Source organism: Loxodonta africana, chromosome 6, assembly GCF_030014295.1.
Source record: "Loxodonta africana isolate mLoxAfr1 chromosome 6, mLoxAfr1.hap2, whole genome shotgun sequence".
Taxonomy (NCBI): domain Eukaryota; kingdom Metazoa; phylum Chordata; class Mammalia; order Proboscidea; family Elephantidae; genus Loxodonta; species Loxodonta africana.
In genome coordinates, this window is record NC_087347.1 from 3949042 (window position 1) to 4020663 (window position 71622).

The 71622-nt window shown below is 49.8% G+C and overlaps 1 protein-coding gene across 1 annotated transcript; it reads right to left on the bottom strand.

The window, feature by feature from the left end:
- Positions 1-1572: 1572 nt before the first annotated feature.
- TWIST2 (twist family bHLH transcription factor 2) lies at positions 1573-58900 on the bottom strand. Its single transcript, XM_003417897.4, has 2 exons — positions 58340-58900; positions 1573-2452 (listed from the first exon to the last, which is right to left on the bottom strand). Exon 1 carries the CDS (start codon positions 58849-58851, stop codon positions 58369-58371), a length of 483 nt encoding a protein of 160 aa, XP_003417945.1. The 5' UTR covers positions 58852-58900; the 3' UTR covers positions 1573-2452; positions 58340-58368.
- Between the last annotated feature and the right edge of the window lie 12722 nt (positions 58901-71622).

Sequence of the window (71622 nt, forward strand, 5' to 3'; positions counted from 1 at the left end):
CAGAGCTTCCCACTGCCGAGGACCACAGCTGCCCGGTCCTGCCGTCCCAAAGTATCTGCAAGGGGTGTGTGTACAGTGTGTGTGGGTATGTGCCCCAGGCTAGAGCTCCTCCTGCAGGGACCGGCCCCCACGGCAGGAGCACAGAGCCCCCAAGTGACTCTGGTGCTAGATAAGCCAATTGATGGTTGATGAGGTCAGGCTGGTGTTTCCAGAAATCCTGCCCCTTTGGTGGGCCTGGAAGCAGGGTGGGGGTGGAGGAAGAGGGCTCAGAGACCAGCCCAGTCCTGCCAGACACTCCCAGTCCCAGGCTCCTATCTGGGACCCGGGTGGGTCTGTGTGGACTCTTGTTCATGGGCAGCTCCACCTACCAGGGCCTGGAACCACGTGTCCCCTAGAAGGCCTCCCTCCAGTGGCTCTGCGTGGTGACCTTGGGACCTGCAGTCTACGAAGCTGGAAGCCCCCACTCCCGGGGGCCTGAGGACAGCGGGCAGGGCTCTAGCGACGTGGCCACACTGTTCCCTGCCGTCTGGACCAGACCCCGCCAGAGCTTCCTTCTCAGTGCAGCCTGTGGCCTTTGGGGATTTCTGGGCCAGGGCTCTGTCCTCACCTGCACAAATAGGTTCTCATCATACTCAGCCTCACCCCTGCTACCAAGTACGAGGCTCTGAGGGGTAGAAGTGTGGGATTCAAGTCTAGGACGGGGGCCAGATGGATTCTAAACACCCACGGCCCTTGGTCTGGGAGCACACAGACCTCCATCTGTGAGTCGGGGGAGGCTTTGTAGAGCTGGACGGGCCAGCAGGGAACAGGACATGGGAGGGGTGAAGTTTGATAGGAAGCCCAGGAAATGGACTTGAGGGTGGTGAGCTCCAGCAGCTGAGCTCTGGGAGGCAGTACCCAAGGAGACCCATCCAAGGGACTGGGGCAGACTTCACCACTGTCTGGGCCTGGGTTGGCCAACACTTACTTGCAACCACGTAGAGTCACCAGTACCAGTTCCTGTTGCGTCGGCTCCAACTCGTGGTGACCCCATGTGTGTCAGAGTAGAAGTGTGCTCTGTAGGGCTTTTGGAAAAGGTCCTGGGTGGCACAGATAGTTTGCACTCAACCCTTAACCAAAAGGTTGGTGGTTCAGACCTACCCAGAGAGCCTCAGGAGAAAGGCCTGGTGATCCACTTTCAAAAGATCAAATCCCAAACCAAACCCATTGCTGTTGAGTCATTTCCGATTCATGGCGACCTCAAGTGCTACCGAGTAAAGCTGTGCTCCACAGGGTTTTCTGGTCTGTAATTTTGACTGAAGCAAATTGCCAGGCCTTCCTTCCGGAGCTCCACTGGGTTGGTTGAAAGCACCTTTTTAGGTTAGGAGTTGAGCACAAACCGTTTGCGCCACCCAGGGACTCCACACATTAGACTAAGCAGTTTCTAGAAATTTCTGCAACACTGTACAACACAAAATGCCTTGAATCCTTTCTCGTCCTCTCTGAAGTGACGGTCACCTTTTCCACGTGCTCTGTCTTCCTGTTTTGTGGGCTGTGGAGTAAAGAGGGGAGCAGAGAGGACGAGACAGGGGCTGAGCTGACGTCTTTATTGTTCCCAGGAGGGGAGGCGGTACACACAGTCAGAAGGCAGTCACGTAGCTTGTTAAAAATATCTCAATAAATAAAACACATAAGCAACATATACACTGAAACAGAAAATATAAAAAATGGTTAGCTGAGCAAATCACAGAGAAAGAGAAATGGCAGAGGGGCGGGGAGAAGGATTCCAGGTTTACTTGAAACAATCAGGCAGAGGCTGAGCGGTGGGGAAGGGGCTCTGAGAGCCTGGGTCCAGTTTCAACAGAATGGTACAGGAATGCATTTCTGTTTTATTAAAAAAATATACATTAAAAGAGGCACTTAGAGGGAAATACAATTCCACCATCCAAATTCTTGTGTGTTCCTGAATCTAGAGATGTTTAGAAAGAATGATGTTGTTGGGTGCCGTGGAGTTGATTCCAACTCACAGTGACCCTATAGGTCAGAGTAGAACTGCCCCAGAGGGTTTCTGAGGCTCTAATCTTTATAGGAGCAGATTACCAGGTCTTTCTCTCCCAGAGCTGCTGGGTGGGTTCGAACCGCCAACCTTTCAGTTAGTAGCCAAGTGCTTAACTGTTGCACCACCAGGGCTCCTAACCTCCGATCCCCAAAACAAAACCTGGAGGAAAAGTCTGAACAGCGACGAGGATAATAATGGAAATGCCATTGGCAAGAAAGACTGTAAGAGCCACTTCCATCTGCGGGTGGTCCCTGGAGAGATGAGATTGCCAAGTCTGGGGTCTTAAAGTCGAGGCTGCTGCTGTTCCTCTGGGCTGACAGCAGGGTGGGGGTCTCCTTGAGGTCGTTCGGGTTTCAGAAGTTACAGCCTTGGATACATCCCAGTCCCACTTCAGCCGCAGACACACGGGACAGTCTGGAAGACAAGGAAGGAGGGAGGTGAGACTCTTTCACCCGGAAGCGACCTCAACCAATTCAGACCATTTCATCTACAAACCTTGTTGGGCACCCTTGAGTCAATTTCAACACACAGTGACCCCATGTGATGGAGCAGCACTAGCCCTAGGGTTTCCCAGGCTGTAGTCTTTATGAGAAAAGATTGCCAGGTCTCTTTCCCTAGGCACAGCTGGGTGAGTTTGAACCTTTGAGCTAGCAGCTTAACTGCTGCACCACCAGGGCTCCTTAAACCTGCCATAACTGGTATTTTCCAAACTGTCATTCTCTAGAGACTTCATCATCGTAAAGCCAAGAACCCTCACACCTATTACAAACCAAGGAAAGGGTGCGTGGCCCAACCACGGAAAAGACCAAGGACACGTGGCCCAATCACAGAAAGGACCAAGGACACGTGGCCCAATCACAGAAAGGACCAAGGACACGTGGCCCAACCACAGAAAGGACCAAGGACACGTGGCCCAACCACAGAAAGGACCAAGGACACGTGGCCCAATCACAGAAAGGACCAAGGACACGTGGCCCAACCACAGAAAGGACCAAGGACACGTGGCCCAATCACAGAAAGGACCAAGGGCACGTGGCCCAATCACAGAAAGGACCAAGGACACGTGGCCCAATCACAGAAAGGACCAAGGACACGTGGTCCAACCACAGAAAGGACCAAGGACACGTGGCCCAATCACAGAAAGGACCAAGGACACGTGGCCCAATCACAGAAAGGACCAAGGATCAAGGACATGTGGCCCAATCACAGAAAGGACCAAAGACACGTGGCCCAATCACAGAAAGGACCAAGGACACGTGGCCCAACCACAGAAAGGACCAAGGACACGTGGCCCAATCACAGAAAGGACCAAGGACACGTGGCCCAATCACAGAAAGGACCAAGGACACGTGGCCCAATCACAGAAAGGACCAAGGACACGTGGCCCAATCACAGAAAGGACCAAGGACACGTGGCCCAACCACAGAAAGGACCAAGGACACGTGGCCCGACCACAGAAAGGACCTGCCTCTGCCTTCCAGACCTGTCCCTTCTTCCCAGCTCACTTCCTCAAAGCTTCTATAAAAGGTGACCACCATCTGTCTCAGCTCGAAGTCCTTGTGTCTTCTCCTGAGTGCTCGGCTTCCTTGCTACAACAATTCCATTTACTCCCAATAAAATCTTTGTTAAGATTGTTATAACTTGACTTCGGAATGTGGCATCTAACACTCCACTGCTGGCTTCAGCATCATCCTGTGGGGACACAGGTCCTCCTCTGCCTGCTCCCGGGGTCCTTCTCCTACAGCGCCAGGCTGTACCCTGGCCAACCTGCACCAGTCCTGATGTTTATGGCATATCTGTCCCTGGAGATCCTTAGCTTTATTGGGGATCCCAAAAGCCCAGCCTGTGAGCCCTGGGTTCCCACCCGCTGTGGGCTCTTTCATGCCTATGGCAGGGTCTGGGCACACTAGCGCCCAGCTCCACATCTGGCGACCAAGTCCGTCAATCGGGAATGCATCGGGAACCCGATACGGCCTCGGGCGATGCACTCTGCACCTGGGGGGGCTCTCTGGGTGAGGGCTCTGCTAGCACATGAGCCCTAGGTGGGCTGCACAGAGGCCTACAGGGGCTGCAGGGGAGGAGATGGGAGTCAGGAAGGGCTCCCCCAAGGAGGGAACACGGAGCTCCGCAGAAACATGAGTGACTTGTCCCCTGGGGAAGAGGGCAAAGAGGGGCACTTGAGGTCGTGGCCCGAAAACTTGGAGAGTTCTTAATACAGCAGTGGGGACGTCCTCAGTGGTGTGTGTGTGTGTGTGTGTGCGCGCGTGTGTGTGTCTCTGTGTGTATGAGTGTGTGTGCATATGTGTCAGTATGTGTATGTCTCTGTGTGTGTGTCAGTGTGCATATACGTGTTAGCGTATGCATGTCAGTGTGCGTCTGTGTGAGTGCATGTCTGAGTGGGTGCCTGTGTGTAAGCGTGTGTGTGTCTCTGTATGTGTGAGGGTGTGCATGTCTCAGTGTGTGTGAGCGTGTGTATGAGTGTATGTCCGTGTGTGCATATGTGTCAGTGTGTGTATGTCTGTATGACTGTGCCTGTGTCAATATGTGTATGAGTGTATGTATCTGTGTGTGTCCGTGTGCATTTGTCTGTGTGAGTGTGAGTGTGTGCATATGTTTCAGTGTGTGTACGTCTCTGTGTATGAGCGTGTATGTGTGTGTATAGGTCAGTTTGTATATGTCTGTGTGAGTGTATGTGTCCTGTGTGCCTGTGTGTGAGCATGTGTGTAAGTGTGAGGGTATGTGACTCTGAACCACTCACAGTGGCAGGGGGCGTCAGCTTCCTCGCACACAGAGCTCCACGCTCCACACTTGGACCCACAGGCTGAGCTCCTCAGGGAACTCACAGACCTGTGTTGAATCAAGACAAAGATCTGAAGGGCTAAGACCCATTTTCCCTGGAACTCATGTGCATGGAAACACACACACACTCCTTTTTTCCAAGCTCAGAGCACTTTTTAAGTGGTCCTGGGCAGACAGTCAAAGCCGGCTCTCTTGGAGAATGTGGTTGTAATTAGATAATTAATAAGGGGGTTAGCTAGGGAGAACTAAGTGGAAGTCTTCCTCAGTGGGAGGAAATAATTACAACAGTTTTTGATATATGAGCCGAATCAACCCTCCAAGGGGAAACAGAGTATCATCCGTGAAAAGCCAGAAATGACAGGGGCCGTCCCCAGCCAGTGGTGGGTTTCAGGGTCTGCTTCTCAAGCCTGCAGGCCCAGGACTCAGGCAGAAATGCAGCCACAGGTTCATTAGTCTTCTTGACCGAGAGCCTTGGGCCCGGCCCCCTGATGTCACCCTGACCCCAGCCATGTCTGCAATAAATGTAAAACAGCTGGGACTCAGTACAGCCTCCTGCACATAAAAGGCACCTGAAACCGGTGCACGTGTCCCATGTCCACTCACCACCTTTGCCTCTGCCTGCCTGGGGGAGAAGTGGATGGTGGGTGGAGCTGCAGAAGGGCAGCATTTGAAGGTTGGACCGAGAGAGTCCCTGTCCTTGTCTCTCTCCCACACCAGCCTGCCTGACAGACAAAGGGTCTTATAGAACACTATATCCCCAGTGCCTAACACAGGGAGAGAAACAGCAATGAAAATTCTTCAGAGAGAGGCAGTGGTGGGCTGAAGGGGGAGGGATTTTATTATAAGGCCATCCATCCATCTGCTCACCTACCCACCCACCCATCCACCCATTCACCCATCCATCCATTCATTCACCCATCCATCCACCTGCCCTTCCATCCACCCGTCCATCTTTCCCACACATAGTGAGCATTCATTGTGTGCCAGGAATGCTACTAGTTGTTGAGGAAGCCCCAGGACGAATCAGAGAACCACAGCAGGGGAGAAGAAGAAGTTTGTTAATAAATTAGAACACAGGGTAGACAGTGTTAACAAAAAAAAGATGAAGACAAAACTCTGCAACCAGAAAGAGACGGAGGTGAAATACCCACAGATAATGTAGAACTTCTAAAGAAGGTGAAAAATAAGTTGGGGGGAGATGAGCACAGGTGTGAAGTCTCTAGTCAGAACAGGACACACACCTGTCCCAAGATTCTGCAGTGGAGACTAGAGGGTGGAAGGTGAGGATCAGAAGGCCAGGAACCGACCACAGAACACCAGGGATGTGGCCGTCGTCCACGGCATGAAGCAGGTGTTCCTGGTGTTGCCTATGCTTTACCTGGCTCCCCCAGCGTGGAAAGTGGCATGACCTTGGCCTCCACGGGACCTCCACGGTTTCTGAGCTCACCCCCAAGGGGCTACCACCTGCCTATTTGCCCCTGTGCCCTGCTGTTGCTGTCTCTCCTCCCACTCACTACACCTAGAACGAAGATCGCCTCCAGCCCTTGGGCTTCCAGTTATGTCAGGCTGGGGAGAATGTACCAGGCTCAGATGAACAGCGATGTGCCCAGCTGTGGAGAAAGCTCACACCTGCCATCTGTCCTGATGGATCTTGACCAGGAATGGCAAATGCATCTCGAATGGGCCAGCCCTCCCCGCTCTGGAGCATCTGGCGAGCAGTGTCCTTCTCTTGTGACTCTCCTCCCCTGTCACCACGCCTGGCCGCAGCCCCCTTACTATTTCCAACACAGCTCCCCAGACACCCCATCAATCACCCAGAGTTGGCTTGAGGGACGGAACCAACTTGACGTTATAAATCACGTTTCCCTGTAAATATGAGTAGACACCAAACAAATGAGATACATTAGGCAAATGAGGGCTCAGAGGGCGAAGTCTCCAAGCCAAGCATCTAGAGCCAATGGCCCTGAGTGACCGATAGCAAACTTTCAAAACACCAGAATTTACACTCTGGGGAGAAGCCAGAGGACTCTGCACAGATAGAATAAGAATAGTCGGCTTTGAAAGAAAAGGAGCCATCGGCAAACAAAACAGGCTTGTTTGAAATAATAAAAAGTATCAAAAACCTGCCGCTGTTGAGTCAATTCAGACTTATAGCGAACCCATAGGATAGAGTAGAACTGCCCCATAGGGTTTCCAAGGCTGTAAATCTTTATGGAGCAGATCGCCAGACCTTTTCTCCTATGGAGCTGCTGGGTGGGTTTGAACTGCCAACTTTTGGTTAGGAGCTGAGCACTTAACCACTGTGCCACCAGAGATTTTAAAAAAATGGAAGAAAGAGCAAAATAGATAATGAAAAAAAAATTTATAAATCAAGGACAGGTTCCTGGAAGTCTCCCAGCACGCTGAGCAAAAAGGCAAAGACAACGGAACGGATGGAGGAGAAAGGGTCATGAAAGAGATAACAAGAACTGGAAATGGTCCCACGTCCAGGAAAGACCCATGTCTTCAGATTCTAAGGGAACACTGAGTTCTGGGACAGAAAACAGGAAAGACAGACAGCCGAGCCACATTGCGAGACATTCCTGGATTCTAAGAGTAGAGAAAAGTTCCCGCAGGCTTCCAGAAATAAAAAGAAACAAAAGAGAAGCAGACTAGAGTTGGCTGCTCTGTGCTAGTGCTACCGGATAAAGGACCGTCAAGGCCAGGATTTTCAGAGTTTTGATGGAAGAAGAATGGCGGCTCTCAAAGGCTCTGCCACGCAGATGTGTGGATTGCTTGGGAGAGACAGCAAAAGAAACACATTTAGGCACAGAAGGTCTCAGAAAACACACCACATAGCTGCCATTTCTGGGGAAATGCTACTTGAAAAACGTTTCCATCCAAGTGAAAAAGAATTAGGACTCTGTCTTTGCAAGTTTGGTAACGGTTCAACGATCCTTCTGCTGCAAAAATAAATAAATCAATAAGAATGCTAAAGGGAAACTAAAGCTTGTGTGGAAGATCCTCAGAGATTGCAAAGTCAAGTGAAGGCGGATACCCCAGGGGTGCAGGGGCACACCTGTAGGTGCCGGTATCCCCAAGCTGCCATCTGCCCAAAGCCACACGGGGAGCAAGATGGCGGTAGGGTGTGAAACCAGGCGGTCCGTCTCGTGAGCTTGTGCTCTCAGGCACTACGCTAAATCCAGTTTACCACACTCACTCAGGAAAAAGCAGGGCACCTTAATGCATTAATAGCTAGAGAATAAATAGACCAGGTTATCAAAGATTTGAATCTACCCCACGAAGAGTAACAAACCAGATAGTTTAACAAGGAGAAATAAACCGAACCTTTAACAAACAGGCAATTTCCATGTTACCTAGGCGATTCCAGAATTTAAAGATGAGGGGGACACTTCCCATTTTATTTCTTCTGACACTTGTTCACAAAGACAGAAATGACAAAAGGTAGATCGTGGCTGCCTGAAACTCTAAATGCAACAATTCCCAAGGGAGACTAGAAACTCAAGCCAAGTCCGTTTAAAGAACTGATGGGCAGGACCAACAGGGTTTATTCCAGGAATGCAAGGACAGTCAACACAAGGAGATCTGCTAGAGTAAAGCACTGCTCCACCAGTAAAGGAAGGAATGGGAAGCTACGCCTCAGTCACTCCTGAGTGCATTTAGTGCGATTCTGTGTAAGGAATTGGAGGGGACGGGCCCTGGGCTAAGTCCCAGCGCTGCCACTTAGGGGCGATGGCTATGGGGAAGAAAGGGGCTTAACTTCTCTATGCCTCAGTTTCCTCGTCTGAGGAACTCAGGCAACAGGGGTGATGATGGGACCGACAGCATGGGCACTGGGAGGGTTAAACGAGCACAGTCTGCGGAATGCTGGGCCTTGTCTGCCCGGCGGACATTTAAGGATGTTTTTTATCCCCCCAGGAGCTCTGGAGGGCAGGTGCTGTTTCTTCCCAGCTGGGTCCTCCGGGTCTAGGACAGTACCTGGCACACAGTAGATGATCCTCAAGTACACGTTGAATGAGGGACTACGATAAAGGGGCTGGACAGAAACCAGCAGCTGCTGTCACTGTGGCACGCAGAGCCAGCACCTCCGTGACCATTGAGAACAAGCCGCCATTGCCCATGGGTGCCCCTGCTTGGCAGGTGGTGGCCCAGGCTATGGGGAGATCAGGGATGAGGTTGCCAGACCAGGTGCCCAGCTGGGGCACTAGCTGCAGCCCTGCCCTGGGGCGGGCAGTAACAGACACCAGCAGTCACCTGTTACTGAGGGGCCAGGTGGAGGTGGAGGTACTGGAACCATGCGACCATGTGCCTCAAAAGGACACACATGTGGCTGGCCAAGCCCAAGCAGGAGAAGGTCACCAGCCACAAGGGCGTGTGCAGAACTGGGGCCTGGAGCCCCAGCTCACTCCCCTGGTGACTTCCTTGTGCCTCCCCTTGAGGCTTTTCTTGAGGGTTCCCTACCCCCCTCTCAGGCACATCTGTGGGTTGCTTTCTCATGTGCTAACCGAAACGTGAGTGGTTCTAACCCACCCATTGGCTCTGTGGGAGAAAGACCTCTTCCGTAAAGATTATAGCCAAGAAAACCCTCCATCAGGCCTGGAGAAACCCTGAGAGTATGGCCCCTGGACACTCTTTTAGCTCAGTAATGAAGTCACCCCTGCAGTTCACCCTTCAACCAAAGACTAGGCAGGTTCATAAAACAAAACAAGCCTAAAGGGGCACACCAGCCCAGGGGCAAGGACGAGAAGGCAGGAGCGGACAGGAAAGCTGGTAACGAGGAACCCAAAGGGGAGAAAGTTGTCATGTTGTGTGGTTGGCAACCAATGTCACAAAACAATATGCATATTCATTGTTTAATGAGAAACTAATTTGCTCTGTAAACCTTCATCTAAAGTACAATAAAAAAATTAAAAGACAAAAAAGAAAACTGTCCATCATATGGGTTTGCTATGAGCCAAAACTCAACTTGATGGCACTCAGTGACAAGGATGCCTGGTAAATGACAGTCCATTCCAGAGTGCCCAGAGTTTTACTGGAAAACAAATGGCGTCCTTAGACTTCTACACACAGGGAACCCGTGGGCCATGGAGGAGGAACTGGGGGCTTGAGGCATCAGGCGGGAGCAAGGCTGGATGACTCTGGCGACCCTCCCCCCACTGTCAGGGACACCCCACCCCAGGGCGAAAGGAGGGGGCAGAGCTGGGCTGGAAGGCGACCACTGGGGTGCCCTGTTGTTAGTTGTCTCCAGGAATGAGTGGCATAGCCATGCTGCACCTGGTGGGGTGTGCATGGGTGTGTCCATCAGAACGGGGCTGAGGTCACCTCCAAAACAGACTCTCTGACTCCAGCACACTGTGTTTTTACCACTCAAAGGGTGGTCCTGGCCAGCAGCTTCGGGCATCAGGAGCTGGTGAGGACCACTGAGCCTGGCCCTGCCTGGCAAGCTGAGTTGGCCTCTGACGAGGACAAACCCCAGCCCTTCTGAGAGCTTCCTGGGCAGGAAGAGCTGAGTGAGCACGTCCAGCCTGTATCAGGTACATCTGTGATAGCCAGCAGGTTACAGGGAGGGAAACTGAGGCTGGAGTGCTATGACTTGCCGGTGCTTACACAGCAGTTAGAGACCGGCAGGAGCGAGGTTCAGGGAGTTGGGCGGGGGTACCCCATGGCTGTCACCCAGGGCTAAGGCTGTGCCCCAGACGCGCAGGCCCCAGGCTCTCCTGGGGTGGCCATGGGCAAGTAGGCAGGGTCAGGACACACATGTGGACACTGACGTTGGAGCTGGCGGTCGTCTGGCTGACTGAGCCACGGGGACTATGGTTGCCAGCAAGAAGACTCCCTTCCCTCCCTCTTGGCTCAGGGGTCTTGCTTACTCCCGGCTTCAGGAGACTGTTGAAGAGACTGCTGGGACCCTGAGTGCAGGCTGGCCCAGGCAGCTGCCCCCTCCCCTGTCAGCCTGGGCAGTGCTGCCCCAGACCGTCTTATCCAGAGATGGGAGGGGTTAAGTATCTGGCTTTCAAAGTAGGGCACGAGAAGCCTCTTTCCAGACCATGTTCTGTGGTGGAGGCGTGGGGCTCTAACCAGGGCAGACTGACCAAGGAGAGAAGCAGGCTGCAAACAGGGCCACCCCCATGGGATGGAGCCAGGCCTGCCATCTGGGATGTCCAGACCTTGGAGAAACAGGGTGGTGGGTGGTCCAGCTGCCCCCGCTGGACACTGGGTGGGGTGAGGGTGGCTAGTGGGGGGTTTCTTCCCTCTCCAGCTGTGAGTGGGCCTCAAACGCCCAGAGGGGCTGAAAACTGACAGTGCCACATGACTACAAAACCTATCCCTGCCCTCCCCTCCAGTAATCCTTTGAGAATCAACTTGTAAAAGTGAGGACAAAGGTGGGACAGATGGTCAGAGTGGCCCTCTGTCACCCAGATCCTACTATGGATAACTTTATCTTCAAAGGAGGAGTTTAAGGATATTATGACTACTGCCACGGGATGACGAGAGGGAAGAAGCAGAGACAAAACCCTGTCTCTCTCTCTCTCCTTCCCTGCTTCTCTCACTGTCTCTATCTTTCTTCAGAGGCCAGTGAGGTCATCTCTCCCCTTGCTGTGTCCCTCCCTTCCCCAGATGCCTCAGCCTTTAAGGAGTGTCTGTCCTGGTCTCCGAATGGCGACAGGGAGGCATACCATAGGCTCTGGGCTCTTTTTCAAAGAGTCGACAGAAGGCACAGCCATGTAATTCTCATTAGGCCAGTGACCACCTAGGCAGTCACTAGCACCCACATGCTCTGCAGGATGAGCCCAAGCTAACTGGCCCCTCTGGGCAGTCAGAGGGGGTGCTCCGAGTGCCCCATCCCACAAAGCTCTGGATGCCCAGTGGACAATGGCTCTTGTTAGGAGAACACCAGAAGGTGGAAGCTCGGCAAATGGGTCAGCAGTCTGCTCTCCGGCTCCTGAAATGACCTCGCTGGGGGCACAGCCAGTGGCTTGGGACATGGCAGACCCCAGCGTGACTTTCATGAGCTGGCTGCTTGGAGCTGAGCTCGGAGCTGGGGTGTTTGGGGGGGCAGTTCAGCCATGGCTGGGTGCTGCCGGCCCCGCTTCCTCTCTGTCTCCTCTGCTCAAGGACCCAGCCCAGGCCACAGGGGCAGTGGACGGCTGAGCGCCCGGCCTCCATGCGCCCCTCCCGGCCCGTGACTCACGGCCTGACCCCTGGCTTGCCTTCCATGCGTGAGAACAAGCGGTTACAAGGCCGGAGCTCTCGTTACACGGCTCCCTGGTGGTTTCGGCACCACTGGCCTGCCTTCAAGGGGAGGGAGCGTTCCAGCCAGCTTGGCCGCTCAGCCTTGGGACTCACTGCACTGTGTGTGGAGCAGCCTGCCTCTGCGGATGCCAGCTGGGTCCCCTCTATGGGAGCCTCCAAGCATCCCCGGCCTCGCTTGGGGAGACCCTGAGAACCACTGCCCCTGGGCAGCCCTAGGGTGTGCTCTGTTTGGGCCCCAGCAGGGAAGCCCCACAGGACCCAGGTCCCGTGAGCTGAGCTCCCAGCCTAGGTCCATTTCTTCCCAATAAGTCAGGGGGGAGCATCCAAGGGGACTCCCCCGGCTTAAGAATGAGGCCCCGGAAGTCCAGTGATCAGATAACCAGAGCGCCTGACCCCTTCCCCATCCAGGAAGTCCTTCACCAGAGAGCTGGGACAGCTCCTGATGCTACCAAACTCAGCTGCCAAATGCAGCCTGCGAGTGGGTGAAGGGGCATATGGCCTGTCACCTCACAGGGCTACTGAGCCATCGGCTCAGGCACTGTCATTGCAGAGATGAAGGGAGGGGCCACAGGGGGGCTCACTCCAAGTCACACGGTGGGTGCAGGATGGGACCAGGTCTCCTGACCCCGACACCCTTCCTCTCATAAGACTGTATCCACAGCCCCAGACCCGGATCTGAGCCCAGGGACATTAAATAGGTAAATGTCTTTTGACGGAACAAACGAATATAAGAAGAGACACACACCCCTCCCGTGACAGCAGCATCATCAGCTAAAGAAAATGCCCATTGAGGCCCTCTCCATGCCAGGTGCTCAGCTCAACGCTGGCTGGTGAATACGCCTGAGGTGACCCTGTCCCCAGACAGCTCACAGCTTACTGGGGAAGGCACACGGCAAAGATGAGTTAATATAACAAAATGTAAGTGCTATAATAAAGGTATAATAGAAGTACTTAAAGGTCCATAAGGAGCCCTGGTGGCACAATGGTTAAGCCCTCAGCTGCTAACAGCAAGGTCAGTGGTTCAAACCCACCAGCTGCACCACGGGAGAAAGACGTGGCAGGCTGCTTCCATAAAGATTACTGCCTTGGAAACCCTACAGAGCAGTTGTACTCTGTCCTATAGGGTCATTATGAGTTGGGGTTTTAGAGGTCTACTATTATTTTGATATAAAATATAAATGTATCATAAATATAAATAATTATAGCAAAATGGGAAACCCTGGTGGTGTAGCAGTTAAGAGCTACGGCTGCTAACCAAAAGGTCAGCAGTTTGAATCCACCAGCTGCTTCTTGGAAACCCTATGGTGCAGTTCTACTCTGTCCTATAGTGTCGCTATGAGTTGGAATTGACTCAGTGGCAGTGGGTTTGTGTTTTGGGTTTACAGCAAAATGCAATAAGTGTTATAACAAGGTATAAAAATGGCACCTGACAACAATAATACATAGTAATTAGTACAGGGAAGGCAAAAATTAAGTTTCCGAGGGACTTGGCTGGGAGCTCCTCCAAGAATTAGGGTGTCAGAACTCAGTCTCCAAGGATGTCTGGAGCCCCAGGTGGGATGGTAAAGAGGCGTCGTAGGCTGAAATGTGAAAGGACGTGAGACAAAGTGGCTTGGAGGAGTGTGGTATTTTGGGGTGATGGCAAGCAGTGACTGTGGAAAGCAGACAGACATGAAGGGCCTCACCGGGCAGCCTAGAGACCAGCATGGCTGCGTATGGCAGCAGGCAGTGAACACTCTAAGACATGACCAGGTCTGCATTTCAGAGAGATAGCCTTGGGATGGGTTTGAAGGATGGCTGGGAGAGGAAAGACCCAATGGCAGGGTCTTTGTTTGGGGGCTCCTGCAGAGGTCCAGGAGAGGTGGTGAGGATCAGGGCGGGCAACGGCAGTGGCTGGAGAGTCAGCAACAGGCTAAACTGATAAGAAACAGTGACCAACTAGATGGAGGAGGGAAAGGATGAGGCGAAGGGTGGCCGAGGACTCCAGTCTGGGAAGCTGGATGGGTTGTGACCCCATGAGCCAAACAGAAAACATGAGACAAGGAGCTATTTGGGGGAAATAGTGAGATCAGTGTTGGGTATATTGAGTGAGGGGCCTTCAGGGCACCCTTAAGTTCAGGTTCACTCAGCAGAAAACATTCAGGACTGAAACCCAGATACTGATTTGAGAATTATCAGTTAATTAGCAACCAGGCGTTGTCCTCTCCTTTAAGAATGAAGAATCAGGCTCAGGGAGGTTGCGTAGCTTCCACAAGATCCCGTTGCTTTGCTAGGATTGAACCCAGGTCTCTGGATTCCTCCTTTCTATGACAGAATCAAGGAGCCCTGGTGGCACAGTGGCTAAACACTCAGCTGCTAACCGAAAGGTCAGAGGTTCGAACCCATCAGCCACTCCTTGGGAAAAAGATGTGGCAGTCTGCTTCTGTAAAGATTACAGCCTTGGAAACTCTATGGGGCAGCTCTACTCTGTCATATAGGGTCGTTATAAATTGGAATCGACTGGACGGCAACGGGCTTGGTTTTTGTTTTTTTTTTATGACAGAAGTGGGGTACAGACATTTAAGGGCAACCAGAAGGAGGTGACATAAGGGAGGCTAAAAATAAACATTTTGATAGGAGGAAGTGCGTGGAAACCAAGAGTGGGTGGATTTCAAGAATGGCCGACTGGGTGCAGCCCCCCTGCTGGAGGGTGAACCATATGCCAAAGGGGGGGAACCCAAACCTGTTGGGGTGGAGTTGATTCTGACTCATAGCGACCCTACAGGACAGAGTAGAACTGCTCCATTGGGTTTTCAAGGAGTTGCTGGTAGATTTGAACTACTGACCTTTTGGTTAGCAGCTGTAGCACTTAACCATTATGCCACCAGCGTTTCCAACCATATGTCAGAAAGGAGAAATAGGATGCTGAACTTGACAGTTAGAGAGTCAGAGCCCTGGTGGTACAGTGGCTAAGAGCTTGGCTGCTAACCAAAAAAGTCAGCAGTTCAAATCCACCAGGCACTCCTTGGAAACGCTACGAGCTTCTACTCTGCCCTATAGGGTCGCTGAGTCAGAATCAACTCGACAGCAATGGGTAAATGATTAGGGAAGGAGTCCCTGAGTAGCACAATCAGGTAAGTGCTTGACTACTAACTGAAAGGTTGACAGGTCAAACCCACCCAGAGGCATCTCGGAAGAACGGCCTAGTGATCTGCTTCTGAAGGGTCACGACCTTGAAAACCCTATGAAGCGCAGTTCTATTCTACACACATGGGGTCACCATGAGTTGGAATCAACTTGATGGCAACCGGTTTTTGGTTTAAGTGACCAGGGAAGATCCATTTCAGTAGAGGCCGACTGGGGATGGACAGTGAGGGAGTAGGGAGGACCCGTTAGGTACAGTCTCCCACATCTGGAATGACTGGGAGTGTGTCGGAAGTGCTAAAGGAGGGCTGTGGGGTGGGTGATGGCAGCCAACACTCGGGCTTCCTGAGAGCCAGACCCCCTGCTTTACATGTGGGATTCTGCTGAAGGTGCCAACATCTCATGAGGTAGGTGCTCCGATGGTCCGCGTTGGAAATATGAATAAGTGGAGACTTTGAGAGCTGGTGCCCAGTGCTGGCGGCCCACCACACAGGGACAGAAGAGCCGGGAATCAAACTCAGGGCGTTCTGATGCCAGGGCCTGCTCTCTGAGCACCCACACCTCATCGGTTCTAATTGGGGAGCAGAGAGTTTGGGAAAATGTAAGAACAAAACAAAACAAAAAAAATATTTCTGGGATTACTTCCCATGAATGCTTAAAAAATAGAGGCCATAACACTCTTGTGAGTAATGAAACAACTCTGGCGATGAGTTATCCATGACTACGCCAGCTTTTAGTTCCCAAGATTCATCTCTAAAATGTATTCAGTTTTAAAATGTGAAACTGTTTACAGAAATGACTATGCTGAAATTGATTTTCTACCACCCGTCTGTCAGTCTGTCCTACTGTGGTGGCTCGTGTGTTGCTGTGATGCTGGGAGCTATACCACCGGTATTTCAAATACCAGTAGCGTCACCCATGGGGAACAGGTTTCAGCAGAGTTTCTAGACTAAGACAGAGTAGGAAGAAAGATCTGTAAGCTACTTCTGAAAGTTAGCCACCAATGAAAACCAGATGGATCACAACCACATATTGTCCAGTATAGTGCAGGAAGATGAGGTCGGATGGAACTCAGAATACAAGTGGCTACGACAGTGGACTCGAGCATGCCAACGATCGTGACGATGGTGCAAGACTGGGCAACATTTTGCTCTGTTGTACGTGGGGTTGCCGTGAGTTGCCGCCAACTGAACAGCAACTAACCACAACAACAAACGATTTTATGGGGCAATCTGTTTTCCAGACGATCCAGGTAAATACACTATTTTTGATATTTTAAGCATGCATTCACGGATATTCCGAAGGATGGAAAACCTTCGCTCACTGATGGGATGATTCACACTAACCCAAAGCCCAATCAATCCTACAAGTCTCTGGGGCCCAGGTTCCGGCCGACACTTGAAGAATGTGGCTGACTTGGAGAGCCAGGAGCTCACAGGAGGGCCTGGCTGGTGAAGGTCTTTTAGGCCCCACCGAATCTCGGCATTGTTAGCTTTGGGGAGGGCATTTGAGGTCTTGGTAAACCCAACCCTTCTGCAACTGGGGCAAGGCCTTCACTCCCCAAGCTCTGGATTCGTTTATTTTTAGCCTGCCTCTGGTTCTGAAACGCCTGCACCACGTGAATAAGGCTGACCTCTGATTGGCAAGCACGTCGAATTAAGAAATCCACTAGCACACACTCAAAGGTTGAAGACGTTGCCCCAGTTCAGGTAAAATCGGCTCACAGAAGCCTGTGACGGTGATAAAAATAACATACGACAGGAGAATTAAATTGCCAATGGGAGCAATTCAGAGACCGAGTCATGAGATGTGTGTGGTCCTTGGCTGAGGCCTGGAGAGAGAGGGGCTGGAGCAAGACCAGTGAGCAGAGGACACGGCCCTCAGTGTGACTCTGTGGAGGCAGGGCAGGGCAAGTGAGCCACTAGGCTGGACTGGCCTGTGGGGCTGGGGGCGGGAGGTTCAGAGGCTGGGGAAGGACCCCCGTGGTTGCCTAGCAACAGCCCACTTGGAGCCACAGTTCCAGGGTCCAAGAGCAGGTGTGTGTGGCCCCTGCAGCATGAGCTCCACTCAAATCAGCCAACACAGTTCCATATAACCCATTAAACAGAGCATGTTCACGTTTGATAAGAGCTGGAGATAACCAGGCAAATGGTGAACTACTACTCCATTAACCAAATCCAACGTTCAGCTCCAGAGGTCTTGCCTCCAGCAAAGGTCCCTGGGTGGCACAGTTTGCACGTGACTGCTAGCCTAAAGGTTGGCGGTTCGAACCCTGCCAGCAGTGCCACGGAAGAAAGTCCTGGCAACCTGCTTTCATAAAGATCACAGCCAAGAAACCCCCCTGGAGCAGTTCTACCCTGTAACACACGGGCTTGCCAGGAGTCAGAATTGAGTTGACGACTCGGGGTCTGGTTTCGTAATGGGCCATCCTTAAACATTTGCACCGAATATGGACTTTCCCATGTAGCCTGGTTTTCCTGCATCCGTTGGTTGATAACTCAGCGAGCCCTGCAGGACAGTACTGGGGTCTCTCTCAGTGCACAGGTACAGAGTGGGAGAGGTGGCAGAGACCCCAAGATCAGCTGAGTGTGTTAGATGTGCTCTCCACCTTGAAACCGTGGCAGCACCTGTCTTGGGCACCTCCCAGTGCACACGCGGAGTGATGGTGTTGTCAGGCAGCAGAGAGAACCCAGCCGGGTCTTCGCACCGCCACCTCTGGGCCTCCACATGCCTTTCCTGACCTTGGCCTGCTCCTCGAGGGTAAAATAGCTCCCTCACTCTCCTGTCTCATAGATCTGCCAAGGAAGGCATTTGGCAGACTGCTCCTCTCACCCCCAGGCTTGCCCCTCCACTGAACACATACCTGTGAGCCTGCAAGCCTCAGGTACGGCTAATATAGAAACGTACATCAAGATCAGAACCCAGAGGAGTATGATGAAAAGGTTACCAGCCTTGCGGGAATGCTATCCGAGCCCCTCATTAAACTGAGGCTACCCAGAAGAGCCTCGGAAGAAAGGCTTGGCAATCAACATCCAAAAAATCAGCCACTGAAAACCCTATGGGGCACTGTTTTACTCTGACACACGTGGGATTGTCGCAAGTTGGAGTCGACTGGATACAACGGTTGTTTTTTTTTTTTTCTATAAAGATCACTTATAAAGATAGGAAAGTTACAGTGATAGAAGGCCCCACTAGTTTCCAGCCAGGACCAGTGCCATCCACACAGGTGTGGCAAGGAGACCAGGTCTGGGCGGGTGTTAATGAGTGCCGTGCTGCTATCGGGAAGATTTACTAGGAGCAGGAACCTTCGGGAAAATGCCAGGATTAGTAGCTAACCTAAAAGCACCTGGTGCTGATGTTTCCTCTGGAAAATGTGTTAGGTACCTTCTCCCAGAAAGATATCAGCCAGCCTCTCTCACACAAAGAACTGCAGTTCCCAACATTTTGGTTTTGAGATTCAAGCTTGTAATTTCCTGGTTGTTGTTGTGCGGTGTCGAGTCAATTCCAGCTCATAGTGACCCCGTGTGATGGAGTAGAACTGCCCCATAGGGCTTCCTAGGCTGTAATCTTTGCAGGAGCAGATTGCCAGGTCTTTTGTCCACTGGAGCACCTAGTGTGTTTGAACTGTTGACCTTTTGGTTAATAGTCGAGCACTTAACCACTGCACCACCAGGGCTCCTGAACTTCCTGATAACCAAAACCAAACTCATTGCCACTGGCTGAGTCAATTCTGACTCTTAGCAACCTTATAGGACAGAGTAGAAATACCCCATAGAGTAGATTCAAACTACCAACATTTTGGTTAGTAGCTTTAGCTCTTAACACTGCACCACCGGGGCTACGTAATTTCCCAATACACAAGTCTAATAGTGTCTCTTGTCTGGAGGGCAGCATGTCTGCAGGACTAAGGGGGTCGGGCACCTCTGGATCTAGAAGGATCGGGCTCCCACTGTCACGTATGAGTGGGTATGCATGTATTCCTAGTCCACCTAGAGCCGGCAGCGTCACCTGTGGTGTCTGAGGGTTGTAAAGAATTGAAGGTCCTGGTGCTGTTTTTGATGGTGGGGCCGGGCAATTCCAGCCCGTGAAGGGCAGGCCTGTGAGATGGAGAACCACCGGAGCCCTGGCGAGCTTTGTCCCTGACATGAGTGTTTAGGGAGGGCAACCCTTACTGCCCAGGCCACTCCAGGCCTCAGGGGGCAAGCAAAGAGATCCTGACATATCTTTGTTGTTGTTCAATTAAAAAAAAAAAAATCCTAGATTGAAACTGTCATGGATGAAACTGTGTCCCCCAAAACTATGTGCCCACTTGGCTAGACCGCGTTTCCCAGTATTGTGGGATTGTCCGCCATTTTGTCATCTGATGTGATTTTCCCGTGTGCTGTAAATCCTACCTCTGTGATGTTAATGAAGCAGGATGACAGGCAGTTATGTTAATGAGGCAGGATTCAATCTACAAGATTAGGTTGTATCTTAAGACAATCTCTTTTGAGATATAAAAGGCAGAAGTGAGCAGAGAGACAGGGGGACCTCATATCACCAAGAAACAAGAGCCAGAAGGATAGCTCATCTTTTGGTCCCTGGGCTGAGAACCTCCTAGACCAGGAGAAGATTGATGACAAGGACCTTCTTCCAGGGCCGACACAGAGAGAAAGCCTTACCCTGGAGCTGACACCCTGAATTCAGACTTCTAGCCTTCTAGACTGTGAGAGAATAAATTTCTCTCTGTTAAGATGTTGTATTTTTGTTACAGCACCACTAGGTAACTAAGACAGAAACCCACTCTTCTACATTTTCACATACCGAAATAAGTCTTATGGCCCTTATTGTTTTCAAAATGTCTTTGAATAGCTAAACAAACAAAAAAAACCCAAATTATTCTGCATTTTCCCAAACAGTTGAGTTTTTCCAGGACTACAAAACGGAGGAAAGAAGAAGCCATTGCTCACGGACACACAGAGTCGCATCTCGGAAAATAAAACCTAAGTGGAAAACCGTCCCACAGACTGTGTGGCTGATGGATCGTGTCAGCTCTTCTGTACGTGTTTCTTGAAATTGCTAGCCTGTAATAACTCTCTTCGTCTCCTGGGGCTGCAAGGACAAAATACCACTCAGGGGGTGACTTTAAAGAAGAGAAGGTTATTCTCTCACAGCTCTGGAGGCTGGGAGTTCAGGGCGTTGGCAGGGCTATGCTCTCTCTACCATCTCTAGCGTAAGGCCCTTCCTTGTCCCTTCCGGCTTCTGGCAGCTCTGGGCATCTCGGCGTTTCTTGGCGCGTAGATGCATCTTCATGGGGCATCTTTTCCCTGTGTCCTCCCTACGTCATAAGGGCACCACTCGGAAAGAAAGAAAACCCCAAACCCATTGCCGTAGAGTGGACTCTGACTCACAGCGACCCTGTAGGACAGAATAGAACTGCCCCGTAGAGTTTCTAAGGCGGGGCTAGTGGATTTGAACTACCGACCTTTTGGTTAAAAGCCAAATGCTTAACCACTGTGCCGCCAGGGCTCCGTGGTACCTAGAGCTCCACATTTAATAAATAAATGAAGCCATGGTTACACCATGGAAAATTTTAATGACTTACATAAAAAAAAAAACTTGAGTGAAAAGTGTCTTCAGAAATTGAGCTCCCCTAAAATTAACTTAAATGACTCCCTTTATATAATTTCGCCAGGAATATAGCCATTTCACAAAGCAAAGCACAAGGCTTTCAACACAACATGAAAGAGATATTAAGAGTTATTAAATTGCTTTCCTTCTTAATTCAGTGCTATCTCAGTCAGGATAAGTTAAGCCCTATTGCTGTAACAACCAAAAAAAACCACAGTTGCTGTTGAATTAACTCTGACTCACGGCGACACCACGTGTGTCAGAGTAGAACCTGTACTCCATATGGTTTTCAATGGTGGATTTTTGGAAATGGGTTGCCAGGCCTTTCTTCTGGGGTACCTTAAACAACTCCTGAATCTCAGTGGTTTGACAGAGCAGTAGTTCACTTCTTGCTCTTGTTTCTGGTGCAGTGCAGGCACAGGGGCTCTGCTCCACACAGTCACTCAGGGTTGCAGGCTGGTACAGGCTCCACCATTGTGGAGCTGTGCCATTGGGACACACGGCCTTTTCCACCACATGGGCAGTGGAAGAGACTGGAGTGTTGAGCACTGGTCCTTCCACACTTAGCCTGGAAGTGCTGATGTCACTTCCTCCCAAAGCTCATTGGCTGGAACTAGTCGCATGGCTCTACCTACCTTAGGGGTTTGGAGGAATGGAAGGAAGTGGGCTCAACATTTGGGTGTACCACTGAGTTGGCCTCAAGTGCCAAATAATTTTTTTTTTTAAAACAAAGGATTGTCTAAAACAGAAAAAGTAAATTTATAGATGTTCACTCCAGAAACTCACTTTGATAACTTCATTACACTAATATCTGCCACATGTTAGGAGTAGATTCCTGAAAATTCACAGGGTAGCAGAACAGTGGTTGGGGAACCTTGGTATTACAGGAAAAAAGATGTGGGGAACAAGATACTGAACAAACCAGTGAAAGAACTTAACTTGGTTGTTTCAAATTTCATTAAAATCAACAATAAGGACAAAACACTAAAGATCAGTATAATGACATCTCTGCATCTTAAATTGGTAACAACAGGTCAAATCATTAATTGGCATCCCTTTTATTGAGATGACGATGCCGTATCAAGGAAGAGAAGGCGTGTTATTACTGAGCTGGGCAGTGCCACTCTTGGTGTCCCCTCCCCCTCCAGGTGATGGACCACCTTGTTCTTATGAAGCCAGGATGGTGTCATTTCTGTTAAGGTTTCCTTGGGCTTCATTGTCCTTGGGAGGCTCATCCTGGTGCAGTGTGCTTCTGTGTCACAGCTTGAGATGGTTCAAGGCTTTCGTGGAAGTTTCTTTTCTGGATTGGAACGAAGCTCCGAGATGTACAGGTAGATTGGTCTTTCCTTGAAGTTCTCTTTGCATCTCTGCTTTGTCGTTGTTGTTGGGTGCTGTCAAGTTGGTTCTGCCTCGTAGCAATCCCATACATAACAGAGTGAGATGCTGCCCGGTCCTGCGTCTTCCTCACCACAGTTAGGTACGTTTGAATCCACTGTTGCAGCCACCGTGTCAATTCATCTCGTTGAGGGTCTTCCTCTTTTTCATTAATCCTCTACTTTACCAAGCATGATGTCCTTCTCCAGGGACTGTTCCCTCCTGATAACATGTCCAAAGTACCTGAGACAAGGTCTCACCATCCTTGCTTCTAAGGAGCATTCTAGCCGTACTTCGTCCAAGACAGAATTGTTCGTTCTTTTGGCAGTCCATGGCGTATTCAGTGGAAACCCTGGTGGCGTAGTGGTTAAATGCTATGGCTGCTAACTAAAGGGTCAGCAGTTCAAATCTGCCGGGCGCTCCTTGGAAACTCTATGGGGCAGTTCTACTCTGTCCTGTAGGGTCGCTATGAGTCGGAATCAACTCGATGGCACTGGGTCTGGTTTTTTTTTTTTTTTTTTTTTTGGTATATCCAATATTCTTTGTCAACAACCATAATTCAAAGGCGTCAGTTCTTCTTCTGTCTTCCTTATTCATTGTCCAGCGCTCGCATGCATATGTGGTGATTGAAAACACCATGGCTTGGGTCAGGAGCACCTGAGTCCTTAAAGTGATGTCTTTGCTTTTTAAGATTTTAAAGTAAATTATTCAAGCATGTTCTTAGACATTGCAAATGTCTGACCTCCAAATCAAGTCTTCGGGGGCTGCCTCGACAAAATGCTTCTCTGTCTTCTCTGTGGTGGCTGCCGTGATAGGAAGATGTGGCAGTGGGAGGGTCTTTTGAAGTCTCCTTCAATGGAAAATTCTCTTGCTGCTGAAAAGCTGTGCTGAAAGCCGAGTCACCACGGACCAGACAAATGACCCTTCCAATGTCACACCACTCCCTGCCCCCTCCTGCTCACCCTCCTCTGCCCCTGCTCAGTTCACAGGCACTACAAAGAATCTAGTGGGCTGAATAAGCATGATGCCAAGATGGTGGCCTGGAATGCTACACGCGTCCAACATTCCCATGGCTCCAAAAAAGGGTCTGGAAGTACATACCTTCCAATTGTGGGAGAGGTGAAGAAGGTTGGGTAAGGAGGTACCATGCATGTATGTTCTCATCTTTAAAGCACCAGAAATCATACGACATCTTCTGAAAAGAAATTTGAATCCTCCCCCATACCTTGTTGTCATTAGCTGCCTTTGAGTCTGTCCCCAACTCGTGGCTACCCCACACACAACAGAATGAAATGCTGCCCAGTGCTGGCAGGTTAGTGCCACGTTTTACACAAAGACAAGCATTTATAGAGCACCCAGGGTGCAACTGGTCCATCTAGGGTGTGGGTGCTGTGCTGTGACTAAGTGTGCAGGCCCTGTGGGCAGAGAGGCCTGGATTTAAACGCCCCAACTGCCATTACTGACTGTGTGTCTCTAGGCTGGGTGCTTAACCTCTCTGTGCTTCTATTTCCTGTCTCTAAAATAGGGATAAGAGATGTTGTTAGCTGCCATTGAGTCTACCATGACTCATAGTGGCCCCACGCACACGAGACAAAAAGCTGCCCAATCCTGACCACCCCCATGATCGGTTGCAGATCACACCACTGGAATCTATAAAGTTTTCACTAGATGATTTTTGGAAGCAACTTGATCCCCAGGCCTTTCTTCCTAGTCTGTCTTAGTCTGGAAGCTCCACTGAAACCCGTTCAGCATCACAACACCACGCAAGCCTCCACTGACAGATGGGGGCTCTGTGGGAGGTGCACTGGCTAGGAATCAAACCCAGGTCTCCTGCATGGAAGGTGAGGACCACCGCCGCCTCAGACCCATAGACTAATAGACTAGAGAACCATAAATTATTTTTTTAATGAGCTAAAATCATGTGGAAACAAATTATTTTTTCCCCACACTGTGCAGCCTGAGTTACAGGTGTTTTAATTGTTGAAGACAGCATTAGCATTGAGTAGAACTGTGCCCTTGGGTATTCGGAGGTTGATGTCATCTCCCTAGAAGCTGGGGACACGGACTCCAGAAGAGGTGTGTGGCAGGAGATAAAACATGGGCACTGCCTTCTTCATTTTAAAGAATAAAGTTCACTATCTATTTTATGTCTTCATGAGCAATTCGTTAATAATGAGATTCTAAGTTAAAATTATAAATTTAGTTTAATGAAGTAAAAAACACTTTGGTTTCCTTCAGGACATGATCCAATAACAGCCCTTTTACCTCTCAGTGTTATCCAAAGCATTTATAACATGGTTTGCTGGATTCCTGACGGTCTCCATGGAGGGTTCTTATCATCATTCTCAGTATTATCACCTGGAATCTCACCTGCTCGGCTACTGGGCAGCAGACACCCACGGGACCGGGATCAGATGGAGTATCCAGACCTACTCATCTTCTGCTGTGTTAGGGTAGGCGTGATAGATGTCGAGGGCACTGTTGTTGACGTTGTGTGCCATCGGGTCGATTTTCAACTCCTAGTGACCTCACATGACAGAGTAGAACTGCCCCATAGAGTTTTCTAGGCTGTAATCTTTACAGGAGCAAATCGCCAGGTCGTTCTTCCGTTAAGCCCCTGGGTAGGTTCAAATCACCAGCTTAGCACTTAACCGTTGGCAGCAATAAACAGCAGAGTCATAAATACACATCTCCGTGCTACATTTTACTGTGTTCACTGCATTTTACCCTTGGTCAAATGTGCAGAACTAACCTACCAAAAGCCAGTTTTTCATTTTCAGCCGTTTCTCCTGCACTAAATAAAAGTGGCACCCAGTTGGCTTTTCTCAGAGTGTTTGGCGACTCTTTGTGCTGGGCACTGGGAAGTCTGAGGGAGGGAAGACTGGACCACAGCAGGCAGGAACCAGTCCCTCCCCCAGGGCACGGCCACCCCCTCTGACAGCTCCGTTCCCACCTTAAAGGCCAGGCACTGAGGACCCCAAGAGGGAGGCGACACACCACACTTTCACCTTTGCCACCGATGATCTGCGTGACTTCGGGCCCATCTCGTCTCCAAGCTGGACCTGACTTCTCTCAGCTGGAAATGCGGAGACCTGGCTGGGGGCCTCCATGGTCCCAAGAACTATCAAATCGCAAGGGAAAACCTGAGCGTTCACTCACACACCTGGTAGCACAGCTGGTATCGGACGAGGCTGTCCTAAATAGCTGGTGTATCAGGGTGAAATACTGCATTTTCCCCCAAAACGTTTAGTGCATGAGCACTCCCAGTGCCTTCTCGGGTACTGGGCCTGGGTTTAATGGAAGGTTTTCTGAAGGGAGGAAGGTATCTGGAAGGAATTCAGATCCACACAGAGGAGGGCAGTTGAGTGAACCCTGTGGCTAGGGACGAACTGAAACCAGACGCGCTGCACATGGCTTTCTGGCTTCCCTGAACAACTCTTATCACTGTCCACGACTGAAGCCTGCGGACAAAGGAGAGAAAAGCCACAGGTATGTGTGTCTCACAGCTGGTAAACCAGGAGAAACACTCCCCTTTCAGCTTTTCATTCCTGAAAACCACCTCCCTTTCTGCGAGGCATAGTCAACGCGTCCCCACGCGGGGTCTTCCAAACACCCCTGAAACTGGGAATCATCTTTAGCCCCGTGTCCTCAGTGCACTCCCCCAGCTAGGCTTCTAGAAAACTCTGTTGCTCAAATGCTAAATATCTCCCCTGACCTGTCCTAAAAATCCCAATCCTTTTATTTCCACCGGAATTAAAGGATAGTGGATGATAATGCACGTGGGCCATCCCGGGTTTGCTTGGCTTCTCTGTGTCTCCCAGCCCTTCTTCACTTTCTGTTTTTCCTCGCCTTATTTTTCCTGTTTAACATCAAGTAAGCCAGCTCGGCTCCTCGGAGACCAGCAGCTGCAGAAGAGCGCAAGTGGATTTCAGATCAGCAGAGAATTTAAAAAATGAGTTATGTGGTGAAAAGAATGTACCTCAAATATGGCGAAGCTCTGGACTGCCTCCCCTAGGGCTTGAGGCTCCCCCACTTCTCCACGAGGAGCCACAACTCACAGGAGGCTTCAGTCGAAGGAAGAGACATTTCACCAGCCCAAGCCACATAATAAAACAAGATTCACTTAAAGACCCTCCTCCAAATTCTCTCCTGCAGGGGATTTCGAGAGCCACGTAAGCCAATAACAAAGCACAGAGTGGACATAAAAGAAACACAAAAACCCAAAAGCCGCGCTCAGGTTGCTAAAGGAATTATCAGGAAAGTAGAACCTGGAGGAAAAGATTTGTCAAAGGAACTTCCGAGTCCATCTCACCCAAAACTGCTCCTGCCCCAGGCCCCGACTGGCACTGCTGGCCACAGGTTTCCCAGCCCTTGACTGAGCACCCCCAGGGTTCAAGGTCGCATAGCAGGGCAGCCCACTCCATTCGGGGGCAGCTACAACTGATGGACACCCTCTCTCACACTGTCTCCAGTCCTGTTCCTTGTGGCCACACTGGATAGCCTCTCCCCTTTGACATTGACCAGTCAAGCCAAGTGACAATGCCAAGATGTCAAGACCCACTGTAAACCCCAGCGAAGGGTGGGAAATTTGGCAACAATTATAGATGAGGGAAGGAGGCCTGGTGGCACAACGGTTAAGAGCTTGGCTGCTAACTGAAAGGTTGGCGGTTCAAACCCACTGTATTGCACACCTGAAAAACACTGAACTGGCAAATGTCATGTTATATGTATTTGTACAACAATACAAAGAAAAGAAAGAATCTACCCTAAACACCAGCCCAGTGGTGTTCAAGCATTGAAGCCCCTGGGCCCTGACGCACCCTGGGAGGTGCACACCTGGACGGGTCTACCTGGTCCTTGGCACCTGTCTGTCATCACTGACTTGGCTGTGAGCACCGTTTTATTTTGTGAAAGGAAACTTTGTTCCTGGAAGCCTTTTCGAATTGAGTTATCACTCCACAGCACTCCAGACACCTTCCCTCAGAGTCCCCTAATCTCGGAACCAACGCCTTTGTAAGGTAGTACACAAAGGAGACTGCTTCTTTCAATAGGGAGTTCTGCTCCTGGATATGTGAGGGTCTACAGATCATTAGCCACTGGGTGCAGAGGCCAGAGGCCAGAGGGCAGTGAAGCTCCAGTGTCAGCAGCTCCTGCTCCCGAAAAGCCACCCGAGTCACAGCAAAGGCGCCACGAGCCAATGCTAACTGAAATTGAAGGTGCGCGTGCTTCCAGCGAGCTGTGTGTCCTGTGAGGCAGGGCGTGCTGGTGTGGTGAGATCGCAGGACTTTCATTTCAGCTGGGGCCGAGCACAGGAGCAGAACAAACGCCCTGGTCTGTTTTCCGGCCACCCCCTCATTAATGGTCTCAGGCTCAGGAAAGGCCAGGTAGCGAAGGTGGCTGGCAGTGAGGCTACAAGAAGAGGGGCTCCCACACTCTCTGGAAAACGCAGAGTTGGTGAGTTTATCCAAGACATGGGCTGGGGGTCGTGGGTGCTGCCAGCAGAGGCAAGAAAGGCAGCCCTCAGGAGGGGAGCGGGGTTAGAGGGAGGGACGGGGCTTGGGGCCAGAGAGGCCGGGGCTGAAGTCCTCAATCGCACTGCACCCCAAAGCAAGACAGTGTGAGAGGGTGTGTGTGTGTGTGTGTGTGTGTGTGAGAGAGAGACAGACAGACAGACACAGATAGACAAATGAGGAGGTTGAAAGGGGAGAAAGAAACAGACAGGGGAGAGATAGGGAATGAAAGGGAGAGAAACACAGAGAGACAGAAATAGAGAAACAGAGAGGAGAGAGGGAGAGAAAAACAGAGAGACAGAGAGAGGAGAGGGACAGAGACACAGAGGGAAAAAGAGAGAAAGGAAGAACGACTGAGAGAGAGACTGAGAGAGAGGAGACAGAGACACAGAGGGAGAGGGAGAGAAAGACAGAGACCGAGAGAGAGAGGAGAGGGACAGAGACACAGAGGGGAAAAAGAGAGAAAGGAAGAACGACTGAGAAAGACTGGGAGAGAGGAGACAGAGACACAGAGGGAGAGGGAGAGAAAGACAGAGACCGAGAGAGAGAGGAGAGGGACAGAGACACAGAGGGGAAAAAGAGAGAAAGGAAGAACGACTGAGAGAGACTGAGAGAGAGGAGACAGAGACACAGAGGGAGAGAGAGAGAAAGGCTGAGAGACAGAGAGAGAAAGGAGAGACAGACAGACAGGCTGATATCCTGCTCACGGAGGAGTTGTGGGGTTCAGTGGGACGCCTGGACAGCACGCCCCAGCACACCTTCCCCTCCCTGCAGCTCTCATGAGACATGGGCAGCCCCTTCAGGAAACACCTAATCACATAAATGTCTCAAGACAGAGAAGTCCCCGGAACCTGCACAGGACGGGAACATTGGTGACACTGGAGAACTGGCTGCTGGAGGGAAGGGAGCTGAGAAGGAATGAGAGAGCCCACACCTGGAAAACAGTGGGCAGAGGCCACACCTTCCAGAACGCACTTCTCTTACCCGGTCCTGTGACCCAGCTCAGGTTCCAGCCCCTAGGAGTTCCCCCGGCCGCTGAGGAGGGGCTTCTGTGCCTGAGCAGTGAGGGGCATCAAGAGGAGGAGACCCCAACTGCTCGTTAAATAATAACACTGTAATAACACAAGCAGTAATTGTCTATATATAATGTATAACATATAATGCTATTATAACAACAATAATATAATTAATAATTTTATATAAAAACCAAACCCACTGCCATCGAGTCAATTCCCACTCATAGTGACCCTACAGAACAGTACAGCTGCCCCACAGGGTTTCCAAGGAGCAGCTGGTGGACCTGAGCTGCCGACGTTTTGGTTACCAGGTGAGCTCGTAAGCACTGCATCACCTATATAGAGAGTGAAACCTGTGAGAGCCGGAACTCGGCGGGACTGCCTTGTTTTTCCAGGTCCCACAAGTTTTCCACCTTTGACAGGGTGCAGTCTTACCACTTTTCTATCACTGGTTTTAGCGGAAAATATTTGCGTTTTCCTTCTCCGACAGGTTCCAGCTTTCACAGGTCTTACTCTAATACGATGATGATGAGGCCCCCATACTCTCCACACCCCAACGTGTTGGTGGCCCCTGGCTCTGTCCGTGGTCCCTACCACACTCTCCAGGGGACCCCTCCATGTTTGTCACTCTACACCCCCACTTTTTGTCTCTGACCTGGACCTCTTGCTACCAGTAAGTGAGACTGTTCTCTCCACCTCCATCCAAAAGAGCCCCGGCACCGATCTCACGGGGAGGGGCTCACTCCAAGACACACGGTCAAGGAGAGGCCAAGTCAGACCCCAGAACCCGGGCAAGATGCCACCCACAAGCCAATCCGCCCAGGACGGCGGTGAGCTGCCACTCTGGCCCTTCTGTGCAGGCTGAGTTCTGCCATGCCCTGAATTCCACACACATTGGAGTTTGATATTATACAGTTAGAATTAAAAAAAAAAAATCTCCTGTCTCGTTACCTGAGTGTTTCAGCTTTTCTATGCGATGACATGCCCTTGCTTGGTATGTTTCATAGATCCTGAGTGCAGCCTCCAAAACGGACATTTAATGAAAGATTTAAAGAAAGGCCAGCTCCTGAGGGGCTGGCTATGAGAGGGGACGTGGCCAGTTTCCGGGGCTGCCGCAAAGAACACCACGCCAGCCCCTGTTCTTCCCTCTGCACCAGGTTGGGCCCGTGTTTAAGAATCAAACCTGTGCACCTGCTATTGCCTTGGAGAAATGTTTTCATTCTGCATTATCTCCTGGAAAAATAGACTCCAAGTTAGACAGAGGAGCAATGCTTCACCTGGAAAAAAGATCAAGCCTGCACGGCTCCCTGCCCTGTGTCAGTCCCAAAGGAGCTGTAACAAGAGGCCGGTCTCTGACCGTCACCAGTGCCAGGACACCAAGCAGGTCTACGGATTCCCAGGGCCTTCATCAGCTCAGGGGGCCCCCATGGAGTTGGGGTGAGGAGTGTCCTTTCTTCTCTCCCTCCTCTTTCTTTTCTCTCTCTCCCTCCCTCCATCCCTTCTTCCTTCCTTTCTCCCTTCTTTCCTTCCCTGTCTCTCTCTCTTTCTCTTCCTCCTCCTCCTCCTTCTATAATGTTCTGGAGTTTATTCTTCAGCTGCCATCTGTCTCTAGATTAGAAAACTGTAGGAGAAAGTAAAGTGTAACAAGAACTATGGGAGGCAAGGACTTTGCAGGGCTGAGTGTCCACTGATGGCCGAAAGGTCCAGGTGTTAGCTATTTCATTGTTGGATGGGGACAAGGAAGGGGTGCAGCCTGGGAGGAGAGGTACCACGAGAACAATTTTCCAACTAATAGAGAATTTCTTCAGTCATTTAACAACCCCACAGCTGCTAGTGCACGGACCTGCTGAGCACCAGCCTTGTGGAATTACACCCTGAACGATCCACCCATCCATCCCTACTGATGAGAACTGGCTCCTTCACCTTGTACCTGAGTTTGACACCAGTTAGGGCTCTTCCTGGGCTCTCTACAGCTCTACTTCATTCAGCTTTTGTCTCATCCTCAATGTACCCCACAATTTTAATGCCAGAGCTTTAAAATACAGTATCTTGTAGCTAGCACAAGTTCTCCCTCCTTGCTTTCCTTTTCCAGAAATCTCTTCTGCAATTTCTACACCTGCTGCCTTAGTCTTCCATATCTACCTTAGAATAATTCTGTCAAGTTATAAATCACATTAAATATATGAATTAATGTGGGAAGAACTTACACATTCAATAATGTGTATGTCCACACAGCTTCATCACAAGTGGAAACCCTGGTGGGGTAGTGGTTAAATGCTACAGCTGCTGACCAAGAGGTTGGCAATTCAAATCTACCAGGCACTCCTTGAAAACCCATGGGGCAGTTCTACTCTGTCCTGTGGAGTCACTGTGAGTTGGAACTGACTGGACGGCAGTGGGTTTGGGTTTTTTTTTTTTTTTTTTTGTCATTGTAAGTAGATCTTTTCATGCGTAAAGATCTTCTGTTGGGTTCCCCAGCTAAGAGATAGTTCTTCATAAATGTCTTCCATGTTTCTCATCAAGTCTATAAAACAAACAAAAAACCCAGTTGCCATCGAGTTGATTCCGACTCATAATGAACCTGTGTGTGTCAGAGTAGACCTACACCATAGGATTTTCGAGGCCGTGACCTTTCAGAAGCAGATTACCAGGACCGTCTTTGGAGGGGACTCTCAGTAGGTTCGAACCACTAAATTTTCAGTTACCAGTCGAGCACTGAACTGTTTGTGACACCCAGAGCCTCTCATTAAGATATATATATATATGTGTGTGTTTATGTACATATACATATGTATGTATATATAAATATCTATATAAAAACCAAAAAACCCATTGCCATTGAGTCAATTCCAACTCAGAGCAGACCTATAGGACACAGTGGAACTGCCCCTAGGGTTTCGAGAAGCAGCTGGTGGATTCAAACTGCCGACCTTTTGGTTAGCAGCCGAACTCTTAACCACCGCGCCACCAGGGCTCTCTCTCTCTGTATGTATATATTTGTTTTGTTTTGGTGAACGGCATCTTTTTGTTTCATTATATGATCCAATTGGTTATTGCTAGTGTTTATGAGAGTGTTTTTTAAAGAAATTTTCTTCCATACTAAATTATTCCATTAGCTCTAATAATTTTGAATTGATTTCTTCTTGTTTTTTTGTGATGAGGTTGGGGGCACGGTTGCTGGCGGATAATTGTATCATCTACAAATAGTACCTTTTTTATCTTCTGCTTGCCAGTGGGCCTATATGTATTTCTTTTCCTCATTTTACAGAAACATTTGAAAAATCCAAAGCAATGTTAAAGAGCAGCGCTGGCGAGAGCCCTTCGGGCTTTTATACACGTGGGTGGATGGGCACGCTGGCTTTGAGAAGATACTCTCGCTGAAGGTAAGGAAGAATCTTTTTATTACAACTCAGTGGAGATTTTAAATATCAGAAATGATGTTAAGTTTTCTCAAACACATTCTCAGCTTCTATTGAGTCAGAATGGACTCGACGGCAGTGGGCTTGGTTTTGGTTTTGAGATTTAGTCTCTAACGGGTCACAGCCATTAAGTGGAGTGGGGACCTGGACCGCAGCCCAGGGCGTCCTCTGGGCCCCCGCCCCCCACATCCGAGCGCCCCCTCAGCCCCGCCGACAGTGGAGCCCCTCCTCTAGGCCCCCGCCTTCCACATCCAAGAGCCCCCTCAGCCCCGCCGACAGTGGAGCCCCTCCTCTGGGCCCCCGCCTCCCACATCCAAGCGCCCCCTCAGCCCAGCCGACAGTGGAGCCCCTCCACAAACCCATTCCCTCGCCTTTTATTTATTTTTTCTCTCTTGCATCAGGATCTTCTGAAATAAACTTTCGCTTGGGACAGAGAGAGCTGGACTATTCCAGGTTCTCTGCCAAGGATCTGCGAGGTAACCTTTCCATCTGTTTATTTATTCTCTTGGTACTTGGGGGCTAGGGACAAATGCACAGGGACTCACGACCCCCAGGAACTCGGCCCAGCAACCTGACATCCTGGGAATTTGTCCGGCCTGAGGTGCTGCATTCCGGGGAGCCCGGGTAGGGGGCTGAAGTTCACACGATTTTCTTGGCTTCCATCTGTGGAGAAACTTCCAGCTTGCTGGGCGCCGACCTCACTACAAGGCCATGTGCAATTATGCTTAGCTTCCCAACAAAAACACAAAGGAAGGTACATCAAAAATACAGCAACAGGAGCGACAGCCCTGTATCAGGGTGTTTGGTCAATATCACATCTACTATTTGTTTGCTCTTCTTTGATCTTGTGGTTAGATCGGTCTCCCCCAATAGGGGAGGCTGCCGGACACACAGCAATGAGCCTATCACAGTGCGAGCCCTGGAGAGGGGTCTTGGAAGTGGCTTTTTTATCCTTGGCTCAGATCTGCAGGGAGCTTTCCTCTTTCTGTCCCCAGGGCTCCTTAAAGAGCTACGTGTCCACCATGTCTCACTCCAGAGCCTCGGGGGACGGGAGGAGAAGACAGAGAGCTGGGTTCTCTGGTGCCTCTGATGTCCTGTCTCTCCAGCAGGCTTTGCCCAGTTGGTCAAATCATTTAAGAGATGGAGGAGCCAGTGGACACATTTCATATTTTCTGCTTTGTTTCCGGAGTCTTCTGATGGTCAGGGAAAAAGAAATCCATTCACCCACACTCTCAGCGCCCTTCCAAGTCCTCCAACCAGCTTCTTCCCTGGTGGACTCTGTCTATTCTTGTTACTTCCTGGGTCCGTATCAACCAGTGAGGCAGAGCCCAGAAGTGATGACACACAGAGAAGGTCCCCAGTGGGACAGACAGACCAAGACGCAGGGTCCCCCCATCTAGGCTCCCTCGTGCCTGGAGGGCAACCTGGTGCCACAGGGAGTCCAGGGAGGTACCTCTCCTATCTGATCACAGGGGCATGTCCAAGGGCTGCTTACCTGGACCTCATGGGGGCTGGGCTCGGCAGGTTCTCCAGGAGCAAAGGGCCAAGAGGTGTCTTTAGAAAAAATGCCCATGAGCAGTGGGAACCAGACTGCGGGGGAGAGGAGGGCAGGCTGGTGTTCAGCAGGGGAGAGTCGGGGCCCCTCTCCCACCTGACGCAAATCCTATTAAAACCTCAGCCGTTCGTTGAGAAGTATAGGGATATACTGGCCTGTAGCCCTACTTTTTTTTTTCTTGAACTTTCTACATAAAAGATGAAGTAACTAAATTAGACATCTTAGATATCAATAATGGGAAGCTTCAGAAGAATACTCTAGAACAATTAGGGTTGGAAAAAAAAGACTGAGTATACCATGGACTACCAGAAAAATGAACAAATCTGTCTTGAAAGAAGTACAGCCGGAATGCTCCTTAGAAGTGAGGATGGCGAGATTTCGTCTTTGGACTTCGTACTTCGGACATGTTACCAGGAGGGACCAGTCCCTGAAGAAGGCCATCATGCTAGGTAAAGTAGAGGGTCAGAGAAAAAGAGGAAGACCCTCAATGAGATGGACCGACACAGTGGCTGTAACAATGGGCTCAAGCTTAACAATGACTGTGAGGATGGTGCAGGACCGGGCAGTGTTTCGTTCTGTTGTACACAGGGGTCAGTGTGAGTTGGAACCAACCCGACAGCACCTAATGACAACAGTTCCTTGAGCAAATTACATTTTCACTTTCTGGCCTTAGTAGCGATGAGAACATAACGAAAGCGTCTCTGTAGCCGCGTTCCCCAAGTTGAGTTGCCCTTCAGAAATGGTGGCCACTAGCCTTCCTGAGGAGTCCCTGGTAGCACGAGTGGTTAATGCGCTCAGCTGCTGACCAAGAATGTGGAGGCTGGAGTCCACCCAGAGGTGCTTTGGAAGGAAGACCTGGTGATCTGATTCCCCAAAATCAGCCACCGGAAACCCTGTGGAGCGCAGCTCCACTCTGCACACGTGGGGTCCCCGTGAGTCAGTCGACTTGGCAGCAACTGGTTGGTTGGTTGGTTGGTTGGTTGGTTGGTTGGTTGGTTGGTTGGTTGGTTGGTTGGTTGGTTGGTTGGTTGGTTGGTGGGCTCGTTGACTCCCCTAAATTACCCACCTTTGTGCCCTGCTTGGGGAGCTTAGAAGGACTCCCTCCTCAGAAGCAGGGTGTGGTCTTCACGAGGCCTCGCGCTGCCCACAGGTGTCTCAGACACAGACCCTGCCGCGAGGAGGTGTGAAACTGCAAGTGAGCTGCTTTATTTTTTTTTCCAAAGAAATGTGGGTCAGCAAGTTTAGAGCAAGCTACCAGTACACATTGCAATGACGTACAGCAAGGTCCCCATTCCCTGAAGGGCTCGGGTCAGGGACGAGGGCAGAGGAGAACCACAGGCTTCCCTCTTTTCCTACGCGAGCCCTCTGCAAACCAATTTCATTATTTGGATCTTGGTGCTGGGGTGTGGCAGAGCACCCCGTACGAGCTCTCTTAGCACTCCGTCAGTGGCAGGCGGGACCTGCCTGCTGCCACCTGACTCTTGGTCCAGCTCTGCTCTGTCCCCCCGGACGAGGTTCACTCAGACTCGGGGAAGGGGGCTTATGTTCAGCTTAGCATCGAGGGTTCTTGTGCATGGAGTTTATCTTCCTAAAGATGCTTTACTTGGTGGAATGCTAGGATGCCAGTCCGTCTTCATGCCTCTTCTTCCCCCCACTCCAGTGCCTCCTGCTCCGCACCCTCTCAGCCCCCAGCGCACCACTGCACACCCCTAGGCTCCACGCCACTGTCCCCTACACCTGGTGCTCCTCCCCGACTCCGTCTGCGAATCCTACACTTTGGCAAGCGTCTTGGTCATCCAGTGCTGTAGACACACCACAAGTGGATGGCTTTAACAAACGAAAGATTACTCTCTCAGAGTCCAATCGGCCAGAAGTCCGAATTCAGGGTGCCAGCTCCAGTGGAAGGCTTTCTCCCTCCATCGGCTCTGCAGGAATTATTATCAATTTTCTCCTGGACTAGGAGCTTCTCAGGGCAGGGACCTTGGGTCTGAAGGACACGCTAATCTCCTAGCTCTTGTTTCTTGGTGGTATGAGGTCCCCATGTCTCTCTGCTCCCTTCTCTCTTTATATCTCTAAAGAGACTGACTTGAGACACAACCTAATCTTGTAGAGTGAGTCCTGCCTCCTTAATATAACTGCCTCTAATCCTGACTCATTAACATCATAGAGATAGGATTCACAACACATAAGAAAATCACAATACATGAGAAAATGGTGGACAATCACACGATAGTGAGAATCATGGCCTAGCCAAGTTGATACATATTTTTGGAGGACACAATCGAATCCATGACAGCAGGCCCACCCCATCCTTCCATCTCTTCAGAGAAGCCCTGGGTGACAACCCTAACCCATTTCCCTTATTCTTCCTTGCAACACTTGTGATGACCGACATCACGTCTGCTCATTTACGTGTTTACTGTCTGGAGCCCCTGGGGGGTGTGAACAGTGAAGCACTCGGCTACTAACAAAAAGGTTGGCGGTTCAAACCCACCCAGAGGCGCATCAGAAGGAAGGCTTGGCAATTTACTTACAAAAGGTTACAGCCTTGAAAACTCTACTGAGCAGTTTTACCCTGCACACTCGCGGTTGCCGTGAGTTGGAACTGACTTGGTGGCAACTGGTTTTGGTTCAACCCACACCACAGAGAGAGATCCATGGGGGCAGGAACCAAGAATTGTCTTATTCTCGGAGAATCCCAACCTCTAGCATGGGACCCAGCACGCAGGGGGCACTGCAAGCATCTGCCGACCGAATGAAGAACCCACTAAAGTGCTGAGCCTTTGGCCGGCTTCCCCGCTCTGTCCCAGAAATCTGATCTCTCGTCTTTGTTTGCAAGTCAAGGCTGTGCAACACCTACTTGGAGTATAATTGGTTCTTTACGCATCCATCTTCCCGGACGCCTAATCTCCACAGGTCAGACCAAACGGCAATCATCTTCAAGTGTCCAGCACCAAGCTTAAGAACTGCAAACAGGGATGCTCAATAAACGCACGTACAATATGGATGAAGAACTCCAGCTGGTCTAAACTATTCCACTGAGGGCCTGCTTTTGGGCCTTCTGTCCATCACCTTCAAATTTCTTGTCTGTGCCATGGAGAACCACCACCCATCTGTCCGTGTGTCACACTGTGGTGGTTTTCATGTTGCCGTGATGCTGGAAGCTATGCCACCAGTATGTCAAGTACTTGCAGGGTCACCCACGGTAGACAGGTTTCTTCCAGACTAAGGCAGACTAGGAAGAAAGGACTGGTGATCTGTTCCCCAAAATCAGCCAATGAAAATCCTATGGATCACAACAGAACACTGTCTGATATAGTGAGGTTGGAAGGCACTCAAAATACACAGCAGCCCCCACAATGGCCAGTGATAGTGAAGACGGCGCAGGGCTGGGCAACATTTCATTCTGCTGCACGTGGGGTCACCTACCTCTACAGCAACGAACAAGAGCAACAACAATGTTGCAGACAGCACTGGTCGTCTGTCTCGCAAATTCCCCAGGCTCCAGGGTCTCCCGGGCATCTGCTGGCCCTCCACACTGCTGCCTTCCTGGCCACACCCAGGTATGTGCTATTTAATAATTCACAGTCCCCACAACGCCCAACATCTTTTTGTTCCAGTGACCTTGACAAGTCATGTTGGCATCAAATTAAAGAGCATTTAACCCAATTCTTAGAAAAGAGAGAACATCCTCCCTCCCTCCAGCAGTGCTGACCAAAAGATACTGAATCTAAACGTAGACAAGCAAGACGACACTCGCTGGCTCTGGTTTCTGCAAGGGCTGGGACTTGGCCTCGTCCTTGGAATCCGTGAGCTCTGGCCCCAACTTGAAGGGGTCAGAGGCCTGGACAAGTGCAGGCGCCGCTCCTGGGGCCTACCACTCCCCTGACCCACAGTCGACCAGCTGGCCACCCCTCGTCCTGCCCCACAGCCTGGGCCACGGTCAGCTTGCATCTTCTCATGGCAGCCTGGGCACACACTCCCTCGGGTTAACGGTCAAGTGATGGAGGGAAATGGTGTCCCCTGGGCCAGCCCCCAAATCTGGCCATGTAAGTCAGCTCCAGCAGCCAGAAGGGGCTCAGGACCCCCACGGGGGCCCTCAGAGGGATGATACCCCCAGTTGGTCGGATTGGGGGCAGCAGGCCCCTTGGAGGGTACCTCAACCCAGAGGTATCCATCTTTCAGTCAATACAGTGGGTGCTTCTCCTGAGCTTGTACTGAGAGACCCCAGACTGTTCTTTGGGAAGGTATGAAATCCTGTCACCGTGCAGTAAACACCCCAGCAGCCACCATGGCCGTGTTTCTTGGGACATCCCTTTTCTTTTGTTTTTTAATATTTTATTGTTTTTGGTGAAAGTTTACACAGGAAATTAGGTTCTCATTTAACAATTTCTATACATATTATTCAGTGACATTGGTTACGTTCTTCATAATATATCAGCTTTCTCGTTATTTCCATTTTGGTTGTTCTGTTTCCATTAATCTAGCTTCCCTGTCCCCCCTTGCCTTCTCATCTTTGGTCTGGGGTAAATGTTAACCATTCGGTTTCATCCAGACAACTATGGGAGAAGCACAGTACTCACAGGTGATGTTATTTATTTTATGGGCCAATCTGTCTTTTGAGTGACACCCCTTCTCTGTCCGTGCAAACACGTCCATGCTGCTCACTTTCAAACAAACCCCAAGAGCATCTGATGCTGTTTTCTGTGCATCCTCCCCAGCCTCGTCCTTCGCAAGGAATAACTTGAATCATCAAGCGTTTGCATCCCCCACACCCAACTCAGAGAAGCCACTGCCAGATGCTGTCTACGGAGCTTATCGTTCATGTGACAATGGCGTCGGTCACCTCCTGGTCACATGGCCCCTCTCTCCATAACTGGCCACATAGCAGTTGCTCCTTACGGAAGGTGCCGGAAACACAGACCATCCAGGTGAGCCTGCAGTGGACCAGTAGATCTGTTCCTTCTTTGTCTCTTATATCTCCAAACCCACGCACCACACAGACATCACACACTCCCCTAAACACAAAAAGCTCCCGGTGGAGGGGTTGGGCCCATGCAGAGAAGGGCCCGGGGGCTCCATTGGCACCGAGCCACCTCAGGATACAGGATGTCTAAAGGCCTCTTGCCTGGCCTCGCCGGGAGCTGCGTGCAGAGGTCCAATCCCTGGGCAGGTGCCTCTGAGGGGCCAGCAGTGACCCAGGCTTACACTGGAGGCACGTGCTCTCTGCTGGCCAACTTTCCCTGACTGCAGTTACCCTTGAGAGCTTCACGTCCTATAATTCACTCAATCATTCAATCATTCATTCACCACAATGTTTACTGGGACTTCCCCAGGCCTCCCTCTGTCCAGCTGACTGCCTGTGTCCTCCTGGCCCTGAGGGAGGCCCTGCAGCCTTTGGAAGGCTCTGCTGCCCCCGGCCTCCCCCACTGGCATGCCCAGCCCATCAGTTCTGTCTCCGGTCTGGGGCACTTGGTACATAGGAAGGCTATGTGGCCTCATACCACGACAGGGGTCACCCACCCTCGCCACCCCCCATCCCAGCCTACACCATCCGGGAGCCAGGCCGAGGCTTCACTCTGCTGTGCCCCACCCCAGAAGCCACTGCACAATGCCTGGAGAAGACGTGTGTGTGCTGAGGAGTGTGTGTCTTTGTGTGTCTGTATAAGTGAGTGTGTGTCTGTGTGAGTGTGTCTGTTTAAGGGTGTGTCTGAGTGTGTGTATTGAGTGTATGAATGTGTGTGTGTCTGTGTGTGGATGTGTGGATATGTGTGTCTGTGTCTGTGTGTATTGAGTGTGTGAGTGTATCTGTGTCTGTGTGTGAGTGTGAGAGTACATGTGTGCATCTGTGTGAGTGTGGCTGTGTGTATTGAGTGTGTGAGTGTGTCTGAGTGTGTGTATTGTGTGTGAATGTGTGTATGTCTGTGTGTGGATGTGTGAATATGTGAGTGTGTGTGTGTATTGAGTATGTTTTGTGAGTGTGTCTGTGTGTGTGTGTGTACTGAGTATGTGAGTGTGTGTGTCTGTGTGTAAGCATATGTGTGTGTTGTGAGAGCCTATGTGTGAGTGTAAGACAGAGAGTGTGGTGGGCAGGAGAGATATTATCACACAGTACATAGATTTCACTCCCCCAGAATCTCAGCCACCCGAACCCAGATGCCTCACTTCCCCCAAATATCTTCCTGCGAGACTGTGCTACGGCAGCCTCCTCCTCCTCCTCCCTCCGTCTCTCTTCTCTCTCTCTGTCTCTTTCTTCTGTCTCTCTGTCTTTCTCCTCTGTTTCTCTCTCCTCTGTCTCTCTCTCTCTGTGTATCTCTCTTCTCTCCCCTTTTCTCTCTCTCTCTTCACCTGTTTTCTTCTACAGAGACCAGGTTGCGGTCTTCCACTTACCACTGTCCCTTCCCGTAAACCACCCCTGCTTCTAAGATGGACAAGGCCCTACACGATGAGGGTGGGCTTCGTTCTTAGCAAACACAGACCCCCATCTGCCAGGAGGCGCCCCTCAGAGCGGCTGGGGCCTTATAACTCACATTTTTTCTGCTCCCGAAGGAAGTGTGTTCTCGTGTCACAGACACAACATCATTTCTGTGCCCTTGCTGGGAATGCGAGGGTCCTCCCCAGCGCCCTCCTGCAACCTTGAGGTGTATCCTGTATCACAGACAACCGAGTGCCCGGCATACCTGTCCTCACACAGAGACCCAGTAAGCCAGCCATGGTGTCGCCCGGCACGGCTGGGCCTGGCGTGGACGCAGTAAGCCAGCCATGGTGTCGCTTGGCACAGCTGGGCCTGGCATGGAGACTCAGTAAGCCAGCCATGGTGTCGCCCGGCACGGTTGGGCCTCACATGGAGACCCAGTAACCCTGCTGTGATTCTGCAGGCACTCAGGGCCCTGGGGACCACCAAGCAGGAGACCATCACACCAGAGGGCCGTCGCTGGGGTGCATAAGGCCCCGGGACATGAGGAGTCGTCTCAACAAATGCCAGTGGAGTACAGGCTTCCTGAGGAGGGGCTATTGGAGTAGGGTCTTGGGGGTCACAGTGGGCCAGGGCATCACAGACACAGGAATGTGCAGAGGTCGGTAGAAGCCCAGTGGGGCCAAGTCGAACTTGCTCACACCCTCCTGGGACCTCTCCACTGCATTTGGGGACAGCTGTCCAATTCTGTTTGAAAGAGGGATTTCCAGAGTAGCAGCATTCGTAGGGGAGTGGACTCATTCTTTGACACGGAAGAAAATCTCATTTTGTGCACAGTTTTGCTGACGGCCCGGAGCCCAATGGCATGGGTCGGCTTCCTGGCTCTGCCCGGTGCTAGCTGGGTGACCTTAGCTTGGTTACTTGTCCCCATCCCCCCAAGCTTCTCTATCTGTGAAATGGCAGCAATGGCGCCCTCACTGGCAGTTTGGGGGATTAAAACACTCTTGAAGGGAACAGCACCAAGGCAACCCAAGGCGGCTAGGCGCTTTCCTTGCCGAGCCATGTGGTCTTGCTACTGTCTCCCTGACTGCACCCATTTGCAGATGACTACAGGCAGCCACACTGGCCATCAGGCCTGCAAGAGCTGGGCCCACCGTGCTTTCCAGAGCCTCCACCCTCTACGGATCCGGTGGGCCAGCCCTCCCCATGGTCTGTGCTGAGGGTAGAGAGGGTCCCGAGGTGGGGACATGCCTACGATCCCCCTCCATCCAGCCCAGACGCCCAGAGAAGGGCACCTGCCAGCAGGGAGGACATTTCTGAGGGTGCCAAGGGGCTGGAAGGAATGGGGTAGCCTCATGCATGTGCACCAGTCGGACCGCGTGGAGCCGGGCCAGGGGGGTCAGAGCTAGGGGGACCCCGGGCCAGCATCTCTGCAGAGTGTGCCGCAGCCCCGCACCACCACGGCTCCACTGTGCCAGTGGACAGCAGCCTCTCCAGGGTCCTGCCAGGCCGGTTCCCGCGCCCCTCCCCACCACCCCTTGGGCCCTGCTGGGCGGGCGCTCGGGCTGGGAGCCGACTCTCCCTGTCTGTTTGCACAGCCCGAGGACACAACACATCGTCCTGAGTCACCGAGCTCAGTCGGCTGTACTGTGATTCATGCCGGAGGCCCGCAGTGGGACTCACCCTTAACCTCTGGGTTTCTTTCTGCGTCTCCACAGCCAAGGGCGTTTGTGGTTTGAGAACGCGTAATTCATGCCGGGATCACTGTGGCTCAGTGTGCTGAGGGTTGGCTGACAGAGGGGAGACCCCTGAGGGAAGCACACCCCTGGACGCGCACACACCCAGAGCTCTCCCTCCGGAGACCCGGGGCCACTGAAACTTATAAATGTTTCAGTCTTCTCTCTTAAAAGGATTTGGTCATCTGGCAAGTGGAGTCCCAGGATTTGCAAGAAATATGCATGGATGCTGCCAGCCTATGAAAGAGGCAGCCCGAAGGCACATTAGGTGAGATAGCTAGGATCTGCAAGGAAAAGACAGACTCCCTGGCCATGAGTCAGACGAGGCTGCACACGTCCGGAGGCCCACGTTCTCCTTTCACCAGGACATTCCTTGTGCTGTGCCTGCCCTGCGGAAAGAGAATTCTCTGGGATCACTAATGCTTTTGAACTTGAACTTGGACGTTCATCACAGAATGTTGGAGCTGGGGAGATGAGAGTGTCACCTCGATTCCCAGGGAACAGGAATGCAGTGTGGCTGGAATTTAAGGATCGGAGTGGGTATGGCAGACCACTTCTCAGCTTGGGTTAGGGAACTATTTACCGATTTCATTGTGTTTTCTCCACTTGTTCCCACAAATCTGAGTGGTGGATGATTAAGAACAGAGAGCCACAAACACACAGAGAGGATTAAAAGCAAAGACAAACGAGGCTGCTGAAGCCGAGCAGAGGTGGCGATGCCTGCACTGAGGGGAACAACAGAACAAAACACCGTTGCCGTCGAGTCGACGTCAACTCGTGGTAACCCCACGTGTTTCAGAGTAGAGCTGCGTTCCACAGGGCTGTCAGTGGCTGAGTTTTTGGACTTAGATTGTCAGGCCTTTCTTCCTAGTCTGTTTTAGTCCAGAAGCTGTACTGAAACCTATTCGCCATCATAGCAACACACCAGCCTCCACGGACAGTCGGGTGGTAGCCGTGTATGAGGAGCACTGGCCGGGAATCGAACCCGGGTCTCCTGCGTGGAAGGCGGGAATTCCACCAGTGAGCCGCCACTCTCCCAGGCCACTTCGTAGACGGCTTCACTAGAAGCCCAGGTAATGCTGAGTGAGGGCTTTGCTCCAGGCGGTTAAATGCCATCTCGCAAGGGCACTGTTTTACAGCGGTGGGACTGGGGGCTGGATTAACAGGAGAGGGTGCCGAGGAAGAGGGCTGGTCTGTGCCCTCAACTTCAGCTTTATCAAGCACTGGACATCTCTGTGTTTAACTTGAAAAGCACTACACAGCACTTTTTTTAATTTTCCAAAATAGAAAATTTGGAAAATAAAGAAAAACAATAAGAAGAGAAAGATTTCCCATCACATTTTGACATAGAGATATTCATCCTTGCCTCTCTCTAGGCAAGCTTATGTACTTTGATCTCCCAGCCTGGGATCATATGATCTGTTCCACACTATAACCCTTTCCCCCTACGTTACTAAATACCCATTTTTGACACAAAATCTGCTGACTACAGTGTATCCAACATGGGGATGAATTCATTCAACCAGCTTCCCTGGATATTTAGGTCTCTTTAAGCCATCGTGCATGGTAGAGTAGAGGGTCAGTGAAAAAGAGGAAGACCCTCAACGAGATGGATTGACACAGTGGCTGCAACAATGGGCTCAAGCATAACAAGGACTGTGAGGACGGCGCAGGACCAGGCAGGGCTTCGTTCTGTTGTGCGTGGGGTCGCTGTGAGTCAGAACCAACTTGACGGCACTTAACAACAACAAACTTCACAAAACTTTTCACTAGTATTAACGAAGTTTATATGGACATTTTTGCTACTAGGCCGATCTGTGATCATTCACGTAATTCCTACAAGTGGACTTGCTCGCTCCAAGAGTATTTCCAATTTCTTAACCCTTTTCTTACCTATCGTCAAACTCTCTCCAGAAAGACTGTGTGATTTATCTTTGCCCTGTGGGGGCTGCCTGGTGCCTCATGCCTTCCTCAGTACTGGAGACTGGAATTTGTGTTTCCAGTTTAATAAAGAACTAGTTTTTTTTTTTTTATATATTTCTGGGTGACTTTGAATTTCTCGGATTGTTGTTGAAGTTCAAGGCTTTTCATATGTAACCAAAAGTTCGACAGTTCAAATTCACCAGCCGTTCCTTGGAAACCCTATGGAGCAGTGATACTCTGTCCCACAGGGTCGCTATGAGTTGGAATTGATTCGACGGCAATCGATTTGGGTTTGGTTTTGGGTGATGCAAACAGTTAACACACTTGGCTGCTAACGGAAAGGTTGGAGGTTCGAGTTCATCCAGAGGCACCTGGAAGAAAGGCCTGGCAATCTACTTCTGAAAAGCCAGCCAGTGAAGACCTTATGGAGCACAGCTCTAGTCTGACACCCATGGGGTCACCGTGAGTTGGAATCAACTCAACAGCAACTGGCTTGGTTTGGCCAAGCGAAGTGTTTCTGTGAATTCTTGTTTTGGCTTATTTTGTCTCTTGGGTATTTGCCCTTTTCCTTTTTGATTTTTAAGGGCTCTTTGTCTAGCAAGACTACTGGCCTATTCTCCAGGCCTTGTAAACAGTGTTTGGGGAGGACACTGCTCGCTGTAGCTCTCCGAAGGAAGGTTTCTGCATGAAAGCCCCCAGTGTCCACTGCTCCCAGGTTATCCCAGGCCTGGGATCACTAAAAGTAAGGCTGGTTCCCCAGCAGGGGCTGGTCCTCTACCCTGAGAACCTGGCTATGAGGGACCCACAACAGTGACTGTCGCTGGGCTCACAGAAGGTTCGCGGTTCGGCTCTGTGGACAATACGCTGGCAGGTCACTGCATTCTATCCACACCTTGGCTATGGGTTACAATCCCTGCAGGACTGGGCCGTGGTCCCGACGGAGCAAAATCCATGAGTGCTGCAGGATTCACCAGGAAGCCTGACTTTTCTATTAGCTTCAGGGGGCAGGTGTGGCCATGAGACGCTGAGTGTGCTGTGTGCCCAGTGTGCAGCCTCCATTTATGCCCTTGGTGGTATTTCTGGAAACCAGGTTAGACAGTGAAAGGATGGAGATCCTCTGTTGACCTTGCCTTGGCGGGGTACCGGTTCCAGGGTCCCACAGCAAGCAGAGCACAGGGTGGACATGGCCGCAGAGAGGAGCAGCGTGGCCCCAGGAGATGAATGTGGACGCAGCTAATGAATCAAAGCCTGTCGGCTCTGCAGCTGGGCTCTGCGCACCGGCAGCTGGAAGAACCCACGTGGTGGTGATGGATGAGGGCTGGGAGACCGAGATGTGTCCGCTTGTGGGGGTGACCCAGGTTCTTGTCAAGCCTACTGCACAACTTAACTAGGGAACTGGCCCGGGGACCAGAGCCAGCCCCCTGTCTCTTCTGGAATTTCTCGGACATCTGCTCCTGTCCACTCTGTCAGAAGCTGCTCAACACCTCCCTGCCTCCTCCCTCCCTTCCTTCTGGCCTTCTCTCTGGTGGGCAGAGGACCAGAACGGGGGACAGCAGTACGGAGCTGAGCAGCTTTCCCGCTGCTTTCAGCTACCTGCCCTTCTTGGTAAGATTCTTTGGGATCTGGTGGAGTTCTCCTAAGAACCCTGGGTGGTGCAAGTAGTTTGCATGGAAGAAAGGCCTGGCGAGCTGCTTCTGTAAAGATTACAGCCAAGAAAACCCTATGGAGCAGTTTTACTCTGTCACACGGGGTCACCAGGAGTCACAGTCAACTTGATGGCAATGGGCTTGGTTTTTGGTTTTATAGTTCTCCTGGTCCTTTCTGTCCGAATTCTCAAAACATGAAGAGCCTGTGACCCAACACTGTCTTTGGGGTTTCTGGAAGCATCTCCAATGCAGAGCGCACAATAGCCTGGAGATGATGGTGTAAAGAAAGAACCAGGACTGAGTCGGGGCTGGAGGAAATGCCAAGACCAAAACCCCTGCTCAGCCCTCTAGATGGGTGGTTTCTGCATTGTCCTGGGGGCACGAGGGTTCAGGAAGCATGCAAAAGGTTAACAGATCAGGGGAAGAAGGGACAGAGCCACCTGGCCGCTCCTGAGTGACCCAGAGCCACCCTCTGCTCTTGGGGGCAGCGCCCACGATGACTCTGCCACAGGTGAATGAGGCCTCACCTACCTGTAACTAAAGCTGTCACAGACTTGTCACAGACGGGCAAGCTAAGCCTGAGCTGCTGGGAGTTACGGGCAACCAGGAAGGTATAACAATTAAGCACATCTTAACAGCATTCCCACTGACCATTTCTGCCATTGTTTTATCTCCCTTTCTAAAAAAAAAAAAAAAAAAGTGGCCATCAAGTCAACCCTGACTCATGGTGGCCCCACGGTGTGTCAGAGCAGGACTGCGCTCCATAGTGTATTCAATGGCTAATTTTTGGGAAGTAGATTGCCAGACTTTTCTTCCAAGGCACTTCTGGGTAGATTTGAACCTCCAACCTTTCAGTTAACAGTCGAGCATGTTAACTGTTTATACCACCCAGGGACTCCTTGTTCAATTTAGAGCCCTAGAAAAGATGTGCTAGGGTTTGGGGTGAAGCTCGGAGGTATCTGCTTCACAGGCTGCAGAGTAGCCCAGGGCCAGACCCCACCATTCAGGAATCAGTGTGTCCGCGTATCTGTGGAAGGAGCCTTACATCACAGTGGTTAAAGCGCTCGGCTGCTAACCAACAGTCAGCAGCTTGGACCTACCAGCTGCTCTGCAGGAGAAAGGTGTGGCAGTCTGCTTCCGTAAGGATTTACAGCTTGGAAACCCTATGGGGCAGGTCTACTCTATCCAGTAGGGCCACTATGAGTCAGAATGGACTCTACGGCAAAGGATTTTGTGTGTGTGTATGTGTGTGTGTGTGTGTGTGTGTACCGGTGGCGGCAGCACCAGCTCAGCGGAGGGTCTCTGAGCCCATGAACCAGCCTGAGTGGTCTGATTAGCAGACGGACCCTGGGCTATGGGAGTCTGTTGCTGGATGTGCTGGGTTAAAATGCTCACGAGCTATCCCACCTGGCCCCCATCACTGAGGTGGGCAGGGGAGGCACTAACCAGCCTTCTGCAGACGTGGACACAGCTCCTGGGGCTCCTCTGGTGGGTCCATCCAAGCAGCCCAGAACCTCAGGGCCCCACTCCCCAAAGTGCGAGAACTCAGAGCTGTCTCCAAAGGCATCCCCTACCTACCGCTGAGATCAGGGGACAGCCAGAAAGAGCAGTGTGATGCCAGAGGCCTGAGGTGCTTTTTTTTTTTTAATAAACACTTTAGGAAATGGATTTTGAAAGCAAAGTGGTTTAAGGCGGGCACAACTTGAATGATCGGTAGTCACCTGGCAAGTGCCAAGTCCTGCACATTGACGGGATGATGTCTCTGAAAGGGTGCGGGAAAACTGGAGGCTTAGCATAGCTGTACCCCAAGTGATGGTTCACAGGATTTGTGCGTGTGGTAAAATACGCATAACATTAAAGGTACCCCTTTAACCATTTTAAAATGTACAATTCAGTGGCCAATGCCATTCAACCATCACCACTATCTAGTTCTAGAACTTTCTCGTCACCCCAGACAAAACCCCATACCCATTAAGCAGTCGCTCCTCATTTCCCTTCTCCCCCTGCCCCCAGCCCCTCCAAAAACCAAGAAAACCCCTTGCCGTCGGGTCGATTCTGACGCATAGCAACCCTACAGGACACAGTAGAGCTGCCCCATAGGGTTTACAAGGAGATCCCAGTGGATTCACACTGCCAGCCTCTTACTTAGCAGCTGAGCTCTTAACCGCTGTGCCACTAGGGCTCTACTCCCAGACACTAATCTGCTTTCTGTCTCTATGGGTTTGTCTTTCTGGATATTTCATGTAAATGGACTCATGCAACATGTGGTCTTACTGTGTCTGACTTGTTTCACATAACATAATGTTGAGGGAAGACCCTCCACAAGATGGATCGACACAGTGGCTGCAACAACGGGCCCAAGCAGAACAACGATTGTGAGGATGGCGCCGGACCAGGCAGTGTTTTGTTCTGTTGTGTGTGGAGTAGCCGTGAGTCGGAACCAACTTGACGGCACCTGACAACAACGACAACGTTTTCAAGGTTCATCCACGCTGTGGCATGCATGTTATATGGCTGCATAATATTCCAGGGTATGCATAGACCACGTTTTGTTCATCCGTCATCTGTTGATGGGCACTTGGGTTGTTTCCACATTTCCGCTGTTATGAATAGCGCTGCTGTGGACATTGGTGGACAAGTCTTTTTTGAACACCTGTTTCAGTTCTTTTGGGTATATACCTAGGAGTGGAATTGCTGGGTCATACGTGCTCATAGGATTTTGATAGCTGGAGGGCTATCAGCAACTCGCTCCATCATTTTACAGATGGGGAAATTGAGGCCCAAAGAGGCTGCGATATGCCTCAGGCCACACAGAGAATTGCAGGGCTGGGAGTGGAAATAGGTTCTCCACTCCTTGTTAGCTTCAGTAAGCCTTATTGGCACTGCAGATTCCCGAGAACCAACATAATGGGCTCTGTCCAATGGGATACTGGGGAACCCAGCCGCCTCCTGCAAAGGAAACAGCCTTTGCTTTCTAATTAAAATTTCCCAAATTAGAAAATGCCATGTGGGAGATGCTGACTATGGAAAAGAATCACATATGATTTATTCTGGAAACAATGACTTCAATTAACTGGAAAACCCGCAGTGGAGGTCACACTGATTGTACATTGTCACATACATTCAAAGTTCTCTGAATTAATTAATTCCTCTTCCAAGTTGTGAAGAGTCAAAAAGAAGAAGGCTCAGTGGGGAAACCCCACCCCCAGCCCAGGAGCCACAGATGATGCCAGCATCCTCTTTCTCTCCAGAAAAAGTGAAATTATGTAATTAACTTTAAGTGACACTTTGTAACTTTCAAAAAATGTACCTTAAACGCCGGTCCAGGAGGCTGATCAGACCCTGATGCACTCGAGAGAAGTGAGCTGAGTCTGACCGCGCTGTTTGCTGTCCCTGCAGACTTCGGCTTGACGAGACCGACCCTGTGGGCGCTGGGCCTCTCAGTGAGGACAGGCTGGCCCTGCTGCCTGAGCAGACCTGGGAGGCAGCGAGCGGCAGCCTGAGCTTCTCCTGGAAACTGGCTTCAGAGAAGCCAAGGCTTTGAAAGTGGCATTTGACCATAGGGGGATATCATGCTATTAAATCCAGGAGAAGGAGGAAATCGGCACTGAGTTACCACTTCCCTCCATTAACCTTGGCGGATGCAGCGCTGTGCTGGGCTCACGTGAGGGGTGGCTGTGATGGGCAGTGAGTGCTCCAGGCCCCATCCAGCTTCACCACCCAGGCTCTGCAAATGGTCAGCAGGTCCTTCCTCTGCTGTACTGGGGGCAGGGGGCGGGGGGGCCTGGAAGTCACATAGCCTGGGCTGGCCCCAGCACCCTCTGCTGAAGGTCCCCACCCTGTGCACAGCAGGCGGCCACCCTGAGCCCCATCTCGGTGACCTCTGCTCTCTGGAATCTGAAGCCCCCAATGATTGGGGCCAGCCCCCTGCAGGCAGGGCCACCTCTGGGACTTCCTTGGTGTCCCTCAGAGGTAAGGCGGGTGGCACTGAGCACACGGAAGGCAAGGCACAGCATCCTTGTCAGCTGCCTGGCCCGGAGGGCTCCTGCTTGCAGCATCACTGTGGCAGTGTCCAGGTGGCTCTGCTGGATTTTTAAAAAGTGTCTTTTTCCTGGGAGGCAGATGGGTATTTGTTCTGATAAAGCCCTGTCTTGGAGGTTTTGGAGGAAGGCTGGGGGGAAGGAAATCTGTGTGCCACGGCAGATGGGGCTCGCAGCCCACACAAAATCCCTGGTTCTTCTCTGTTCTTATGAAGGTGTCCAGGTTCCCATGACGGCCCCAATTCCTTGTGAGATTCTTCGTCGTCATGTTGCTGGTCCTCACTTTAATTTTCTGTTTTACTTTGTCATGCCTAGAAGGGTTAAATTTTTCACATTCAAAAGGATAAATGAGAGATTAATGTACACAGACCTGCTCAGGACACACGAGCGACTTTGACCTGATGTGAAAGTTCGTTTTGAAACGTAAGGAACGGTAACGGATACAATGTAACAGCAATATTTGAAATGAGCAGATAAGTAGATAACCGCACTCGTCATTTGCTTTTCGTTAATTTAAAGGAAAATCTCGATACTCCAAAAACTGTGTAGAAATGAATTTCGGGCTGTAAGTTAACAGCCAGCAAAATATCCATGTTAGTTCTGCCCTTTAACGACTTCACTATGTGGACTGCTTCATGTGACACAGGGATCAGGAGACGGCCCACGCGTGTGGTCAGTCGCTCTCCGCCCTGCCTGCCCAGGCGCCCTCTCTGGCTGAGCCACACACATGCCCAGGCAGGTCTGGGTCGCTGTGGCGGGTCATTCTGCACGAGAGGAATGAGCAAAGGCACGGCACATCAGGATTCCTGGGTGCAGAGCTGTACCTTGGGTGCTCCTGTTTTAGTAACGATAGCTGACAGAAGGAGAGGGCGCGACGGGCACAGGTGGCAAGGGGTCTGGTGCATGGAACTTCGGAATGCTCAGAGGCACCCACCACAGAGCACCCTTCCAGATGAGGGGTTTACTCTCTGGGTGTGACAGTGCTGTTTTAGCCTTCCTCTAAAAAACCAAAATCAAACCCATGGCCGTGGAGTCAATTTGAGATCTTCCTCTACAACTTATTATTACTTAGTATCATAAGAAACCTTACATGGGCTTCAGTTAATAAAAACGAAGCAAACAGAAGAGAGTAACTCAGCTAAGGAACACCTACAAGCGTGTGGAGGGCTGGGAGAATCAGCTGGGGGGGTCAGGGGCTAGAGGAGAAATGCTCACCAGGCAGAAAAATGCTCAAAGATCCAATCTGTCTTTCTTAGGTCCCACCTACCTACGTGGACGTGGTGAGGGGAGGAAGATCAGACGCTGTACGCACGCTGCAGATTTTGAGTACTTAGGAGCCAATATCTATGCAATAGGCAATTTGGAATTATTTAAATTCAGGAAAATTAATTCTCCACGACCATGGTGGCCATCCATCAAAGCCGACTATGTGAGTGGGGACATCTTCATGCCCAATTTCCTCCATCCTTCCCTTCCCAGTTCTCAGTAATTTCGGCATTTCCCAAAGAAATGAGAAGTGCCTTACTGTGTATTTATCAAGACGAAACAATCTCGTTAGGAATGAGATTTACAACTCACACCAGCTTTCCGGAAGTGGCCGATAGAAATCCTGCTGCGCCAGCAGGCAGGCTGGCCCGTCTGCATCTCCGTGAGCTGCAGGTCTGAGTTATGGGAGCAGGCGGCGAGGTAACAGGCACTTCATCAGCCCCAGGTCGAGCAAGGCTTCTGGCTTCTGGTCCCCTCACACGCCCTTCAAACCAAACCCACTGAAAGAACTGAGATTAATGAAAGGAAAAGGCAGCTCAATATTTATTACCAGCCCTCCTGATTGAAAAAACCAAAATGCTGCCGGCTTGCACTGTGGCTTCCAGGACTTTAAATCAAAGTAGAACGCACAAGGAAACCCACCGTGGAAGGAGAAGGCAAGGCTGTGAAAGGCTGGCCTGTGTTTTCTTTCAGGGAGTTTGTTTATCTTACAAGCTGTCCCTCACGTAGCCCCACCTGCCTCGGAAGCAGGCAAAAGTCTCTTGAACCTCAAGGAGAGGGTCATACTCATACAGAATTGAACGGAAAAGCTAAGGTGACATGTTATTTGTACAACAATAGAAAAACAGCATTAACAACAGAAGTTGTGGCTTTTTTTTTTTTTTTTTTTCCCACCATGTGGAAGACAGAAAAGAGGTCCCTACCTCTTCCTTCTCTCAGGAGAAGACTAAAGACCTGCCCCCAGGTTTGGAGTTCTGTGGTGCTCTGCCTGGCGCTCTGGACAGACGCTGGCTGTGACCAGAGGACAAACGTCAGCCATGGGAATGGGATCTGACGCTTGGCCACAGACAAGGGGTTAATAAAAATAAAGATTTTTGCCCAAACCTTTCTTGTCACTCCCACCAGACCGGCAGGTCTAGAAAAACAAATGTGAACGGTCTGTCAAATTCAACAGTGAGAAGCTGGAACCCAACGCCACAAAGCATAACTAAATTCACTATTATCCCCGAAAGATGTCGATGGCCATCTTAAAAGGCAGAATGTGAGCTAAAGAGACAGGAGAATTTCCCAGAATAACTGAAGCTGATAACTGAAAGTTCTTTTCGATGATGTCCATCCTTCATTTAAGTGACGGAAAATTCTGCACTGCGGAAAGGAGGGATTTGCCCAATTTTAAAGGCATTGCTCTGAGGATTAAGAAGTAAAATTACAACTCCAGGTGACGATTCAAGAGAATTGGATCATCTAAATCTTTACCAGGGGAAAACAACATTACGATGTGAACTGGGTGATGGTTACAGCCTCCCAGGCGTCCTCCATGCAGCCCTCATGACCATATGCCTTCTTACGCAGAATGGCAGGGTCAGTAATGTTATTCTGAACAGTGGAGTTGCGGATAAAATAACACAGCCAAAAAAAAAAACTGCTAAAAAAATCCCCCTCAGGTCAGAGCAAAGTCGGCTTTTCCAGTTTCTGATACAACCCTCGTTCTAATGTGAGAGCAATTAGTAATCGCTGAAGAAAAACCCCACCATGCCTCAGTTTACATCAGCACGAAAATCTCATCTTTAATGCCACTGTAATTCATTCCAAAACAAACATTCATTTCGGCACAGCTTCATGTAACTAAAACACATTCAGAGGGTTTCCACTGAACCCAAACAGAAAATATGTTCCAAAGGCAGGTATCAATTTAAACTAACCATGACAGGGTTTAGGAGTCAATACGTACCTATCCATCCCTGTCTGTCTCTCTCCCCCTCCTTCCTTCCCTTCTTCTGTCTCTTTCTTTCTCTCACTGTGTGTGGCTCCAATGCTAAAACTTCAATCTTGGCATTTCTTGGTGAATAATTTTTATGTTATGATGAAAATTGGGTGATAAGTAACAGCTTCAAAGACACTCGCCACTCAGCCCTCTCAATCATAAGTACATAAATCACTGGCTTTAGAATTTTAAGTGTGTGTGTGAGTGTGCGTGTGTGCGTGGTGAGAGTCAATATAGACTCAGTATCTGAAAAGAAAATTAGTATTAGTTTCAGGTGAATATGTCCTCAATTTTCCCTGGAAAATATTTTCTTTATTACTATAGGGATAAATGTATCAATCTGATTTCTGAGATGCCACTCTCTGTTTAAGAATTACAGGGAACCATTTCTAATTAATTGCATGTTGGAAATATGTTGAGAACTACTCATGAATTCTGAAGAGAAACGCCACATGCAAATAGCATCAGGGAAAAAAAGCGTGGATTCTCGTTCAAGGCACATTTTTTAGATTATCATGCTGAAATAAGGCATAACTCCTCATATAATTGGCTCATTTGAATACAGAGATTTTAAAAATATTCTTGTGGGATATCTTTTATAAAAGACTTGTTAAAAATTTTTGAGGTAATTACAGCTTCCCATGCAGCTCAAGAAGAAATAATAATAATACACAGAAGGCCTGTGTAATCTTCACTCATCCCCCCCTCCCCACCATCCCACAACAATAAATCTTGCACAGCCATAGTCCAATATCACAACCGGGAAACAGGGATTGATACAACCCACAGGCCTGAGCAGATTCCACCAGTTCTACATGTATTATGTGTGGTGTGTCTGTGTCTGTGTGTGTGTTTAGCACTATGCAGTCTTGTCTCACGTGTGCATGCTGGGGACCACGTGGAGTATCTTTTTAAGTAGTTTCTATTCTGTTTCGTCTTGGCTCCATTTCTGAGTGTATTCATGCTGGTCCTTATCTCTTACGTTCTGTTTCTTCTTTACAGTTTCCCATTTCTTGGCTAATTCATCTCTTATCTGAATTGTATTGCCTCCTTCGAGAACTTTTTGCTAGTGGAGAGCGTGGTATTCCATGGGCTTTCTGCAGCACATTTATCCTTTCCCAGGAAAAGACACAAACATAAACAGACATTCCAGTGTGTATTCTCAGGCTTTGTAAAGACACCAGCGAGAGCAGATTAATATAAATATGGAGCTTAAAAACTGTCATAAAAGTTCAGCCTTTAAAATTGGCTTATTAAAAAAAAATTTTCTTTTTTTAAAGCCCAGATTTAAACTGAAGTTATGAGTTATCGTGCCCTGCTCACAGAGAGTTTACTTTGTGATCTTCTTCCAGGCAAGAGGAATCTGGCAACAGCGTCATCTGCTAGAATACAGCAAAGCGGGGACAATGAAAACTTAATGTTTTCAGGCTCCAGACCTGCCCGAAAATAGCACAATTTTCAGAAAAACTCAGTAACGTACTATATTTCAAATGGCCTCAAACAGCCACTCTGGTGGTCTCCCAGCCCTTGGCCAGAGGAGTACAAAGCCTTGCTTTATACAAGGTGAAAAGAAGAACCACTGATATTTAAGAGAACAATAACCACCTGAGGCTAGGCAGCTTCAGACATCAGAATTTACAGAGGAGCATTTTAGGACAAAACACTTCACATAACTCAGCTCTCCTTCCACTTCTTCCCAAGCAAAAACTCAACCGGGATTCTGCGTTTCCGTTCTTCTCCAGAGTGTATCAATTTTCTTTTAAGACCACCTAGCCTTCAGAAGACAGCAGTTAACAGATACCTCCAAGAAGCAAATTTTCAGGAGGGAAGAAAAGGTTTACATGTATTGGATGGTGAGAGGATTACACACTGTTCTTCAAAACAACTAAAAGTTCTCCAAAAAAAGGTCTTTTTCTCTTGATGTAGTAACCGGCTAAAAATTTGTGCGTATGTTGCAGAAATTGGAAAAGCTGTTTTCTTTAACCACAAAGCAGAGAACAGGGAAAACACCTCACTGGGAAGTGTCACCTTCCACCACCTTCCAGCCAGGTGACTCTGACCCTGCCCAAGGCTTGCACATTTAATGAGAATATTTAGAAGAGTAAAAATTCTATTCCAATTTTTCAGTGTGGGATAAATTCAGCAGACTGTCCAGCGCCATGTGATTTATTGCCTAGTTGTGTTTTTAAGTATCAAGCAAATAAGAAAGTCAGGATAAATACTCGGCCGTTTCCAGTTCTGTTGTTTCTGCTGAGTCCAGACACAGCTTTCCCCATATGTGAAAGCTTCTCAAATTAGACATTAAGATCACAAGCAATTTACTGGAATGGCTGAAAATTCTTTCCTGATACATATAACAAATGCTTCCTAGAAATGTTACAAATAAATAACAAATGCCGTTTTGCAACATTTTCAGATCAGACCAAATATAATTGTATTTATGCTCACAGAGAATAATGAAGTAGTCCTGCAATTTTTAGGTACTTTGAGTTCAAAGCAAAAGGGATACAAAAGTGTTTGTCTAACATTCTGATAAAAATCAGCAATGTTCAGAGTCATCAGTATATTAAAAATGAAACACCCCTTCCTTTCTTACAGAGTGCGTGTATCTGTCAGTTTAAAGAAACTGGCATAGCTGAAATAGCTGGTTGTATCCAAGTTTATGAGTCAGGGCCCCACATAGATCATCTGCTCTCCATCTGAATGTGTGATCTATTATATTTTTCAAGGATTTTCTCCAAACAATTTCATAACACTGCTTTTCATTTATCACAAGTACTGCCTTTAAAAATATAAATTATATGTATATACTTTATATATATATACCTTATATATATATTGTTAAGATATATATATCTATCTTGGGGGACATCTAGGTCAATTGTCATAAAGACAACATTCTGCATCCTACTTTGGTGAGTTGCGTCTGGGGTCTTAAAAGCTTGCAAGTAGCCACCTAAGATACATCTATTGGCCTCTTTCTAGCCGAGCAAAGGAGAGTGAAGAAAACCAAAGGCTCGAGGTAACGATTAGTCCAAAAGACTAATGGGCCACAGGAACAACGGCCTCCACTAGCCTGAGACCAGAGGAGCTAGATGGTGCCCGGCTACCACTACTGACCACTCTGACCAGGATCACAATAGAAGGTCCCGGTTAGAGTGGGGATAAAAATGTAGAACAAAATTCAAATTAAAACAAACAAAAAAAAAAGATTTACTGGTCCGAGAGAGACTAGAGAAACCCCTGAGACTATGGCCCTTAGACGCCCTTCTCACTTGGAACCAAAGCCATTCCCAGAGATCGCCTTTCAGCCAGATTATAAACAGGCCTATAAAACAGCCAGTGACACCGGTGAGGAAAGTGCTCCTTAGAACAATCATCTATATGAGACCAAAAGGGCAACATCTGCCCAAAAGCAAAGATGAGGAGGCCGGAAGGGGCAGGAAAACCTGAGGGATGGAAACGGGGAACTCAGAGTGGGAGTGAATGGGGAGAGTGCTGACACATTCGGGGGATTGCAACCAATGTCACGGAACAATTCGTGTATAAATTATTGAGTGGGAAACTAATGTGCTCTGTAAACCTTCACCACACACACACACACAAATATATATATATGTATATATATATACACACACACGTGCATTCTTTCATTGTGATCTATGCTGGATTCTTTAAGTTTTAGAATGCGATTGCTTTTAAATGAATTTTAAATATTCCTACTAAATTCTTGCATTGAGGTAATATCTCCTGGTGCTTCCCCCTGCCACAAAAAAAATTTTTCTGGGGGGCAATCTTAATAATAATTCTGTTGACATTTTCCTTAAACAAGACCGTGTGTGTGTTTAAAAAAGATGGCATTCCTCATCTGTTTATCCTTATTTCTGATCTGCTGTAAACCACGGCTGGTGTAAAGGGAAAAGGGAATTAGCTAATGGACGCTCATCATTTAGGCGGCAGAAAGCAGAATTAATGTATTATCCCCCTGCCGCGTTCTAGTCCTCAGCCAACGCGGTTTGTTTCCAGAAGAAACATGTGATGGAGACACTTTCCATCTGTTTTCCACAAAGTCAGAAGAAGTTTCCCACAAGTTATTCTGTTAAAAATTCTTTAAAAAAAAAAAAAAAACCTACTAAACTATCATTATCTTAGGTGGCTATTTCATCCCAAGGATTTTCAGCAGCACAGAAATGAAAGCTGCAAAATGAAATCTCAAACCCACCTGTGCTAGATCGCTAACCTTTCCGGCCACAGCGACAACATTTGCAGGTATTCCAGAGCCAAAGAAGAAAGAACCAGATGCGTTTGGGAGAAGGGGCGGCTGCACGACAAACACTTGATTAATTTAAATTCCTTCTGTGTGAAGTAGAGGGTTTTACAAAAATATTGTAGGATGAGCGAGAAACGAAAACACACCAAGCAGGACAAAAAATGCAAACTCGACCCCCCGAAACCTTCTTACACCCTTCCACAGCCCGGATGCCCCTTCAAAGCAGACGCCGGCTTGCCTCACAAAGCCCTCGTGGAAACCACGGCGCCTCCTCCGCAGTCAGGGCCGTTCTAGACGAACTCGGACCTTGTCTGGTCAGAAGCAGCGGGTGCAGGGCCCTCCGCGCTCTCCCAGGGGAACCCCGACCTTCCAGTGCGCCAAGGGCACTTTCCCTTTTTCCTTCTCCGCCACCTTCTCCCGGCACCGGCCCGGCCCGCACCCCATCCCTCCCCTGGAAGCCTGTTTCCCAGCCTGGAGCCCTGGCGCTCCTCTACGCGGGGCCTCCCGGGATCTTCAAGTTCAAGGGAAGCACAAGAGGCCCGCAGCTCTGAGGCCGGCCTCCACCTGCCAGCGGGCAGTCTGCGGCCGCGCGGCTGTGCCTGCCCGGCCTGCCGCCGGCACTCCCACGCGGGGCCGACCCCAGCTCTCCGGCTGCGCTGACCCGGGCCGAGAAGAAGCTGGAGCGCAGAGCCGGCTGCAGTGGGCCCGGCGCCGCCCGCGAAGGACAGTGTCCGGCCCTCCAGGGCCAAGCCCGGGGCGGCCGGGCGCACATCTACTTCACCAAACACGAAGTTCCCCACCGCGCAGGTCGGGCGGCGGCAGGGGGCCGCCAAGGCGCGGGCCTGGAAGCTGGGGCGCCGCCGTGCTCGCGGGCAAACGTGGACCTCCCGACACAAACGGCCTGGGAAAGCGGCCTGGCCGCCAGGTGACCTCGCTCCGCTGCTCCTGCTCGCGGGAAGAGGGGAAGCCACAGCCCCAGGCGGCCTAGGTTTCGACGACCCGAAGGGCTGGCCCCCGTCGCACTACCCCTGGCTGGCCCAGGTGTGTCTCTGATGCCCACTCCTCAGAGGCCCACACACGACCCTGATTGAAAACGCCACTGTATCCACAAAGTGCCTTCGCACCCTGCTGGAAGGGTCACCACCCCCAGTTTCCAACTGACACCCATGCGCAGAAGCCTATAGGGGCCGCAGGGGCGCCCCTCAGACATGAGCGCTTCCCAGCTCCCCCCATGTGTTGCTAGGTGGAAAAGCGCGCCCCATCCACCAAGCCAGTGTACCCCATCCACGGCGCCGCGGGTCCCCCGTGGGGAGGCAGGCCCTAGGCCGCCCCCCGCAGGCACGGCGCCCGCGCAGACCTACCCTGGCGCCGGTCCGGGCGGTGGCAGGCGCTAGTGGGAAGCGGACATGGACCAGGCGCCCTCCATGCGCCACACGGAGAAGGCGTAGCTGAGGCGCTCGTGGGCCACGTAGCTGCAGCTGGTCATCTTATTGTCCATCTCGTCGCTCTGCAGGACCTGGTAGAGGAAGTCTATGTACCTGGCGGCTAGCTTGAGCGTCTGGATCTTGCTCAGCTTGTCCGAGGGCAGCGTGGGGATGATCTTGCGCAGCGCCGCGAAGGCCTCGTTGAGCGACTGCGTGCGCTGGCGCTCGCGCACGTTGGCCAAGATGCGCTGGCTCTGCAGCTCCTCGAAGGACTGAGCGCTCGGGCTGCCCTTCTTGCCGCGCTTGCCAGGCGTCGGGCTGCCATCTTCGCTGGACTTCTTGCTGTAGCGCCGCTTCCGGCCGAAGCGCTTGGGCTGCCGCTCGAGCTCCTCCTCGCTGGTGCCCAGGCTGTCCCCGGGGGACACGGGCGAGCTGGAGCCCTCCTCCATGGCGCCGGCGTGGCTGGCCCCGGGCCGGCCCGCTCGCCGCGCCGCTCGCCGGCTCCGGTTGCAGGGCCGGCGTGTGCGCGCGAGGGCTCCGCGGGAGGAAGTTATTCTGACTTTTGTGGAAACTCTAGCCGGGCCGCTTGCTAAATAGTTGTCGGGAGCGAGGGCGGCGCGCTGATTGGCCATCGCGCCGGGGGCTGGCCGATCCGGGCTCCGCGCCCCCGCCCCCCGCGCCGCCTGCAGCCAGGCCTCCCTCCGGCCGCCGCACCTCGGGGCGCGTTCCACCGCCCGCGCCCCGGGCCCCCGGCGGCTTTGTCTGCGCCTCGGCCTGGAGAGCCGGCCGCGGGATGCAGGGTCTGACCGGACGCGAGGCGGCGGGAAGCGGGCCCTGCCCAGTGCGCTCCCGGAGGTGAGGGCGCCGCAGGAACGGCGGTAGTCCCGGGCGCCCGGCCCGTCTGCGCCTTGGCAGCCCTGGGGGCGCAGCGAGTCAGCCCGGGGCCCCGACGCCCGGTCCCGGGTGGGGAACTGCGCAGCAGGGTTGCCGGCCCCAACTCGGGCGGGTGGACACTTGATGCCTTTGGAGACACTGGCCCCGCGGACGTGCTGCCGGATCCGTGGAGACGCCGGGCCACCCCAGCCTGCGTTTAAGGCCATTTGTCACCCGACCGGTCGGGCGCACGTCCCCGACGGCTTTGGCGGTCCCTCCTTCTAGAGCCTTTAACACTTTGGGGCCACCGCAAACCTCTGCGGGAGCGCCCGGGGCCGCGCGCTCAGCCCTGCCCGGCCCTCGCTGCACCGCTTGCCAGGCCTCTTCACTCCCCGCCACCTCGAGTATCGGCAGTGCATGGAGGGGTGTCTGGGGAACGCCTAGGGGTCCTCCTGGGCCCGCCGCGGCAGCCTGTCCTGCGCCGAGCGCCGGCGGGCAGGAGGGAGCTGGGCGGTGGGTGCTCAGGGCCCGGCCAGCTGGGAAAAGCCGAGGACCCGACCCGAGCCATCTGGTCGCGGCGCGCGGGCGCGTTTGAAGTGGGCCAGGGGCTCTTTGTTCGCCAGGCCGCTCTGGCTCGGGCCTGGAGGTGGTTTACAGCTTCGATGCCTTTGAACCTATTCCCAGGTGACCCAGCTCTATTAGGCCGGGGCCTGCGCGGAGCTGTCAGGACAGCCGCGTGATCAAGGGCGGCCGGGCCTTTTTATTGAATTTGAACCAGGGCAGGAGGAGTGCTCCGCTGGGGCTGTTTGGCGGGCAGCGAGGTGGGGCCCACGGGCCACACCAACACTGGAGGACACCGACAGCAACCACCCGCTGGCCCTGCGCGCTCTTCTCTGCGGCCCCCAGCTCTAGGCCCCTCCAGGAACGTCTTCCCCAAAAGCAGTCAAGGAAGGCTGATCTCTGCAGAGCAGGCCCCACGCAAATGGGTCTTGGAGATAGCGCTGTTTGTGCTTATTTTCTTCCACATCCGAGGGCTTCTTCATACTATGACTAAAGGGTCCTCCAGACACCGAGCCTAAGCTCCCACCCCTCTCCCTTCCACGGAGTCTAGCCCACGTTTCACCCAAAATAGCTTGCAGCAAAATAGCTTCCTATATTCTTTCTTTAGAACTCTAAAATAAAAAAAAAATCAAGGAGTGCAAGAGAGAGCCAGAAAGGCCAACTCCCCTGCCTGCTACCTTCTAACTGGGGCTTCACACAGGACAGGTTTGCTCCTTCCCAGGCTTGCTTCCACGGCCTGCGGGACGCACAGCATAGACCTTTTGCCAACTCTGTGCGTCATCTAGGTTGGGAAGGTGTGAGGACCCAGAGCCGTCTCCAGCTGAACCTGTATGAGACCACCTTGCAGCCTGCTGAGTCTCTCTCTCCTCCTTTCTCTCTCTCTTTCTTTTTCTCTGTCTCTCTCGCCCGTTCTCTGTCTCCGTCTCTCTTTCTTTGTGTGCATCTCTCTCTCTTTTTCTCAGTGCCGGGGACTGTCTGTCATTTAGTTTGAAGGAAAAATGTCCCACTGAGATCCCTGGTTTGATCCTGAGCAGCCCAGGCTCAGTCCAGCCCCTAGGGACACGGGAACCAACAGTGACTTTGGAAAGTGGAGCACAAGTCGGGTTACGAAACCTACCTTTGTCTGCAGAGACCGAGGTGGCCCAGAAGCTGGGGGATTTCACCTGAGACCCCAATGGACGCTTTGTGACTCCCACTGTCTTGGCTGAACAGTCCTTCTTTAACTTTCTTCAGTGTCATATCTTTTCTATTTTAAAACACTTTAACAATAAACTAGTGGAAGTCTGTGATCCTGGTGAAGGTTTAAGGGAACCCTTGTTTGATGGGATTTACGTGCTTTTCTCATGCTGTATGGTCAACTCTCCAGACTAACTACCTGGACAAGGTGTCGCAGTGACATTCGGGGGCATTTCCAAGGTCATAAGCAGGCTGTCTGGGAAGTGACTGCATTTCTCACTTTCCTTTTTTTTTTTTTACTTTGGCTAAATTGGAACTCAAATGAAAAAGTAATCCAATTAGGAAATAGCACTCAGGTTAACCTGACGTAGTTTGAAAAAAATTGTTTTAAAAATCAAGTCAGTGATAAGACTAGTAAAACCAGTTTATGAGTAACATAAGCCACAAAAGTACTGTGTCCCTTACAAGACCACCCAGACTCACTGGGACTTGTATTAAATATCATGCAACAAGGATTCATGGAAATAAGGATAGTTCTTGGGATATTTAATCAGTACAAAGAACAGAGTATGGAAAATCATGTCAATGCTTCTTTCCATGTATGTAAAAAAAAAAATTGTGCTTTGTTTCATAAGACTTTGTTCAAAACATTGTCTGCTCTTCCAGAATAGTGTTCTAAGGCATGTTTTCCTTAGGGCAGTAAGTAAGAGAAGGCAATGGGTTTTCACAGAGAATTTGACTGTTATTTGCATGGTGTTAACCTTGCTGCGGTAGAAGATGACACCCCTGGAATTCTCACCTGGGCCAGGCGTCAATAATGAGACACATTTATGCAGTCCTTGGGCTTTATGAGGATGGTACAATGTACATACATTGTTATCATCCTGAGAACACATTGTATCGTCCCCATTCAGATGGAGAGGCTCTGATCTGAAAAAGTATTGACAAAACTTCAAAAGGTATATAAAGCAACACATTTATACATTCAAATGCTCTCTACTGCTGCTGTTTATCAAGAGGACTGTACAGGTGAGCCCACCTGTGCTATGCAGCATATCCTGTGGTCTAGGAACTTCTCCATAGGGCCAAGAATAGAAATCAGATCTTAAACACGGCTCCGTGTACATTTGCTCATGACTTAGTGGGTCGTTATCATCTCCACTGGAGTTTAGTGAACTAAAAGCATCAGCAGATACATGATGGGAGAAGCCTGGGTTTGTGTGTCAGAATCAATTCAGCAGATGGATGAAGCAGCAGCATTTACCGAGAGGCTGCTAACAACATCTCCCAGTCCAATGGTACTTTACTGTTTGCAAGGCACGTTCTTCTGCATGATGGTGACGGTGATGATGGTGATGAGTCTTGCTCTACCGTGACACTCTAACATGTCCATATCAAAATACTTTTGATGCCTTCAATCTGACTATTCCATCTTAGGCTGAGATGACAGCGAATGTAACCCAGTATTTTCAAGAGCCACAAATCCCTGAGGTGGGGCTGGAGAGTAACGTCATGAAGTTACAACATATCTATGTAAATGGTAGGGGTTGTTGGCTGAATGTTAGAAACATGTTGTCATAGGAAAAAGTGCTTGTGGACCATATGCGGCTGGCTTGACTTTTAGCAATGCTTTATGTCTCCTAACAGTCCCACTTCCCACCAGGACTTTAATCTTCCAGCACTTTCCCCCACGTGGCATCACAGCTGGCTGGGAGTTCACCAAAAAGGTAATTTTTCAGACCTAGAACCTGGGGTTTAAGAATGAAGATACTCAAATATCAAAGTGAAATACAGTGTATTCCTGGTAATGGGCATCAGAAAACTTCCTGGAAGTCACCTGCCTGGATTACAGCAATAGGATCTAGTCGCAGCTTACAAAGGGCTAAAACCTAGTGCCCAAGGCACACAGCATGCATAAACAGGGCCCCTGAAAAACATCTTTCTGGAGGACATATGACATGACTTCATTAGGACGGTTCTACCAATGCACAGGTAATGTCATCACCCCAACAATGCCTCAGAGCACTACCCCTCCCCATGTATGTGGCCAATGGATGCCCAACCTCCTTCTCGTCCTTCTACTGCTCCTTCCTGAATTCCAGACAGTGGAAAAGCCATTGCTGTTAACTCGATTCCAACTCATAGTGACCCTACAGCATAGAGTAGACCTGCCCTGTAGGGTTTCCAAGGCTGTCATCCTTATGGAAATTATCGAACAATGTCATTAATATCACACACAAGTAAAATTTTACTGAAGATCATTCAAAAATGACTGCAGCAGTACATTGACAGGGAACTGCCAGAAATCCAAGCTGGATTCAGAAGAGGACATGGGACCAGGGATATCATTGCTGATGTCGGATGGATCCTGGCTGAAAGCAGAGAATACCAGAAAGATGTTTACCTGGGTTTTACTGACTATACAAAGTCATGCGACTGTATGGATCATAACAAATTATGGATAACATTGTGAAGAATGGGAATTCCAGAACACATAATTGTGCTCTTAAGGAACTTGTACATAGACCAAGAGGCAGTCTCTCGAACAGAACAAAGAGATACCACGTGGCTTAAAGTCAGGAAATGTGTGCACCAGGGTTGTATACTTTCACCATGCTTACTCAGCCTATACGTTGAGCAAATAATCCAAGAAGCTGGAGTCTGTGCAGAAGAACAGGGCATTAGCATTGGAGGGAGACTCATTAATAACCTGCATTATGCTGATGACATGACCTTGCTTCCTGAAAGTGAAGAGGACTTGAAGCACTTACTGATGAAGATCAAAGACTACAGCATTTTGTGTGGGTTACACCTCAACATAAATAAAACAAAAATCTCACAAGCAGACCAATAAGCAGTGTCACGATAAATGGAGAAAATCTGAAGCTGTCAAGGATTTCATTTTTCTTGGTTCCACAGTCAACACCAATGAAAGCATCAGTCAAGAACTCAAAGGATGCGTTACATTGCGCAAATCTGCGAGAAAAGACCTCTTTCTGAGTGTTAAAAAGCAAAGATGTCGCTTCGAGGACTAAGGTGTGCCTGGCCGAAGCCGTGGTATTTTCAGTAGCCTCATATGCAAAAACTGGCAATGAATAAGGAAGGCCAGAGAAGAATTGATGCCTTTGAATTATGGTGTTGGCAAAAAATATTGAACATACCATGAACTGCCAGAAGAATGAACAAATCTGTCTAGGAGGAAGTACAGTCCGAATTCTCCTTAGAAGCAAGGATAGCAAGACTTTGTCTCATGTACTTTGGACACATTGTCAGGAGGGATCAGTTTCTGGAGAAGGACATCATGTTTGACAAGGTACAGGGTCAGCAAAAGAGAGGAAGACCCTGAACAAGATGGCCTGACGCAAAGGCTGCAACCTTGGGCTCAAGCATAGCAATAATTGTGAGGATGGTGCCGGACCAGGTCGTGTTTTTCTGTCATACATAGGGTCACTATGCGTCTATGGCACCTAACAGCAACAACAACAATCTTTATAGAAGCAGATTGCCACATCTTTCTCCCCTGGAGCAGCTGGTGAGTTTGAGCTGCCAACCTTCTGGTTAACAGCTGAGCACTTAACCACTGTGCCACCAGTGTTCCCTTGCAGACAGTAGAAAACTAAAAAATGCCCTTTCTCAGCCTCTGGCAGTTCTAGGGTGGGAGATGCACTCACGTGGGCAGTGGCGGGGGGAAGAGGGGCAGATGCTCCGCTCCTTCCTCGCTGAGCCCGGCGGTGGAGGTGGTTCATGTTTCTGCAGCATTCACAGAGGCAGGCACTGGGCGTCCGTGGCAGGGGATGGGCGGCCCTTTTCTGGGGTGGAGCACACAGGGTGGTGTGGCTGGGGAACTGGCAGCAGCCACACCTCCTTGATTCCAGGGCACTTTTGGAATCCCTGTTGATCTCACGGATGAGGCAGTGGCTCAAGTTCTGCAGTAAGGTTTGGGAATCAGTCCAGAAAGCTCTGTTAGTACCAGTTTCTCCAGCTCCACAAATAATCCTATCATATCCTCCAGGAAATTATACTCTGCTCAAGCCGGCTAGCGCGGGCCCTGTTCTTTACAGCAGAACCCTGACTGAGCCCCTACCCCTCTGGACCGTGGTCTGTGACGTGGTCCTTAGGGTTCTGTGGGCCCCAGGGCTCTACCCAGGATGCAATTTTCTCGACATCACTGACACCCACTTGTGATCTCGGACTCACAGTGGCCTTCGGCACACATTCGTAAATGCTTTAAGATCTAATCAAAGTCGTTCTTGCAACAAACTCATGATTCTTTCTTTCTTGGAATGTATACCAAATTCCAACAACAACGATGGAAAGATCGAACACAACATACACAGATTGGAAGGGAGAGAACAGGGTGCCAGGACGAGGACTGAAGCCAGGCTTCTATAAATATGTCTTGTTTTGTAGATTTGACTATGAAACAATATAAATGATTTACATAATTATAAAAAATTAATAAAAATTAAAAATCAAAAGCGAAGATATGTACCTAACTCTGTGTCATATTGGTGGCTTAGTCATGTGGAAAGATTGATTTCAGATAGTTTTAAAATACTACAATTTAAAATTAAATTCTTTGTGTTACAAAGGACACTATCAAACGGTGAAAAGATAACCTATAGAATGGGAGAAAATATTTGCAAATCATGTCTCTGATAAGGGGTTAATATGCAGGATCTATGAAGAACTCCTACAACTCAACAATAAAAATTGGGCAAAGGACTTGAATAGACATTTCTGCAAAGAAAATATTCGAATGGTCAATAAGCATGTGAAAAGATGCTCAACATCTTTAGTCATCATTGTTGTTAGGTGCCGTCCAGTCGATTCCGACTCGTAACGACCCCGTGGACAACAGAATGAAATACCACTCAGTCCTGTACCATTCTCACAATCCTAGTTGTGTTTGAGCCCATCGTTACAGCCGCAGCATTAATTCGTCTTTTTGAGGTTCCTCTCTTTTGTTGACCCTCTACTTTAGCAAGCATGATGTCTTTCTCCAGGGACTGGTCCCTCCTGACAACATGTCCAAAGTAGGTGAGTAGCTATCTTCCTTTCTGAGGAGCATTCTGGCTGTAGTTCTTCCAAGACAGATTTGTTCATTCTTCTGGCAATCTATGTTATATTCAATATTCTTTGCCAACACCATAATTCAAAGGCATCAGTTTTTCTTCAGTCTTTCTTGTTGATTGTCCAGGTTTCTCATGCATATGTGGCTATTGAAAATACCATGGCTTGGGTCAGGTGCACCTTAGTCCTCAAGGTGACATCTTTGCTTTTAACACATTAAAGAAGTCTTTTGCAGTAGATTTGCCTAAAGCAATATGTCATTTGATTTCTTGACTGCTGCTTCCATGGGCATTGATTATTGATCCAAGTAAACTGAAATCTTTGACAATTTCAATATTATCTCCACTTATCATGATGTTGCTTATTGGTCAGGTTGTGAGGATTTTTGTTTTCTTTATGTTGAGGTGTAATCCATACTGAAGGCTGTGGTCTTTGATCTTCCTCAGTAAATACTTCAAGTCCTCTTCAGTTTCAGCAAGCAAGATTGTGTCACCTGCATAACGCAGGTTGTTACTGAGTCTTCCTCCAATCCTGATTCCAAATTTTTCTTCATATTGTCCAGCTTCTTGGATTATTTGTTCAACATATACATTAAATAAGTATAGTGAAAGGATACAACCCTTATGCACACCTTTTCTGATACTAAAACACCCGGAACCCCTTTGTTTATTCAAACAACTGCCTCTTGGTCTACTTACAGGTTCCACATGAGCACAACTAAGGATTCTGGAATTCCCATTCTTTGAAATATTATCCATGATATGCTATGATCCAAGCAGTCAAATGCCTTTGCATAGTCAATAAGACACAGGTAAACATCTTTCTGGTATTCTCTGCTTTCAGGCAAGATCCATCTGACATCAGCAATGTTATCCCTGGTTCCACGTCCTCTTCTAAATCTGGCTTGAATTTCTGGCAGTTCCCTGTCGGTGTCCTGCTACGGTCATTTTTTAGTGATCTTCAGCAAAATTTTATTTGCATGTGATATTAATGATATTGTTCAATGATTTCTACATTTGTTTGGTTGGATCACCTTTCTTTGGAATGGGCACAAATATGGATCACTTCCAGTCAGTTGGCAGGTAGCTATCTTCCCAATTTTTTGGCATAGATAAGTGAGCACTTCCAGCATTGTATCTGTTTGTTGAAATATCTCAATTGATGTTCCGTGAATTCCTGAAGACTAGTTTTTTGTCAATGCCTTCAGTGCAGCTTGGACTTCTTCCTTTAATACCCTCAGTTCTTGATCACATGGTGCCTCCTTCAACGGTTGAATATAGACCTATTCTTTTTGGTACAGTCACTGAGTATATTCCTCCCATCTTCTTTTGATGCTTCCTGTGTCATTCAATATTTTGCCCATAGAGTTCTTCAAAATTGCAACTCGAGGCTTGAATTCTTTCTTCAGTTCTTTCAGCTTGAGAAATACTAAGCGTGTTCTTCCCTTTTGGTTTTCTAACTCCAGGTCTTTGCACATTTCATTATAATACTTTACTTTGTCTTCTTGAGCCACCCTTTGAAATCTTCCGTTTAGCTGTTTTACTTCATCATTTCTCCCATTCACTTTAGCTACTCTATGTTCAAGAACAAGTGCATATTTTACCACTCTCATATTTATTGGCTTAAAACAGCAACCCCTTTATTTGCTCACAACTTTGTAGGCCAGCAATCTGGATAGTGCTCAGCTGGGCGGTTTGGGGCAGTCTTGCCCAGTGTCACTCATGTGCCTGTGGTCATCTTGCAGCTCAGCTGGGACTGGATTCTCAGATGACCTGACACACATCTGGTGGCCAGGGGCTGTCACCCATGGCACCTTGGTTCTCCTCTAAGCGGGAGAGGTGGCAGGGTTTGACTTTCCTGAGTAGGATTATGAATCCTCTCGTGTTAGGCTTGGGGTTAACTAGGAAGGTCACTTTGGCCCATTTCTCTTCTTTCTGCAAGTAATTCTGTTTTCACTTCTAGATAATCCAGTTGGAAGTGGGAAGACATGCAATTTAAACAGTGCTTTATTCTACAAGAAAAAAAAAATTAACAAAACCCAGCCACAGCACCAGGCTGTGGGGAAGAGCAGAGACAGAATGGGGCAGCTGGGAGCCAGGATTCTGTATTCTGTCATTGACTAGGGGTGAACTTGGGTTAGTTCCTCCCCCTCTGAGAGACTCGGTTCCCCCTCCATGAAATAGCAGGGTTGGGGAGAAAGAGCCCCTGGTTCCCTTAAGGTGACGATTTGTCAGGATCTTTTCTCAGAAACTGAAATCCCTATTTGGGAACTTGAGCTTTGTATCCCACTTTGACATTTGGCAGTGTTTTAGACAGAGTGGGCTCTGCCCCGAGATGGGGAGTGTGGCTTTCTTTAATCTTTCTGAACAATGTGCAGGGCAGCCTCTGGTGACCACAGGCGGCCGACCCCTCATAAAGTCCCTGCCCTGCTGCAGCCTAGTCATAAACTTTCCTCAGAAGGCCATGTGAATTTATTGTCCCCAATGCTTTATAATTAGAAATCACCATCGCTCTTCCCCACAACACCTTTTGAGCTTTGGCAGGTCTTAAATTAAAACTATGTCCATGTTTCAAAATGTTCTTTCAGAAAATTCTGAATTCGTGAGTTGGACATTTGACTTAAAATTCTCTGCACACTTATCTAAATAAACATAACAGGTTTGACCTCACTGATTCAAGGAATAAATTTGGAATTACACTTGTATGTTTAAACTCTCACTGTAACTTCAATGGAGCCCTGGTGGTGCAGTGGTTAAGAGCTTGGCTGCTAACAAAAGGTCAGCAGTTTGAATCCACAAGCCACTCCTTGGAGACCCTATGGGGCAGTTCTACTCCAACCTATAGGGTTGCTATGAGTCAGAATCGACTTAACGGCAACAGATTTAGTTTTTGGTTTATAACTTGTATATAAAAATTCATGGAAGACATCTGGAGTGAACACTTCTGGGTGTATGCCTTTATAGAGGCCATCAGGGTCGTCGGGAGCCGGGCTACAGCAGGAACCAGGGTGGAGAGTTGAGTGGGCATCCATGTTTAAAGGAGAAAGTGTGCGTGCGTGTGTGGGCAAGTGTGTATGTGTGTGTGTGTGCATGCGTGTGTGTGTGTGTGGGTATGAGGTGATAGGTACCTTCTCTAGGCTACACGTATCCTCAGAAAAGGGCATTTTTAAAAGGGTTTTTAATTCTTTTACACGATTCCGTCTTCCTATTTCTCTATCTTCTACCAGGGAGAGATGAATGAATACCAGCCCAGGAGTGCCACACTTTTCCCTCCTCACCCATGAAAATGGAGGCGCTGGGGTACCCTGGCTCAAAGCTCTTTGAAGGGGATGAGGCTGCCTCACCAGGCTTCTTCCTACAGCCTCCTCCTTCCTCTTCCACGGCTTTTTCTTCCACCTCTTAAAAAAGGCACTCAGACCTAACCTCCAAGGAGATGCCACCTGAACTCCGAGGATACAGGGAAATGAGCTCTGTCGGTTTGTGGTCCTTTTTGTTTATTTTGCTAAATAACTTTTTTTGTTTTTCTTTCCTGAAACAAATTTAACGAGCAACAGTATCAAATAAGGAGGGTGTTGCCTTATTTCCCTGGGCCACAGGAAATATTTTGTATGTAAAATGTGCTAGATCTTTAGGTCTGTAAGGTATTATTCCTGTACCTATAATCTGTATGTGAAAGCTGGACAATGAATAAGGAAGACCAAAGAAGAATTGTTGCCTTCGAATTGTGGTGTTGGCAAAGAATATTGAACATACCATGGACTGCCAAAAGAACGAACAAATCTGTCTTAGAAGTACAGCCAGAAAGCTCCTCAGAGGCAAGGATGGCGAGACTGTGTCTTACATACCTTGGACGTGTTGCCAGGAGGCATCAGTCCCTGGAGAAGGACGTCATGTTTGGTAAAGTAGAGGGTCAGCAGAGAAGAAGAAGACCCTCAGTGAGATGGGTTGACACAGCGCCTGCAAAAACGGGCTCAAGCATAGCAATGACGACAAGCGTGGTGCAGGACCAGGCAGTGTTTCATTCTGCGGTACATAGGGTCGCCATGAGTTGGAACCGACTCGACAGGACCTAACAACAGCAACAACCCATAATCCAAAGTTCCTAGGTGTCTCAAGAGGATAAGTGCTGGACTACTAGCTGAAAGGTTCGTGGTTTGAACCCAGCCAGAGGTGCCTCGGGAGAAAGCCCCGGTGATCTGCCTCTGAAAGGTCATAGCCTCGAAAGCACTCTGCACACGTGGGGTCGACAGGAGTCGGAACCGACTCAGCGGCGACTGACAACAACCTTCAGTCCGTTTGGAAATCTGCGGCATGCTGTCTGCTGACAGAACAGCTTGACTTGGCATCCACGTTTGGGCTGGTGGGTGCAGGAATGGGAGCGTGGACATCTCAAAGCCGTAAGAAAGGAAACATGCTTGAACTAACTTTTCATCTTATTATTTGGATAAGGAAGCTGGAATACTGTATTTTCTTTAAGGAAAATTCCATGAGTAAGGTTTTGGCGTGTAATTCATAAAAATTCGCGTAGTGGGAATCTTAAAATAGTTATGTATTTCTTTATGCATAAACATGAGAAAAATGGCCTATTACATGAAAAAGGAGGAGGAAGAGGAGGAGGAGAAAAGCAAGAAAGGTGAGGAGATGCAAGAAGAGGAGGAGCTTATTTTGTTGTTGTTCGGTGCCGTCCAGTCGGTTCCGACTCATGGCCACCTTGCGTGCCACAGAATGAAACACTACCCAGTCCTGTGCCATCCTCAAAATCTTTGGTATGCTTGAGCCCATTGCTACAGCCACTGTGTCAATCCACCTCACTGAGGGTCTTCCTCTTTTTCACTCACCTACTTTGCCAAGCGTGATGTCCTTCTCCAGGGACTGGTATCTTCTGATAACATGTCCAAAGTATGTGAGACGAAGTCTCGCTATCCTTGCTTCTAGGAAGCAATTTGACTGTGCTTCTTCCAAGACAGATTCGTTCATTCTTCTGGCAGTCCATGGCATATTCAGTATTCTTCACCAACACCACAATTCAAAGGCATCAATTCTTCTTAGGTCTTCCTTATTCATCGTCCAGGTTTTGCATGCATGTGAGACGATTGAAAACACAATGGCTTGGGCCAGGCTTGCCTTAGTCTTCAAAGTGATATCTTTGCTTTTTAACACTTTAAAGAGGTCCTTTGCAGCACATTTGCCCAATGCAATGCATCATTTGATTTCTTGACTACTTCTTCCACGGGCATTGATTGTGGAGTCAAGTAAAATGAAATCCTTGACAGCTTCAATCTTTTCTCTGTTTATCATGATGTTGCTCAGTGGTCCAGTTGTGAGGATTTTTGTTTATTTTATGTTGAGGTGCAATCCATACTGAAGGCTGTGGTCTTTGATCTTCATTAGTAAGTGCTTCAAGCCCTCTTCACTTTGAGCAAGCAAGGTTGTGTCATTTGCATACTGCAGGCTGTTAATGACCCTTTCTCCAATTCTGATGTCCTGTTCTTCATGTAGCCCAGCTTCTTGGATTATTTTGCTGAACATACAGTACGG

Excerpts from the sequence above, each read along its gene's own strand:
- TWIST2 (XM_003417897.4), bottom strand. The coding sequence starts at position 58,851 with ATGGAGGAGGGCTCCAGCTCGCCCGTGTCCCCCGGGGACAGCCTGGGC.